This window comes from Cetorhinus maximus, unplaced genomic scaffold (genome assembly GCF_964194155.1).
Source record: "Cetorhinus maximus unplaced genomic scaffold, sCetMax3.hap1.1 HAP1_SCAFFOLD_214, whole genome shotgun sequence".
Taxonomy (NCBI): domain Eukaryota; kingdom Metazoa; phylum Chordata; class Chondrichthyes; order Lamniformes; family Cetorhinidae; genus Cetorhinus; species Cetorhinus maximus.
In genome coordinates this window covers 387,946-460,034 of record NW_027596186.1, presented here as the reverse complement: position 1 = coordinate 460,034, position 72,089 = coordinate 387,946, and the positions used below count along the sequence as shown (strand labels likewise).

Genomic DNA, 72,089 nt, shown 5'->3' with positions numbered 1-72,089 from the left:
AGTGCTGCATTCCCTCAGTACTGACCCTCTGACAGTGCAGCACTCCCTCAGTACTGACCCTCTGACAGTGCAGCACACCCTCAGTATTGGTCGTCTGACAGTGCAGCACTCCCTCAGTATGGGCCCTCCGACAGTGCAGCTCTCCCTCGGTACTGAACCTCCAATAGTGCAGCACTCCCTTGGTGCTGACTATCCAAGAGTGCAGAGCTCCTTAAGGACTTGCCTTCCGACAGTGCCGCTCTCCCTCAGTACTGACCCTCCAATAGTGCATCACTCCCTCAGTACTGACCCTCCGACAATGCAGCACTCCCTCAGTACTGACCCACTGACAGTGCAGCGTTCCCTCAGTACTATCCCTCCGACAGTGTAGCTCTCCCTCAGTACTGACCCTCTGACAATACAGCTCTCCCTCTGTACTGACCCTCTGACAGGGCAGGACTCCATCAGTACTGACCCTCTGACAGTGCAGCACTCCCTCAATACTGACCCTCTGACAGTGCAGCGCTTCCTCAGTACTGACCCTCCGACAATACGGCACTCCCTCACTACTGACCCTCCGACAGTGCTGCACTCCCTCAGCACTGACCCTCCCACAGTGCAGCTTTCCCTCAGAACTGGCCCTCCGTCAGTGCAGCACTCCCTCAGTACTGACCCTCCGACAGTACAGCTCTCCCTCAGTACAATCCCTCCGACAGTGCAGCTCTCCCTCAGTGCTGACTCTCCAACAGTGCAGCACTCCCTCAGTACTGACCTTCTGACAGTGCAGCTCTCCCTCTGTACTGACCCTCTTACAGTGCTGCACTCCCTCAGTACTGACCATCTGACAGTGCAGCTCTCCCTCAGTATTGGCCCGCCGACAGTGCAGCACTCCCTCAGTACAGACCTTCTGACAGTGCAGCTCTCCCTCTGTACTGACCCTCTGACAGTGCAGGACTCCATCAGTACTGACCATCTGACAGTGCTGCACTCCCTCAATACTGAACCTCTGACAGTACAGCGCTCCCTCAGTACTGACCCTCTGACAGTGCAGCGTACCCTCAGTATTGGTCCTCCGACAGTGCAGCGCTCCCTCAGTACTGACCCTCTAACAGTGCAGCTCTCCCTCAGCACTAACCCTCCCACAGTGCAGCACTCCCTCAGCACTGACACTCCCAAAGTGCAGCACTCCCTCAGTACTGACCCTCTGACAGTGCAGCACTCCCTCAGTACTGACCCTCTGACAGTGCAGCACTCCCTCATTACTGACCCTCTGACAGTGCAGCACTCCCTCAGTATTGGTCCTCCGACAGTGCAGCTCTGCCTCAGTACTGACCCTCCCATAGTGCAGCACTCCCTTGGTGATGACTATCCAACAATGCAGAGCTCCGTAAGGACTAACCTTCCGACAGTGCAGCTCTCCCTCAGTACTAACTCTCCGACAGTGCAGCAATCCCTCAGTACTGACCTTCTGACAGTACAGCTCTCCCTTTGTACTGACCCTCTGACAGTGCAGGACTCCATCAGTACTGACCCTCTGACAATGCAGCACTCCCTCAACACTGACCCTCCCACAGTGCTGCTCTCCCTCAGTCCTGACCTTCTCACAGTGCAGCTCTCCCTCAGTACTGTCCCGCAAACAGTGCTGCACTCCCTCAGCACTGACCCTCCCACAGTGCAGCGCTGCCTCAGTACAGACCCTCTGACAGTGCAGCGCTGCCTCAGTACTGACCCTCCGACAGTGCAGCGCTGCCTCAGTACTGACCCTCCGACAGTGCAGCGCTGCCTCAGTACTGACCCTCCGACTGTGCAGCACTGCCTCAGTACTGACCCTCCGACAGTGCAGCACTGCCTCAGTACTGACCCTCCGACAGTGCAGCACTGCCTCAGTACTGACCCTCCGACAGTGCAGCACTGCCTCAGTACTGACCCTCCGACAGTGCAGCACTGCCTCAGCACTGACCCTCCGACAGTGCAGCACTGCCTCAGTACTGACCCTCCGACAGTGCAGCACTTCCTTGGTGCTGACTAACCAACAGTGCAGCACTCCTTAATGACTAACCTTCCAACAGTGCAGCACTCCCTAAGCACTGACCCTCCGACAGTGCAGCACTCCCTCAGTACTGACCCTCCGACAGTGCTGCACTCCCTCAGTACTGACCCTCCGACAGTGTAGCACTCCCTCAGTGCTGACCCTCCCACAGTGCAGCACTCCCTCAGTACAGACCCTCCGACAGTGCAGCACTCCCTCAGTACCGACCCTCTGACAGTGCAGCGTTCCCTCAGTACTATCCCGCCGACAGTGCAGCACTCCCTCAGTACTGACCCTCTGACAATGCAGCACTCCCTCAGTAATGACCCTCCGACAGTGCAGCACTCCCTCAGTACTATCCCTCCGACAGTGCAGCTCTCCCTCTGAAGTGACCCTCTGACAGGGCAGGACTCCATCAGTACTGACCCTCTGACAGTGCAGCACTCCCTCAATACTGACCCTCTGACAGTGCAGCGCTTCCTCAGTACTGACCCTCCGACAATACGGCACTCCCTCAGTACTGACCCTCCGACAGTGCTGCACTCCTTCAGCACTGACCCTCCCACAGTGCAGCTTTCCCTCAGTGCTGACTCTCCGACAGTGCAGCACTCCCTCAGTACAGACCTTCTGACAGTGCAGCTCTCCCTCTGTACTGACCCTGTGACAGTGCAGGACTCCCTCAGTACTGACACTCTGACAGTGCAGCGTTCCCTCAGTTTTGGTCCTCCGACAATGCAGCGCACCCTCAGTACTGACCCTCTAACAGTGCAGCACTCCCTCAGCACTAACCCTCCCACAGTGCAGCACTCCTTCAGCACTGACCCTCCGACAGTGCAGCGCTCCCTCAGTACTGAGCCTCTGACAGTGCTGCACTCCCTCAGCACTGACCCTCCCACAGTGCAGCGCTCCGTCAGTACTGACCCTCCGACAGTGCAGCACCGCCTCAGTACTGACTCCTCCGACACAGCAGCACTGCCTCAGTACTGACCCTCCGACAGTGCTGCACTCACTCAGCACTGACCCTCCCACAGTGCAGCGCTCCCTCAGCACTGACCCTCCGACAGTGCAGCGCTCCCTCAGTACTGAGCCTCCGACAGTGCAGCGCTCCCTCAGTACTGAGCCTCCGACAGTGCAGTGATCCCTCAGTACTGACCCTCCGACAGTGCAGCGCAACCTCAGTACTGACGCTCCGACAGTGCAGCGCACCCTCAGTACTGACCCTCCGACAGTGCAGCACTCCCTCAGTACTGACCCTCTGACAGTGCTGCACTCCCTCAGTACTGACCCTCTGACCGTGCAGCACACCCTCAGTATTGGTCATCTGACAGTGCAGCACCCCCTCAGTATGGGCCCTCCGACAGTGCAGCTCTCCCTCGGTGCTGAACCTCCAATAGTGCAGCACTCCCTTGGTGCTGACTATCCAAGAGTGCAGAGCTCCTTAAGGACTTGCCTTCCGACAGTGCCGCTCTCCCTCAGTACTGACCCTCCAATAGTGCATCACTCCCTCAGTACTGACCCTCCGACAGTGCAGCGCTGCGTCACTTCTGACCCTCCGACAGTGCAGCACTCCCTCAGTACTGACCCTCTGACAATGCAGCGTTCCCTCAGTACTGACCCTCTGACAGTGCAGCACACCCTCAGTACTATCCCGCCGACAGTGCAGCGCACCCTCAGTACTGACCCTCTGACAGTGCAGCGTTCCCTCAGTACTATCCCGCCGACAGTGCAGCACTCCCTTAGTACTGACCCTCTGACAATGCAGCACTCCCTCAGTAATGACCCTCCGACAGTGCAGCACTCCCTCAGTACTATCCCTCCGACAGTGCAGCTCTCCCTCTGAAGTGACCCTCTGACAGGGCAGGACTCCATCAGTACTGACCCTCTGACAGTGCAGCACTCCCTCAATACTGACCCTCTGACAGTGCGACGCTCCCTCAGTACTGACTTTCTGACAGTGCAGCTGTCCCTCAGCACTGACCCTCTGACAGGGCAGCTCTCCCTCAGCACTGAACCTCCGACAGTGCAGCACTCCCTCAATACTGACACTCCACAGTGCGGCACTCCCTCAGCACAGCCCCTCCCACAGTGCAGCTCTCTCTCAGTACTGACCCTCTGACAGTGCAGCATTCCCTCAGTACTGACCCTCTGACAGTGCAGCACTCCCTCAGTACTGACCCTCTGACAGTGCAGGACTCCATCTGTACTGACCCTCCGACAGTGCAGCACTCCCTCAATACTGAACCTCTGACAGTGCTGCACTCCCTCAATACTGAACCTCTGACAGTGCAGCACTCCCTCAGTACTGACCCTCTGACAGTGCAGCACTCCCTCAGCACTGACCCTCCGACAGTGCAGCACTCCCTCAGTACTGACCCTCCGACAGTGCAGCACTCCCTCAGTACTGACCCTCCGACAGTGCAGCACTCCCTCAGCACTGACCCTCCGACAGTGCAGCACTGCCTCAGCACTGACCCTCCGACAGTGCAGCACTGCCTCAGTACTGACCCTCCGACAGTGCAGCACTTCCTTGGTGCTGACTAACCAACAGTGCAGCACTCCTTAATGACTAACCTTCCAACAGTGCAGGACTCCCTAAGCACTGACCCTCCGACAGTGCAGCACTCCCTCAGTACTGACCCTCCGACAGTGCTGCACTCCCTCAGTACTGACCCTCCGACAGTGTAGCACTCCCTCAGTGCTGACCCTCCCACAGTGCAGCACTCCCTCAGTACAGACCCTCCGACAGTGCAGCACTCCCTCAGTACCGACCCTCTGACAGTGCAGCGTTCCCTCAGTACTATCCCGCCGACAGTGCAGCACTCCCTCAGTACTGACCCTCTGACAATGCAGCACTCCCTCAGTAATGACCCTCCGACAGTGCAGCACTCCCTCAGTACTATCCCTCCGACAGTGCAGCTCTCCCTCTGAAGTGACCCTCTGACAGGGCAGGACTCCATCAGTACTGACCCTCTGACAGTGCAGCACTCCCTCAATACTGACCCTCTGACAGTGCAGCGCTTCCTCAGTACTGACCCTCCGACAATACGGCACTCCCTCAGTACTGACCCTCCGACAGTGCTGCACTCCTTCAGCACTGACCCTCCCACAGTGCAGCTTTCCCTCAGTGCTGACTCTCCGACAGTGCAGCACTCCCTCAGTACAGACCTTCTGACAGTGCAGCTCTCCCTCTGTACTGACCCTGTGACAGTGCAGGACTCCCTCAGTACTGACACTCTGACAGTGCAGCGTTCCCTCAGTTTTGGTCCTCCGAAAATGCAGCGCACCCTCAGTACTGACCCTCTAACAGTGCAGCACTCCCTCAGCACTAACCCTCCCACAGTGCAGCACTCCTTCAGCACTGACCCTCCGACAGTGCAGCGCTCCCTCAGTACTGAGCCTCTGACAGTGCTGCACTCCCTCAGCACTGACCCTCCCACAGTGCAGCGCTCCGTCAGTACTGACCCTCCGACAGTGCAGCACCGCCTCAGTACTGACTCCTCCGACACAGCAGCACTGCCTCAGTACTGACCCTCCGACAGTGCTGCACTCACTCAGCACTGACCCTCCCACAGTGCAGCGCTCCCTCAGCACTGACCCTCCGACAGTGCAGCGCTCCCTCAGTACTGAGCCTCCGACAGTGCAGCGCTCCCTCAGTACTGAGCCTCCGACAGTGCAGTGATCCCTCAGTACTGACCCTCCGACAGTGCAGCGCAACCTCAGTACTGACGCTCCGACAGTGCAGCGCACCCTCAGTACTGACCCTCCGACAGTGCAGCACTCCCTCAGTACTGACCCTCTGACAGTGCTGCACTCCCTCAGTACTGACCCTCTGACCGTGCAGCACACCCTCAGTATTGGTCATCTGACAGTGCAGCACCCCCTCAGTATGGGCCCTCCGACAGTGCAGCTCTCCCTCGGTGCTGAACCTCCAATAGTGCAGCACTCCCTTGGTGCTGACTATCCAAGAGTGCAGAGCTCCTTAAGGACTTGCCTTCCGACAGTGCCGCTCTCCCTCAGTACTGACCCTCCAATAGTGCATCACTCCCTCAGTACTGACCCTCCGACAGTGCAGCGCTGCGTCACTTCTGACCCTCCGACAGTGCAGCACTCCCTCAGTACTGACCCTCTGACAGTGCAGCGTTCCCTCAGTACTGACCCTCTGACAGTGCAGCGTTCCCTCAGTACTATCCCACCGACAGTGCAGCACTCCCTCAGTACTGACCCTCTGACAGTGCAGCGTTCCCTCAGTACTATCCCGCCGACAGTGCAGCACTCCCTTAGTACTGACCCTCTGACAATGCAGCACTCCCTCAGTAATGACCCTCCGACAGTGCAGCACTCCCTCAGTACTATCCCTCCGACAGTGCAGCTCTCCCTCTGAAGTGACCCTCTGACAGTGCAGCACTCCCTCAATACTGAACCTCTGACAGTGCAGGACTCCATCTGTACTGACCCTCCGACAGTGCAGCACTCCCTCAGTACTGACCCTCTGACAGTGCAGCACTCCCTCAGTACTGACCCTCTGACAGTGCAGCACTCCCTCAGCACTGACCCTCCGACAGTGCAGCACTCCCTCAGTACTGACCCTCCGACAGTGCAGCACTCCCTCAGTACTGACCCTCCGACAGTGCAGCACTCCCTCAGCACTGACCCTCCGACAGTGCAGCACTGCCTCAGCACTGACCCTCCGACAGTGCAGCACTGCCTCAGTACTGACCCTCCGACAGTGCAGCACTTCCTTGGTGCTGACTAACCAACAGTGCAGCACTCCTTAATGACTAACCTTCCAACAGTGCAGCACTCCCTAAGCACTGACCCTCCGACAGTGCAGCACTCCCTCAGTACTGACCCTCCGACAGTGCTGCACTCCCTCAGTACTGACCCTCCGACAGTGTAGCACTCCCTCAGTGCTGACCCTCCCACAGTGCAGCACTCCCTCAGTACAGACCCTCCGACAGTGCAGCACTCCCTCAGTACCGACCCTCTGACAGTGCAGCGTTCCCTCAGTACTATCCCGCCGACAGTGCAGCACTCCCTCAGTACTGACCCTCTGACAATGCAGCACTCCCTCAGTAATGACCCTCCGACAGTGCAGCACTCCCTCAGTACTATCCCTCCGACAGTGCAGCTCTCCCTCTGAAGTGACCCTCTGACAGGGCAGGACTCCATCAGTACTGACCCTCTGACAGTGCAGCACTCCCTCAATACTGACCCTCTGACAGTGCAGCGCTTCCTCAGTACTGACCCTCCGACAATACGGCACTCCCTCAGTACTGACCCTCCGACAGTGCTGCACTCCTTCAGCACTGACCCTCCCACAGTGCAGCTTTCCCTCAGTGCTGACTCTCCGACAGTGCAGCACTCCCTCAGTACAGACCTTCTGACAGTGCAGCTCTCCCTCTGTACTGACCCTGTGACAGTGCAGGACTCCCTCAGTACTGACACTCTGACAGTGCAGCGTTCCCTCAGTTTTGGTCCTCCGACAATGCAGCGCACCCTCAGTACTGACCCTCTAACAGTGCAGCACTCCCTCAGCACTAACCCTCCCACAGTGCAGCACTCCTTCAGCACTGACCCTCCGACAGTGCAGCGCTCCCTCAGTACTGAGCCTCTGACAGTGCTGCACTCCCTCAGCACTGACCCTCCCACAGTGCAGCGCTCCGTCAGTACTGACCCTCCGACAGTGCAGCACCGCCTCAGTACTGACTCCTCCGACACAGCAGCACTGCCTCAGTACTGACCCTCCGACAGTGCTGCACTCACTCAGCACTGACCCTCCCACAGTGCAGCGCTCCCTCAGCACTGACCCTCCGACAGTGCAGCGCTCCATCAGTACTGACCCTCCGACAGTGCAGCGCTCCCTCAGTACTGAGCCTCCGACAGTGCAGCGCTCCCTCAGTACTGAGCCTCCGACAGTGCAGTGATCCCTCAGTACTGACCCTCCGACAGTGCAGCGCAACCTCAGTACTGACGCTCCGACAGTGCAGCGCACCCTCAGTACTGACCCTCCGACAGTGCAGCACTCCCTCAGTACTGACCCTCTGACAGTGCTGCACTCCCTCAGTACTGACCCTCTGACAGTGCAGCACCCCCTCAGTATGGGCCCTCCGACAGTGCAGCTCTCCCTCGGTGCTGAACCTCCAATAGTGCAGCACTCCCTCAGTACTGACCCTCTGACAGTGCAGCACTCCCTCAGTATGGGCCCTCCGACAGTGCAGCTCTCCCTCGGTACTGAACCTCCAATAGTGCAGCACTCCCTTGGTGCTGACTATCCAAGAGTGCAGAGCTCCTTAAGGACTTGCCTTCCGACAGTGCCGCTCTCCCTCAGTACTGACCCTCCAATAGTGCATCACTCCCTCAGTACTGACCCTCCGACAGTGCAGCGCTGCGTCACTTCTGACCCTCCGACAGTGCAGCACTCCCTCAGTACTGACCCTCTGACAGTGCAGCGTTCCCTCAGTACTGACCCTCTGACAGTGCAGCGTTCCCTCAGTACTATCCCGCCGACAGTGCAGCACTCCCTTAGTACTGACCCTCTGACAATGCAGCACTCCCTCAGTAATGACCCTCCGACAGTGCAGCACTCCCTCAGTACTATCCCTCCGACAGTGCAGCTCTCCCTCTGAAGTGACCCTCTGACAGGGCAGGACTCCATCAGTACTGACCCTCTGACAGTGCAGCACTCCCTCAATACTGACCCTCTGATAGTGCGACGCTCCCTCAGTACTGACTTTCTGACAGTGCAGCTGTCCCTCAGCACTGACCCTCTGACAGGGCAGCTCTCCCTCAGCACTGAACCTCCGACAGTGCAGCACTCCCTCAATACTGACACTCCACAGTGCGGCACTCCCTCAGTACTGACCCTCTGACAGTGCAGCACTCCCTCAGCACAGCCCCTCCCACAGTGCAGCTCTCTCTCAGTACTGACCCTCTGACAGTGCAGCACTCCCTCAGTACTGACCCTCTGACAGTGCAGCACTCCCTCAGTACTGACCCTCTGACAGTGCAGGACTCCATCTGTACTGACCCTCCGACAGTGCAGCACTCCCTCAATACTGAACCTCTGACAGTGCTGCACTCCCTCAATACTGAACCTCTGACAGTGCAGCACTCCCTCAGTACTGACCCTCTGACAGTGCAGCACTCCCTCAGCACTGACCCTCCGACAGTGCAGCACTCCCTCAGTACTGACCCTCCGACAGTGCAGCACTCCCTCAGTACTGACCCTCCGACAGTGCAGCACTCCCTCAGCACTGACCCTCCGACAGTGCAGCACTCCCTCAGTACTGACCCTCCGACAGTGCAGCACTCCCTCAGTACTGACCCTCCGACAGTGCAGCACTCCCTCAGTACTGACCCTCCGACAGTGCAGCACTCCCTCAGTACTGACCCTCCGACAGTGCAGCACTCCCTCAGTACTGACCCTCCGACAGTGCAGCACTCCCTCAGTAATGACCCTCCGACAGTGCAGCACTCCCTCAGCACTGACCCTCCGACAGTGCAGCACTCCCTCAGTACTGACCTTCTGACAGTACAGCTCTCCTTTTGTACTGACCCTCTGACAGTGCAGGACTCCATCAGTACTGACCCTCTGACAGTGCAGCACTCCCTCAACACTGACCCTCCCACAGTGCTGCTCTCCCTCAGTCCTGATCTTCTGACAGTGCAGCTCTCCCTCAGTACTGTCCCGCAAACAGTGCTGCACTGCCTCAGTACTGAGCCTCTGACAGTGCTGCACTGCCTCAGCACTGACCCTCCCACAGTGCAGCACTCCCTCAGTACTGACCCTCCGACAGTGCAGCACTCCCTCAGTACTGACCCTCCGACAGTGCAGCACTCCCTCAGTAATGACCCTCCGACAGTGCAGCACTCCCTCAGCACTGACCCTCCGACAGTGCAGCACTCCCTCAGTACTGACCTTCTGACAGTACAGCTCTCCTTTTGTACTGACCCTCTGACAGTGCAGGACTCCATCAGTACTGACCCTCTGACAGTGCAGCACTCCCTCAACACTGACCCTCCCACAGTGCTGCTCTCCCTCAGTCCTGATCTTCTGACAGTGCAGCTCTCCCTCAGTACTGTCCCGCAAACAGTGCTGCACTGCCTCAGTACTGAGCCTCTGACAGTGCAGCACTGCCTCAGTACGGAGCGTCTGACAGTGCAGCGCTCCCTCATTACTGACCCTCTGACAGTGCAGCACTGCCTTAGTACTGACCCTCCGACAGTGCAGCACTGACTCAGTACTGAGCCTCCGACAGTGCAGCACTCCCTTGGTGCTGACTAACCAACAGTGCAGCGCTCCCTCAGTACTGATCCTCCGACAGTGCTGCACTCCCTCAGTACTGACCCTCCGACAGTGCAGCACTCCCTCAGTACTGACCCTCCGACAGTGCAGCACTCCCTCAGTACTGACCCTCCGACAGTGCAGCACTCCCTCAGTACTGACCCTCCGACAGTGCAGCGCTCCCTCAGTATTGGCCCCCCGTCAGTGCAGCACTCCCTCAGTACTGACACTCCGACAGTGCAGCACTCCCTCAGTACTGACACTCCGACAGTGCAGCACTCCCTCAGTACTGACACTCCGACAGTGCAGCACTCCCTCAGTACTGACACTCCGACAGTGCAGCACTCCCTCAGTACTGACACTCCGACAGCGCAGCACTCCCTCAGTACTGACACTCCGACAGTGCAGCACTCCCTCAGTACTGACCCTCCAATAGAGCAGCACTCACTTGGTGCTGACTATCCAACCGTGCAGAGCTCCTTAAGGACTAACCGTCCGACAGTGCAGCACTCACTCAGTACTATCCCTCCGACAGTGCAGCTCTCCCTCAGTACTCACTCTCCGACAGTGCACCACTCCCTCAGTAATGACTTTCTGACAGTGCAGGACTCCCTCAATACTGACCATCTGACAGTGCAGCACTCCCTCAATACTGAACCTCTGACAGTGCAGCGCTCCCGCAGTACTGACCCTCCGACAGTGCAGCGCACCCTCAGTACTGACCCTCTGACAGTTCAGCACTCCCTCAGTACTGAGACTCTGACAGTGCTGCACTCCCTCAGCACTGACCCTTCCACAGTGCAGCGCTCCCTCAGTACTGACCCTCCGATAGTGCAGCAGTACCTCAGTACTGACCCTCCGACACAGCAGCACTGCCACAGCACTGACCGTCCGACAGTGCTGCACTCACTCAGCACTGAGCGTCCGACAGTGCAGCGCTCCCTCAGTACTGACCCGCCGACAGTGCAGCGCACCCTCAGTACTCACCCTCCGACAGTGCAGCGCTCCCTCAGTACTGACCCTCTGACAGTGCAGCGCACCCTCAGTACTGACCCTCTGACAGTGCAGCACTCCCTCAGTACTGACTCTCTGACCGTGCAGCACTCCCTCGGTACTGACTCTCTGACCGTGCAGCACTCCCTCAGTACTGTCCCTCCCACAGTGCAGCACTCCATCAGTACTGACGGTCTGACAGTGCAGCACTCCCTCAGTACTGACCCTCTGACAGTGCAGCACTCCCTCAGTACTGACTCTCTGACAGTGCAGCACTCCCTCAGTACTGACCCTCCAATAGTGCAACACTCCCTTGGTGCTGACTGTCCAACAATGCAGAGCTCCTTAAGGACTAACCTTCCGACAGTGCAGCACTCCCTCAGTACTATCCCTCCGACAGTGCAGCACTCCCTCAGTACTATCCCTCCGACAGTGCAGCTCTCCCTCAGTACTGACCCTCCGACAGTGTAGCAATCCCTCAGTACTAACTCTCCGACAGTGTAGCAATCCCTCAGTACAGACCTTCTGACAGTACAGCTCTCCCTTTGTACTGACCCTCTTACAGTGCAGGACTCCATCAGTACTGACCCTCTGACAGTGAAGCACTCCCTCAACACTGACCCTCCCACAGTGCTGCTCTCCCTCAGTCCTGACCTTCTGACAGTGCAGCTCTAACTCAGTACTGTCCCGCAAACAGTGCTGCACTCCCTCAGTAGTGGGCCTCTGACAGAGCCGCACTCCCTCAGCACTGACCCTCCCACAGTGCAGCGCTCCCTCAGTACTGACCCTCGGACAGTGCAGCACTGCCTCAGTACGGAGCGTCTGACAGTGCAGCGCTCCCTCATTACTGACCCTCTGACAGTGCAGCACTGCCTCAGTACTGACCCTCCGACAGTGCAGCACTCCCTCAGTACTGACCCTCCGACAGTGCAGCACTCCCTTGGTACTGACCCTCCCACAGTGCAGCACTCCCTCGGTACTGACCCTCCGACAGTGCAGCACTCCCTCAGAACTGACCCTCCGACAGTGCAGCACTCCCTCAGTACTGACCCTCCGACATTGCAGCACTCCCTCAGTACTGACCCTCCGACAGTGCAGCACTCCCTCAGTACTGACCCTCCGACAGTGCAGCACTCCCTCAGTACTGACCCTCCGATAGTGCAGCACTCCCTCAGTACTGACCCTCCGACAGTGCAGCACTCCCTCAGTATTGGTCCTCCGACAGTGCAGCACTCCCTCAGTATTGGCCCTCCGTCAGTGCAGCACTCCCTCAGTACTGACCCTCCGACAGTGCAGCACTCCCTCAGTACTGACCCTCCAATAGTGCAGCACTCACTTGGTGCTGACTATCAAACCGTGCAGAGGTCCTTTAGGACTAACCGTCCGACAGTGCAGCACTCCCTCAGTACTATCCTTCCGACAGTGCAGCTCTCCCTCAGTACTCACTCTCCGACAGTGCAGCACTCCCTCAGTACTGACCTTCTGACAGTGCAGGACTCCCTCAATACTGACCATCTGACAGTGCTGCACTCCCTCAATATTGAACCTCTGACAGTGCAGCGCTCCCTCAGTACTGACCCTCTAACAGTGCAGCGCTCCCTCAGCACTGACCCTCCCACAGTGCAGAACTCCCTCAGCACTGACCCTCCAACAGTGCAGCGCTCCCTCAGTACTGACCCTCCGACAGTGCAGCGCACCCTCAGTACTGACCCTCTGACAGTTCAGCACTCCCTCAGTACTGAGCCTCTGACAGTGCAGCACTCCCTCAGTACTGACCCTCCGACAGTGCAGCACTCCCTCAGTACTGACCCTCCGACAGTGCAGCGCACCCTCAGTACTGACCCTCTGACAGTTCAGCACTCCCTCAGTACTGAGCCTCTGACAGTGCAGCACTCCCTCAGTACTGACCCTCCGACAGTGCAGCACTCCCTCAGTACTGACCCTCCGACAGTGCAGCACTTCCTCAGTACTGACCCTCCGATAGTGCAGCACTCCCTCAGTACTGACCCTCCGACAGTGCAGCACTCCCTCAGTATTGGTCCTCCGACAGTGCAGCACTCCCTCAGTATTGGCCCTCCGTCAGTGCAGCACTCCCTCAGTACTGACCCTCCGACAGTGCAGCACTCCCTCAGTACTGACCCTCCAATAGTGCAGCACTCACTTGGTGCTGACTATCAAACCGTGCAGAGGTCCTTTAGGACTAACCGTCCGACAGTGCAGCACTCCCTCAGTACTATCCTTCCGACAGTGCAGCTCTCCCTCAGTACTCACTCTCCGACAGTGCAGCGCTCCCACAGTACTGACCCTCTGACAGTGCAGTGTTCCCTCAGTATTGGTCCTCCGACAGTGCAGCGCTCCCTCAGTACTGACCCTCTAACAGTGCAGCTCTCCCTCAGCACTGACCCTCCCACAGTGCAGCACTCCATCAGTACTGACCCTCCGACAGTGCAGCACTCCCTCAATACTGACCATCTGACAGTGCTGCACTCCCTCAATACTGAACCTCTGACAGTGCAGCGCGCCCCCAGTACTGACCCTCTGACAGTGCAGCGTTCCTTCAGTATTGGTCCTCCGATAGTGCAGCGCTCCCTCAGTACTGACCCTCTAACAGTGCAGCTCTCCCTCAGCACTGACCCTCTGACAGTGCAGCACTCCCTCAGTATTGGTCCTCCGACAGTGCAGCTCTCCCTCAGTACTGACCCTCCAATAGTGCAGCACTCCCTTGGTGCTGAATATCCAACAGTGCAGAGCTCCTTAAGGACTAACCTTCCGACAGTGCAGCACTCCGTCAGTACTATCCCTCCGACAGTGCAGCACTCCCTCAGTACTAACTGTCCGACAGTGTAGCAATCCCTCAGTACTGACCTTCTGACAGTACAGCTCTCCCTTTGTACTGACCCTCTGACAGTGCAGGACTCCATCAGTACTGACCCTCTGACAGTGCAGCACTCCTTCAACACTGACCCTCCCACAGTGCTGTTCTCCCTCAGTCCTGACCTTCTGACAGTGCAGCTCTCCCTCAGTACTGTCCCGCAAACAGTGCTGCACTCCCTCAGTACTGAGCCTCTGACAGTGCTGCACTCCCTCAGCACTGACCCTCCCACAGTGCAGCGCTCCCTCAGTACTGACCCTCTGACAGTGCAGCACTGCCTCAGTACGGAGCGTCTGACAGTGCAGCGCTCCCTCATTACTGACCCTCTGACAGTGCAGCACTGCCTCAGTACTGACCCTCCGACAGTGCAGCACTGCCTCAGTACTGACCCTCCGACAGTGCAGCACTCCCTTGGTGCTGACTAACCAACAGTGCAGCACTCCTTAATGACTAACCTTCCAACAGTGCAGCACTCCCTCAGCACTGACCCTCCGACAGTGCAGCACTCCCTCAGTACTGACCCTCCGACAGTGCAGCACTCCCTCAGTACTGACCCTCCGACAGTGCAGCACTCCCTCAGTACTGACCCTCCGACAGTGCAGCACTCCCTCAGTACTGACCCTCCGACAGTGCAGCACTCCCTCAGTACTGACCCTCCGACAGTGCAGCACTCCCTCAGTACTGACCCTCCGACAGTGCAGCACTGCCTCAGTACTGACCCTCCGACAGTGCAGCACTCCCTCAGTACTGACCCTCCGACAGTGCAGCACTTCTTCAGTACTGACCCTCCGACAGTGCAGCACTCCCTCAGTATTGGCCCTCCGTCAGTACAGCACTCCCTCAGTACTGACCCTCCGACAGTGCTGCACTGCCTCAGTACTGACCCTCCCACAGTGCAGCACTTCTTCAGTACTGACCCTCCGACAGTGCAGCACTCCCTCAGTATTGGTCCTCCGACAGTGCAGCACTCCCTCAGTACTGACCCTCTGACAGTGCAGCACTCCCTCAGTACTGACCTTCTGACAGTGCAGCACTCCCTCAGTACTGACCCTCTGACAGTGCAGCACTCCCTCAGTACTGACCCTCCAATAGTGCAGCACTCCCTTGGTGCTGACTATCCAACAATGCAGAGCTCCTTAAGGACTAACCTTCCGACAGTGCAGCTCTCCCTCAGTACTGACGCTCCAACAGTGCAGCAATCCCTCAGTGCTGACCCTCCGACAGTGCAGCACTCCATCAGTACTGACCCTCCGACAGTGCAGCACTCCCTCAGTACTGACCCTCCGATAGTGCAGCACTCCCTCAGTACTGACCCTCCGACAGTGCAGCACTCCCTCAGTACTGAGCCTCCGACAGTGCAGCACTCCCTCAGTACTGACCCTCCGACAGTGCAGCGCTCCCTCAGTACTGACCCTCTGACAGTGCAGCACACCCTCAGTATTGGTCGTCTGACAGTGCAGCACTCCCTCAGTATGGGTCCTCCGACAGTGCAGCTCTCCCTCGGTACTGAACCTCCAATAGTGCAGCACTCCCTCAGTACTGACCCTCCGACAGTGCAGCGCTGCGTCACTTCTGACCCTCCGACAGTGCAGCACTCCCTCAGTACTGACCCTCTGACAGTGCAGCGTTCCCTCAGTACTATCCCTCCGACAGTGCAGCACTCACTCAGTACTGACCCTCTGACAATGCAGCACTCCCTCAATACTGACTCTCCGACAGTGCAGCTCTCCCTCTGTACTGACACTCTGACAGGGCAGGACTCCATCAGTACTGACCCTCTAACAGTGCAGCACCCCCTCAATACTGACCCTCCCACAGTGCTGCTCTCCCTCAGTACTGACCCTCCGACAATACGTCACTCCCTCAGTACTGACCCTCCGACAGTGCTGTACTCCCTCAGCACTGACCCTCTGACAGGGCAGCTCTCCCTCAGCACTGACCCTCCGACAGGGCAGCTCTCCCTCAGCACTGACCCTCCGACAGTGCAGCACACCCTCAATACTGACCCTCCACAGTGCAGCTCTCCCTCAGTACTGACCCTCCGACAGTGCAGCACTCCCTCAGCACTGAACCTCCGACAGTGCAGCACTCCCTCAGTACTGAACCTCCGACAGTGCGGCACTCCCTCAGTACTGACCCTCCGACAGTGCAGCACGCTCTCAGTACTGACCCTCTGACAGTGCAGCACTCCCTCAGTACTGGCCCTCCGTCAGTGCAGCACTCCCTCAGTACTGATCCTCCGACAGTGCAGCTCTCCCTCAGTACTATCCCTCCGACAGTGCAGCACTCCCTCAGTACTGACCCTCCGACAGTGCAGCACTCCCTCAGTACTGGCCCTCCGTCAGTGCAGCACTCCCTCAGTACTGATCCTCCGACATTGCAGCTCTCCCTCAGTAATATCCCTCCGACAGTGCAGCTCTTTCTCAGTACTGACCTTCTGACAGTGCAGCTCTCCCTCTGTACTGATCCTCCGACATTGCAGCTCTCCCTCAGTAATATCCCTCCGACAGTGCAGCTCTTTCTCAGTACTGACCCTCTTACAGTGCAGCACTCCATCAGTACTGACCCTCCGACAGTGCTGCACTCCCTCAATACTGAACCTCTGACAGTGCAGCGTTCCCTCAGTATTGGTCCTCCGAAAGTGCAGCGCTCCCTCAGTACTGACCCTCTCACAGTGCAGCTCTCCCTCAGTACTGACCCTCTAACAGTGCAGCTCTCCCTCAGCACTGACCCTCTGACAGTGCAGCACTCCCTCAGTACTGACCCTCCGACAGTGCAGCACTCCCTCAGTACTGACCCTCCGACAGTGCAGCACTCCCTCAGTACTGACCCTCTGACAGTGCAGCACTCCCTCAGTACTGACCCTCTGACAGTGCAGCACTCCCTCAGTATTGGCCCTCCGACAGTGCAGCTCTCCCTCAGTACTGACTCTCCAATGGGGCATCACTCCCTTGGTGCTGACTATCCAACCATGCTGATCTCCTAAAGGACTAACCCTCCGACAGTGCAGCAGTCCCTCTGTACTATCCCTCCGACAGTGCAGCACTCCCTCAGTACTGACCTTCTGACAGTGCAGCACTCCCTCAGTACTGACCATCCGACAGTGCAGCACTTCCTCAGTATTGACCCTCCGACAGTGCAGCACCCGCTTTGAGCTGACTATTCAACAGCGCAGAGCTCCTTAAGGACTAACCTTCCAACAGTGCAGCGCTCCCTCAGTACTATCCCTACGACAGTGCAGCTCACCCTCAGTACTGACCCTCTGACAGTGCAGCACTCCCTCAGTACTGACCCTCTGACAGTGCAGCGCTCCCTCAGTACTGACCCTCTGACAGTGCAGCACTCCCTCAGTACTGACCCTCCGACAGTGCAGCACTCCCTCAGTACTGACCCTCTGACAGTGCAGCTCTCCCTCAGTACTGACCCTCCGACAGTGCAGCACTCCCTCAGTACTGACCCTCTGACAGTGCAGCACTCCCTCAGTACTGACCCTCCGACAGTGCAGCACTCCCTCAGTACTGACCCTCCGACAGTGCAGCACTCCCTCAGTACTGACCCTCCGACAGTGCAGCTCTCCCTCAGTACTGACCCTCCGACAGTGCAGCACTCCCTCAGTACTGACCCTCCGACAGTGCAGCACACCCTCAGTACTGACCCTCTGACAGTGCAGCGCTCCCTCAGTACTGACCCTCTGACAGTGTAGCACTCCCTCAGTACTGACCCTCCGACAGTGCAGCACTCCCTCAGTACTGACCCTCTGACAGTGCAGCTCTCCCTCAGTACTGACCCTCCGACAGTGCAGCACTCCCTCAGTACTGACCCTCTGACAGTGCAGCACTCCCTCAGTACTGACCCTCCGACAGTGCAGCACACCCTCAGTACTGACCCACTGACAGTGCAGCACTCTCTTTGGGATTTGTTTTGTTTATCTTTTTACCCTTTTAGGCAAAGCAAAAATCACTAAATTAACCTAAAAATGAATAAACCAGAGGGGTGTCCGCCCCAAGTGGGGTTGTAACCAAAATATAAACGTGAAAGAGAACCTACACAATCCAATGACAGTGACATTACCGGCAGTCCTGATCCGCCCTGTGTGTTGGGATTATTCTGATCCAGTCCCTATTGGCTCCTTTCCCCCCAGCCCTGGATCCAATTAGAGGAATGGAATTTACCTGGGAGTGTGAGAGGGAGAGTGAGTGTTGGTCACTCTGAGCTGGTGGAGGGAGTGACCTGTGAGTGAGTGAGTGAGAGTGAGTGAGAGATGCCTGAGGGTCCCTCAGTGAGGAGGTTTCACTCTGTAGCCTGTATGTTTGTTGGGGAAGTTGTGCAGAGAGTTACAGGGAGAACCAGGCAAGTCTGTCCGGGACTGCTGGTGGGTTTGAAGCTGCGGGAGTGTCAGGTAAGTTTGAGAGGAATGAGTTTAATGATTAAACACAGATAGAAACAAAAAACTGCGGAGACTGGGAATCCACAACAGAAACAGAAACAACTGGAGAAACTCAGCAGGTCTGACAGCCTCGGGGGGGGAAAAGCACTGAAGGGTCCTGAGGACTCCCAACCATAACCGTGATCCTCTCCACCCAGGCTCAGACCTGCTCAGCTTTCCCAGCTAATTCTGTTTCTGTAATGATTTGTTTCCTTACCTCACCTCCTACCTCCCTCCCTCCCTCCCACACTCTGCTCCTGTCTCTCACTTTACCTCCCGGTCACTCTGGCAGCCGCTCTCCTGTCTGGTTTGGTTCGGTTCGTGGCTCTCACTCTGGGTCTAGTTCGCTTGCTCGCTCTCTGACTGTCCCACACAGTCTCCACAATCACTCACACTCTCTCTCACTGTCCCATACAGTCTCCACAATCACTCACACTCTCTCTCACTGTCCCACACAGTCTCCACAATCACTCACACTCTCTCTCACTGTCCCATACAGTCTCCACAATCACTCACACTCTCTCTCACTGTCCCACACAGTCTCCAAAATCACTCACACTCTCTCTCACTGTCCCACACAGTCTCCACAATCACTCACACTCTCTCTCTGACTGTCCCACACAGTCTCCACAATCACTCACACTCTCTCTCTGACTGTCCCACACAGTCTCCACAATCACTCACACTCTCTCTCACTGTCCCACACAGTCTCCACAATCACTCACACTCTCTCTCACTGTCCCACATAGTCTCCAAAATCACTCACACTCTCTCTCACTGTCCCACACAGTCTCCACAATCACTCACACTCTCTCTCTGACTGTCCCACACAGTCTCCACAATCACTCACACTCTCTCTCACTGTCCCACACAGTCTCCACAATCACTCGCACTCTCTCTCACTGTCCCACACAGTGTCCACAATCACTCACACTCTCTCTCACTGTCCCATACAGTCTCCACAATCACTCACACTCTCTCTCACTGTCCCACATAGTCTCCACAATCACTCACACTCTCTCTGACTGTCCCACACAGTCTCCACAATCACTCACACTCTCTCTCACTGTCCCACACAGTCTCCACAATCACTCACACTCTCTCTGACTGTCCCACACAGTCTCCAAAATCACTCACACTCTCTCTCACTGTCCCACACAGTCTCCACAATCACTCACACTCTCTCTCACTGTCTCACACAGTCTCCACAATCACTCACACTCTCTCTGACTGTCTCATACAGTCTCCACAATCACTCACACTCTCTCTCTGACTGTCCCACACAGTCTCCACAATCACACACACTCTCTCTCACTGTCCCACACAGTCTCCAAAATCACTCACACTCTCTCTCACTGAACCACACAGTCTCCACAATCAATCACACTCTCTCTCACTGTCCCACACAGTCTCCACAATCACTCACACTCTCTCTCACTGTCCCACACAGTCTCCACAATCACTCACACTCTCTCTCACTGTCTCACACAGTCTCCAAAATCACTCACACTGTCTCTCACTGTCTCACACAGTCTGCACAATCACTCGCACTCTCTCTGACTGTCTCACACAGTCTCCACAATCACTCACACTCTCTCTCACTGTCTCACACAGTCCCCAAAATCAGTCACACTCTCTCTCACTGTCTCACACAGTCTCCACAATCACTCGCACTCTCTCTGACTGTCTCAGTCTCCACAATCACTCGCACTCTCTCTGACTGTCTCACACAGTCTCCAAAATCACTCGCACTCTCTCTGACTGTCTCACACAGTCTCCACAATCACTCACACTCTCTCTCATTGTCTCACACAGTCTCCACAATCACTCACACTCTCTCTCTGACTGTCCCACACAGTCTCCACAATCACTCTCACTCTCTCTCACTGACCACACAGTCTCCACAATCACTCACACTCTCTCTCACTGTCCCACATAGTCTCCACAATCACTCACACTCTCTCTCACTGTCCCACACTCTCCACAATCACTCACACTCTCTCTCACTGTCCCACACAGTCTCCACAATCACTCACACTCTCACTGTCCCACACAGTCTCCACAATCACTCACACTCTCACTGTCCCACACAGTCTCCACAATCACTCACACTCTCTCTCACTGACCGAAACACTCCCAACAATCACTCACACTCTCTCTCACTGTCCAACACAGTGTCCACAATCACACACACTCTCTCTCTGACTGTCTCACACAGTCTCCACAATCACTCACACTCTCTCTCTGACTGTACCACACGGTCTCCATAATCATTCACACTCTCTCTCACTGTCTCACACAGTCTCCACAATCACTCACACTCTCTCTCTGACTGTCCCACACGGTCTCCACAATCACTCACACTCTCTCTGACTGTCTCACACAGTCTCCACAATCACTCAAACTCTCTCTCACTGTCCCACACAGTCTCCACAATCACTCACACTCTCTCTCACTGACCCACACGGTCTCCACAATCACTCACACTCTCTCTGACTGTCTCACACAGTCTCCACAATCACTCAAACTCTCACTGTCTCACACTCTCCACAATCACTCACACTCTCTCTCACTGACCCACACGGTCTTCACAATCACTCACACTATCTCTGACTGTCTCACACAGTCTCCACAATCACTCAAACTCTCACTGTCTCACAATCTCCACAATCACTCACACTCCCTCTGACTGTCTCATACAGTCTCCACAATCACTCGCACTCTCTCTGTCCCACAGGGTCTCCACAATCACACACTCTCACTGTCCCACACAGTCTCCACAATCACTGACACTCTCACTGTCCCACACAGTCTCCACAATCACTCACACTCTCTCTCACTGTCCCACACAGTCTCCACAATCATTCTCACTCTCTCTCAGTGACCCACACAGTCTGCACAATCATTCACACTCTCTCTCACTGTCACACACAGTCTCCACAATCACTGACACTCTCTCTCACTGTCTCACACAGTCTCCACAATCAATCGCACTCTCTCTCACTGTCCCACACAGTCCCTACAATCACACACACTCTCTCTCAATGTCTCACACAGTCTCCACAATCACTCACACTCTCTCTGACTGTCTCACTCAGTCTCCACAATCACTCACACTCTCACTCTGACTGTCCCACACAGTCTCCACAATCACTCACACTCTCTCTCTGACTGTCCCACACGGTCTCCACAATCACTCACACTCTCTCTGACTGTCTCACACAGTCTCCACAATCACTCACACTCTCACTGTCTCACACTCTCCATAATCACTCACACTCTCTCTGACTGTCTCATACAGTCTCCACAATCAATCGCACTCTCTCTGTCCCACAGTCTCTCCACAATCACACACTCTCACTGTCCCACACAGTCTCCACAATCACTCACACTCTCTCTCACTGTCCCACACAGTCTCCACAATCACTCACACTCTCTCTCACTGTCCCACACAGTCTCCACAATCACTCACACTCTCTCTCACTGTCCCACACAGTCTCCACAATCACTCACACTCTCTCTCACTGTCTCACACAGTCTCCACAATCACTCGCACTCTCTCTCACTGTCCCACACAGTCTCCACAATCACACACACTCTCTCTCACTGTCCCACACAGTCTCCACAATCACTCACACTCTCACTCACTGTCTCACACAGTCTCCACAATCACACACACTCTCTCTCTGACTGTCCCACACAGTATCCATAATCACACACACTCACTCTCACTGTCCCACACAGTCTCCACAACCACTCACACTCTCTCTCACTGTCTCACACAGTCTCCACAATCACTCACACTCTCTCTCACTGTCCCACACTCTCCACAATCACTCACACTCTCTCTGACTGTCTCACACACTCTCCACAATCACTCACACTCTCACTGTCTCACACTCTCCATAATCACTCACACTCTCTCTGACTGTCTCATACAGTCTCCACAATCAATCGCACTCTCTCTGTCCCACAGGGTCTCCACAATCACACACTCTCACTGTCCCACACAGTCTCCACAATCACTCACACTCTCACTGTCCCACACAGTCTCCACAATCACTCACACTCTCTCTCACTGTCCCACACAGTCTCCACAATCACTCACACTCTCTCTCACTGTCCCACACAGTCTCCACAATAACTCACACTCTCTCTCACTGTCCCACACAATCTCCACAATCACTCACACTCTCTCTGACCGTCCCACACAGTCTCCACAATCACTCACACTCTCTCTGACTGTCCCACACAGTCTCCACAATCACACACACTCTCTCTCACTGTCCCACACAGTCTCCACAATCACTCACACTCTCTCTCACTTTCCCACACAGTTTCCACAATCACTCACACTCTCTCTGACTGTCCCACACAGTCTCCACAATCACTCACACTATCTCTCTGACTGTCCCACACAGTCTCCACAATCTCATACACTCTCTCTCACTGTCCCACACAGTCTCCACAATCACTCACACACTCTCTCTGACTGTCCCACACAGTCTCCACAATCACTCACACTCTCTCTCTGACTGTCCCCCACAGTCTCCAAAATCACTCTCACTCTCTCGCACTGTCCACACAGTCTCCACAATCACTCACACTCTCTCTCACTGTCCCACACAGTCTCCACAATCACTCACACTCTCTCTCACTGTCCCAATCTCTCCACAATCACTCACACTCTCTCTCACTGTCCCACACTCTCCACAATAACTCACACTGTCTCTCACTGTCCCACACAGTCTCCACAATTTCTCACACTCTCTCTCTGACAGTCCCACACGGTCTCCACAAACACTCACACTCTCTCTGACTGTCTCACACAGTCTCCACAATCACTCACACTCTCTCTCACTGTCCCACACTCTCCACAATCACTCACACTCTCTCTCACTGTCCCACACGATCTCTACAATCACTCACACTCTCTCTGACTGTCTGACACAGTCTCCACAGTCACACACTCTCACTGTCTCACACTCTCCACAATCACTCACACACTCTCTGACTGTCTCATACAGTCTCCACAATCACTCGCACTCTCTCTGTCCCACAGAGTCTCCACAATCACACACTCTCACTGTCCCACACAGTCTCCACAATCACTGACACTCTCACTGTCCCACACAGTCTCCACAATCACTCACACTCTCTCTCACTGTCCCACACAGTCTCCACAATCACTCTCACTCTCTCTCACTGTCCCACACAGTCTCCACAATCACTCACACTCTCTCTCACTGTCGCACACAGTCTCCACAATCACTCACACTCTCTCTCACTGTCTCACACAGTCTCCACAATCACTCGCACTCTCTCTCGCTGTCCCGCACAATCTCCACAATCACACACACTCTCTCTCACTGTCTGACACAGTCTCCACAATCACTCTCACTCTCTCTCACTGTCCCACACTCTCCACAATCACTCACACACTCTCTGACTGTCTGACACATACTCCACAATCACTCTCACTCTCTCTCTGACTGTCCCACACAGTCTCCACAATCACTCCCACTCTCTCTGACTGACTGTCCCACACGGTCTCCACAATCACTCACACTCTCTCTGACTGTCTCACACAGTCTCCACAATCACTCACACTCTCACTGTCTCACACTCTCCACAATCACTCACACTCTCTCTGTCTCATACAGTCTCCACAATCACTCGCACTCTCTCTGTCCCACAGAGTCTCCACAATCACACACTCTCACTGTCCCACATTGTCTCCACAATCACTCACACTCTCACTGTCCCACCCAGTCTCCACAATCACTCACACTCTCTCTCACTGTCCCACACAGTCTCCACAATCACTCACACTCTCTCTCACTGTCTCACACAGTCTCCACAATCACACACACTCTCTCTCTGACTGTCCCACACAGTCTCCACAATCACACACAGTCTCTTTCACTGTCTCATACAGTCTCCACAATCACTCACACTCTCTCTCTGACTGTCCCACACAGTCTCCTCAATCACTCACACTCTCGCTCACTGTCTCTCACAGTCTCCACAATCACTAACACTCTCTCTGACTGCCTCATAAAGTCTGCACAATCACTCACACTCTCACTGTCTCACACTCTCCACAATCACTCACACTCTCTCTGACTGTCTCACACGGTCTCCACAATCATTCACACTCTCTCTCACTTTCCCACACAGTCTCCACAATCACTCACACTCTCAATGTCTCACACTCTACACAATCACTCACACTCTCTCTGACTGTCTCATACAGTCTCCACAATCACTCGCACTCTCTCTGTCCCACACAGTCTCCACAATCAAACACTCTCACTGTCCCACACAGTCTCCACAATCACTGACACTCTCACTGTCCCACACAGTCTCCACAATGATTCTCACTCTCTCTCACTGTTCTACACAGTCTCCACAATCACTCAGACTCTCTCTTACTGTCCCACACAGTCTCCACAATCACTCACACTCTCTCTCACTGTCTCACACAGTCTCCACAATCACTCGCACTCTCTCTCACTGTCCCACACAGTCTCCACAATCACTCACACTCTCTCTCACGGTCTCATGCAGTCTCCACAATCACACACACTCTCTCTCACTGTCTCACACAGTCTCCACAATCACTCACACTCTCTCTCTGACTGTCCCACACAGTCTCCACAATCACTCACATTCTCTCTCACTGTCTCTCACAGTCTCCACAATCACTCACACTCTCTCTGACTGTCTCATAATGTCTCCACAATCACTCACACTCTCACTGTCTCACAATCACCACAATCACTCACACTCTCTCTGACTGTCTCACACAGTCTCCACAAGCACTCACACTCTCTCTCACTGTCCCAACACAGACTCCACAATCACTCACACTCTCTCTGACTGTCTCACATAGTCTCCACACTCACTCACACTCTCTCTCACTGTCCCACACAGTCTCCACAATCACTCACACTCTCTCTCACTGTCTCTCACAGTCTCCACAATCACTCACACTCTCTCTGACTGTCTCATAAAGTCTCCACAATCACTCACACTCTCACTGTCTCACACTCTCCACAATCACTCACACTCTCTCTGACTGTCTCACACGGTCTCCACAATCACTCACACTCTCCCTCACTGTCCCACACAGTCTCCACAATCACTCACACTCTCACTGTCTCACACTCTACACAATCACTCACACTCTCTCTGACTATCTCATAAAGTCTCCACAATCACTCGCACTCTCTCTGTCCCACACAGTCTCCACAATCACACACTCTCACTGTCCCACACAGTCTCCACAATCACTGACACTCTCACTGTCCCACACAGTCTCCACAATCACTCTCACTCTCTCTCACTGTCCCACACAGTCTCCACAATCACTCGCACTCTCTCTGACTGTCTCACACAGTCTCCACAATCACTCACACTCTCTCTCACTGTCTCACACAGTCTCCAAAATCACTCGCACTCTCTCTCACTGTCTCACACAGTCTCCACAATCACTCACACTCTCTCTCACTGTCTCACACAGTCTCCACAATCACTCACACTCTCTCTGACTGTCTCACAGTCTCCACAATCACTCCCACTCTCTCTGACTGTCTCACACGGTCTCCACAATCACTCACACTCTCTCTCACTGTCCCACACAGTCTCAACAAACACTCACACTCTCTCTGACTGTCTCACACAGTCTCCACAAACACTCGCACTCACTCTCTCTCACTGTCCCACACAGTCTGCACAATCACTCACACTCTCTCTCACTGTCTCACACAGTCTCCCCAATCACTCGCCCTCTCACTCACTGTCCCACACAGTCTCCACAATCACTCACACTCTCTCTCACTGTCTCACACAGTCTCCAAAATCACTCGCACTCTCTCTGACTGTCTCACACAGTCTCCACAATCACTCACACTCTCTCTGACTGTCTCACACAGTCTCCACAATCACTCACACTCTCACTGTCTCACACTCTACACAATCACTCACACTCTCTCTGTCTCATACAGTCTCCACAATCACTCGCACTCTCTCTGTCCCAAAGAGTCTCCACAATCACACACTCTCACTGTCCCACATAGTCTCCACAATCACTCACACTCTCACTGTCCCACACAGTCTCCACAATCACTCACACTCTCTCTCACTGTCCCACACAGTCTCCACAATCACTCACACTCTCTCTCACTGTCTCACACAGTCTCCACAATCACTCGCACTCTCTCTCACTGTCCCTCAGTCTCCACAATCAAACACACTCTCTCTCACTGTCTCACACAGTCTCCACAATCACTCACACTCTCTCTCACTGTCTCACACAGTCTCCACAATCACACACACTCTCTCTGACTGTCCCACACTGTCTCCACAATCACACAAACTCTCTCTCACTGTCTCACACAGTCTCCACAATCACTCACACTCTCTCTCACTGTCTCACACAGTCTCCTCAATCACTCACACTCTCTCTCACTGTCTCTCACAGTCTCCACAATCACTCACACTCTCTCTGACTGTCTCATAAAGTCTCCACAATCACTCACACTCTCACTGTCTCACACTCTCCACAATCACTCACACTCTCTCTGACTGTCTCACACGGTCTCCACAAGCACTCACACTCTCTCTCACTGTCCCACACAGTCTCCACAATCACTCACACTCTCACTGTCTCACACTCTAAACAATCACTCACACTCTCTCTGACTATCTCATACAGTCTCCACAATCACACACTCTCACTGTCCGACACAGTCTCCACAATCACTGACACTCTCACTGTCCCATACAGTCTCCACAATCACTCTCACTCGCTGTCACTGTCCCGCACAGTCTCCACAATCACTCAGACTCTCTCTCACTGTCCCACACAGTCACCACAATCACTCACACTCTCTCTCACTGTCTCACACAGTCTCCACAATCACTCGCACTCTCTCTCACTGTCTCACACAGTCTCCACAATCACTCACACTCTCTCTCACTGTCTCACACAGTCTCCACAATCACTCACACTCTCTCTCACTGTCCCACACAGTCTCCACAATCACTCAAACTCTCTCTCACTGTCTCATGCAGTCTCCACAATCACACACACTCTCTCTCACTGCCTCACACAGTCTCCACAATCACTCACACTCTCTCTCTGACTGTCTCACACAGTCTCCACAATCACTCACACTCTCTCTCACTGTCTCTCACAGTCTCCACAATCACTCACACTCTCTCTGACTGTCTCACACAGTCTCCACAATCAATCACACTCTCTCTCACTGTCCCACACTCTCCACAATCACTCACACTCTCTCTCACTGTCTCACACAGTCTCCACAATCACTCACACTCTCTCTCACTGTCCCACACAGTCTCCACAGTCACTCACACTCTCACTGTCTCACACTCTACACAATCACTCACACTCTCTCTGACTATCTCATACAGTCTCCACAATCACTCGCACTCTCTCTGTCCCACACAGTCTCCACAATCACACACTCTCACTGTCCCACACAGTCTCCACAATCACTCACACTCTCACTGTCCCACACAGTCTCCACAATAACTCTCACTCTCTCTCACTGTCCCACACAGTCTCCACAATCACTCAGACTCTCTCTCACTGTCCCACACAGTCTCCACAATCACTCACACTCTCTCTCACTGTCTCACACAGTCTCCACAATCACTGACACTCTCTCTCACTGTCCCACACAGTCTCCACAATCACTCACACTCTCTCTCACTGTCTCACACAGTCTCCACAATCACACACACTCTCTCTCACTGTCTCACACAGTCTCCACAATCACTCACACTCTCTCTCTGACTGTCCCACACAGTCTCCACAATCACTCACACTCTCTCTCACTGTCTCTCACAGTCTCCACAATCACTCACACTCTCTCTGACTGTCTCATAATTTCTCCACGATCACTCACACTCTCACTGTCTCACATTCACCACAATCACTCACACTCTCTCTGACTGTCTCACACAGTCTCCACAAGCACTCACACTCTCTCTCACTGTCCCAACACAGTCTCCACAATCACTCACACTCTCTCTGACTGTCTCACATAGTCTCCACAATCACTCACACTCTCTCTCACTGTCCCACACGGTCTCCACAATCACTCACACTCTCTCTCACTGTCTCACACAGCCTCCACAATCACTCGCACTCTCTCTCACTGTCCCACACAGTCTCCACAATCTCACACACTCTCTCTCACTGTCTCACACAGTCTCCACAATCACTCACACTCTCTCTCACTGTCTCCACAATCACACACACTCTCTCTCTGACTGTCCCACACAGTCTCCACAATCACACACACTCTCTCTCACTGTCTCACACAGTCTCCACAATCACTCACACTCTCTCTCTGACTGTCCCACACAGTCTCCACAATCACTCACACTCTCTCTCACTGTCTCTCACAGTCTCCACAATCACTCACACTCTCTCTGACTGTCTCATGCAGTCTCCACAATCACTCACACTCTCACTGTTTCACACTCTCCACAATCACTCACACTCTCTCTCACTGTCTCACACAGTCTCCACAATCACTCACAATCTCTCTCACTGTCCCACACAGTCTCCACAATCACTCACACTCTCTCTCACTGTCCCACACAATCTCCACAATCACTCACACTCTCTCTCACTGTCTCACACAGTCTCCTAAATCACTCGCACTCTCTCTGACTGTCTCACACAGTCTCCACAATCACTCACACTCTCTCTCACTGTCTCACACAGTCTCCACAATCACTCACACTCTCTCTCACTGTCTCACACAGTCTCCACAATCACTCACACTCTCTCTGACTGTCTCACAGTCTCCACAATCACTCCCACATTCTCTCACTGTCTCACACACTCTCCACAATCACTCCCACTCTCTCTGACTGTCTCACACGGTCTCCACAATCACTCACACTCTCTCTCACTGTCCCACACAATCTCCAAAATCACTCGCACTCTCTCTGACTGTCTCACACAGTCTCCACAATCACTCACACTCTCACTGTCTCACACTCTCCACAATCACTCACACTCTCTCTGTCTCATACAGTCTCCACAATCACTCGCACTCTCTCTGTCCCACAGAGTCTCCACAATCACACACTCTCACTGTCCCACATAGTCTCCACAATCACTCACACTCTCACTGAACCACACAGTCTCCACCATCACTCACACTCTCTCTCACTGTCCCACACAGTCTCCGCAATCACTCACACTCTCTCTCACTGTCTCACACAGTCTCCACAATCACTCGCACTCTCTCTCACTGTCCCACACAGTCTCCACAATCACACACACTCTCTCTGACTGTCTCACACAGTCTCCACAATCACTCACACTCTCTCTCACTGTCTCACACAGTCTCCACAATCACACACACTCTCTCTGACTGTCCCACACTGTCTCCACAATCACACACACTCTCTCTCACTGTCTCACACAGTCTCCACAATCACTCACACTCTTTCTCTGACTGTCCCACACAGTCTCCTCAATCACTCACACTCTCTCTCACTGTCTCTCACAGTCTCCACAATCACTCACACTCTCTCTGACTGTCTCATAAAGTCTCCACAATCACTCACACTCTAACTGTCTCACACTCTCCACAATCACTCACACTCTCTCTGACTGTCTCACACGGTCTCCACAATCACTCACACTCTCTCTCACTGTCCCACACAGTCTCCACAATCACTCACACTCTCACTGTCTCACACTCTACACAATCACTCACACTCTCTCTGACTATCTCATACAGTCTCCACAATCACTCGCACTCTCTCTGTCCCACACAGTCTCCACAATCACACACTCTCACTGTCCCACACAGTCTCCACAATCACTCACACTCTCACTGTTCCATACAGTCTCCACAATCACTCTCACTCTCTCTCACTGTCCCACACAGTCTCCACAATCACTCAGACTCTCTCTCATTGTCCCACACAGTCTCCACAATCACTCACACTCTCTCTCACTGTCTCACACAGTCTCCACAATCACTCGCACTCTCTCTCACTGTCCCACACAGTCTCCACAATCACTCACACTCTCTCTCACTGTCTCACACAGTCTCCACAATCACTCGCACTCTCTCTCACTGTCCCACACAGTCTCCACAATCACTCACACTCTCTCTCTGACTGTCCTTACACAGTCTCCACAATCACTCACACTCTCTCTCACTGTCTCTCACAGTCTCCACAATCACTCAAACTCTCTCTGACTGTCTCACACGGTCTCCACAATCACTCACACTCTCTCTCACTGTCCCACACAGTCTCCACAATCACTCACACTCTCACTGTCTCACACTCTACACAATCACTCACACTCTCTCTGACTCTCTCATACAGTCTCCACAATCACTCGCACTCTCTCTGTCCCACACAGTCTCCACAATCACTCACACTCTCACTGTCCCACACAGTCTCCACAATCACTCTCACTCTCTCTCACTGTCCCACACAGTCTCCACAATCACTCACACTCTCTCTCACTGTCCCACACAGTCTCCACAATCACACACACTCCCTCTCACTGTCCCACACAGTCTCCACAATGACTCACACTCTCTCTCACTGTCCACACAGTCTCCACAATCACTCACACTCTCTCTCACTGTCTCACACAGCCTCCACAATCACTCACACTCTCTCTCACTGTCCCACACAGTCTCCACAATCACACACACTCTCTCTCACTGTCCCAAACACATTCCACAATCACTCACACTCTCTCTCACTGTCTCACACAGTCTCCACAATCACTCACACTCTCTCTCTGACTGTCCCACACAGTCTCCACAATCACTCACACTCTCTCTCACTGTCTCTCACAGTCTCCACAATCACTCACACTCTCTCTGACTGTCTCATGCAGTCTCCACAATCACTCACACTCTCACTGTTTCACACTCTCCACAATCACTCTCACTCTCTCTCACTGTCCCACACAGTCTCCACAATCTCTCAGACTCTCTCTCACTGTCCCACACAGTCTCCACAATGACTCACACTCTCTCTCACTGTCTCACACAGTCTCCACAATCTCTCAGACTCTCTCTCACTGTCCCACACAGTCTCCACAATGACTCACACTCTCTCTCACTGTCCCATACAGTCTCCACAATCACTCGCACTCTCTCTCACTGTCCCACACAGTCTCCACAATCACTCACACTCTCTCTCACTGTCTCACACAGTCTCCACAATCACTCGCACTCTCTCTCACTGTCCCACACAGTCTCCACAATCACTCACACTCTCTCTCACTGTCCCACACAGTCTCCACAATCACTCGCACTCTCTCTCTGACTGTCCCACACAGTCTCCACAATCACTCGCACTCTCTCTCTGACTGTCCCACACAGTCTCCACAATCACACACACTCTCTCTCACTGTCTCTCACAGTCTCCACAATCACTCACACTCTCTCTGACTGTCTCATGCAGTCTCCACAATCACTCACACTCTCACTGTTTCACACTCTCCACAATCACTCTCACTCTCTCTCACTGTCCCACACAGTCTCCACAATCACACACACTCTCTCTCACTGTCTCTCACAGTCTCCACAATCACTCACAATCTCTCTCTGACTGTCCCACACAGTCTCCACAATCACTCACACTCTCTCTCACTGTCTCTCACAGTCTCCACAATCACTCACACTCTCTCTGACTGTCTCATAATGTCTCCACAATCACTCACACTCTCACTGTCTCACATTCACCACAATCACTCACACTCTCTCTGACTGTCTCACACAGTCTCCACAAGCACTCACACTCTCTCTCTCTGTCCCAACATAGTCTCCACAATCACTCAGACTCTCTCTGACTGTCTCACATAGTCTCCACAATCACTCACACTCTCTCTCACTGTCCCACACAGTCTCTACAATCACTCACACTCTCTGTCACTGTCTCACACAGCCTCCACAATCACTCGCACTCTCTCTCACTGTCCCACACAGTCTCCACAACCTCACACACTCTCTCTCACTGTCTCACACAGTCTCCACAATCACTCACACTCTCTCTCACTGTCTCCACAATCACACTTACTCTCTCTCTGACTGTCCCACACAGTCTCCACAATCACACACACTCTCTCTCACTGTCTCACACAGTCTCCACAATCACTCACACTCTCTCTCTGACTGTCCCACACAGTCTCCACAATCACTCACACTCTCTCTCACTGTCTCTCACAGTCTCCACAATCACTCACACTCTCTCTGACTGTCTCATGCAGTCTCCACAATCACTCACACTCTCACTGTTTCACACTCTCCACAATCACTCACACTCTCTCTCACTGTCTCACCCAGTCTCCACAATCACTCACACTCTCTCTCACTGTCCCACACAGTCTCCACAATCACTCACACTCTCTCTCACTGTCCCACACAGTCTCCACAATCACACACACTCTCTCTCACTGTCTCACACAGTCTCCAAAATCACTCACACTCTCTCTCACTGTCTCACACAGTCTCCACAATCACTCGCACTCTCTCTGACTGTCTCACACAGTCTCCACAATCACTCACACTCTCTCTCACTGTCTCACACAGTCTCCAAAATCACTCGCACTCTCTCTGACTGTCTCACACAGTCTCCACAATCACTCACACTCTCTCTCACTGTCTCACACAGTCTCCACAATCACTCACACTCTCTCTCACTGCCTCACACAGTCTCCACAATCACTCACACTCTCTCTGACTGTCTCACAGTCTCCACAATCACTCCCACTCTCTCGCACTGTCTCACACACTCTCCACAATCACTTCCACTCTCTCTGACTGTCTGACACGGTCTCCACAATCACTCACACTCTCTCTCACTGTCCCACACAGTCTCCACAATCACTCACACTCTCACTGTCTCACACTCTCCACAATCACTCACACTCTCTCTGTCTCATACAGTCTCCACAATCACTCGCACTCTCTCTGTCCCACAGAGTCTCCACAATCACACACTCTCACTGTCCCACATAGTCTCTACAATCACTCACACTCTCACTGTCCCACACAGTCTCCACAATCACTCACACTCTCTCTCACTGTCCCACACAGTCTCCACAATCACTCACACTCTCTCTCACTGTCTCACACAGTCTCCACAATCACTCGCACTCTCTCTCACTGTCCCACACAGTCTCCACAATCACTCACACTCTCTCTCACTGTCTCACACAGTCTCCACAATCACTCACACTCTCTCACTGTCTCACACAGTCTCCACAATCACACACACTCTCTCTGACTGTCCCACACTGTCTCCACAATCACACACACTCTCTCCCACTGTCTCACACAGTCTCCACAATCACTCACACTCTCTCTCTGACTGTCCCACACAGTCTCCACAATCACACACACTCTCTCTCACTGTCTCACACAGTCTCCACAATCACTCACTCTCTCTCTCTGACTGTCCCACACAGTCTCCTCAATCACTCACACTCTCTCTCACTGTCTCTCACAGTCTCCACAATCACTCACACTCTCTCTGACTCTCTCATAACGTCTCCACAATCACTCACACTCTCACTGTCTCACACTCTCCACAATCACTCACACTCTCTCTGACTGTCTCACACGGTCTCCACAATCACCCACACTCTCTCTCACTGTCCCACACAGTCTCCACAATCACTCACACTCTCACTGTCTCACACTCTACACAATCACTCACACTCTCTCTGACTATCTCATACAGTCTCCACAATCACTCGCACTCTCTCTGTCCCACACAGTCTCCACAATCACACACTCTCACTGTCCCACACAGTCTCCACAATCACGCACACTCTCTCTCACTGTCCCACACAGTCTCCACAATCACTCACACTCTCACTGTCCCACACAGTCTCCACAATCACTCACACTCTCTCTCACTGTCTCTCACAGTCTCCACAATCATTCACACTCTCTCTGACTGTCTCATAATTTTTCCACAATCACTCACACTCTCACTGTCTCACACTCACCACAATCACTCACACTCTCTCTGACTGTCTCACACAGTCTCCACAAGCACTCACACTCTCTCTCACTGTCCCACACAGTCTCCACAATCACTCACACTCTCTCTCACTGTCTCACACAGCCTCCACAATCACTCGCACTCTCTCTCTGTCCCACACAGTCTCCACAATCTCACACACTCTCTCTCACTGTCTCTCACAATCTCCACAATCACACACTCTCTCTGACTGTCTCATAATGTCTCCACAATCACACACACTCTCTCTCTGACTGTCCCACACAGTCTCCACAATCACACACACTCTCTCTCACTGTCTCACACAGTCTCCACAATCACTCACACTCTCTCTCTGACTGTCCCACACAGTCTCCACAATCACTCACACTCTCTCTCACTGTCTCTCACAGTCTCCACAATCACTCACACTCTCTCTCACTGTCCCACACAATCTCCACAATCACTCACACTCTCTCTCACTGTCTCACACAGTCTCCTAAATCACTCGCACTCTCTCTGACTGTCTCACACAGTCTCCACAATGACTCACACTCTCTCTCACTGTCTCACACAGTCTCCACAATCACTCACACTCTCTCTCACTGTCTCACACAGTCTCCACAATCACTCACACTCTCTCTGACTGTCTCACAGTCTCCACAATCACTCCCACATTCTCTCACTGTCTCACACACTCTCCACAATCACTCCCACTCTCTCTGACTGTCTCACACGGTCTCCGCAATCACTCACACTCTCTCTCACTGTCCCACACAGTCTCCACAATCACTCACACTCTCTCTGACTGTCTCACACGGTCTCCGCAATCACTCACACTCTCTCTCACTGTCCCACACAGTCTCCACAATCACTCACACTCTCTCTCACTGTCTCACACAATCTCCAAAATCACTCGCACTCTCTCTGACTGTCTCACACAGTCTCCACAATCACTCACACTCTCACTGTCTCACACTCTCCACAATCACTCACACTCTCTCTGTCTCATACAGTCTCCACAATCACTCGCACTCTCTCTGTCCCACAGAGTCTCCACAATCACACACTCTCACTGTCCCACATAGTCTCCACAATCACTCACACTCTCACTGTACCACACAGTCTCCACCATCACTCACACTCTCTCTCACTGTCCCACACAGTCTCCGCAATCACTCACACTCTCTCTCACTGTCTCACACAGTCTCCACAATCACTCACACTCTCTCTCACTGTCTCACACAGTCTCCACAATCACTCGCACTCTCTCTCACTGTCCCACACAGTCTCCACAATCACACACACTTTCTCTGACTGTCTCACACAGTCTCCACAATCACTCACACTCTCTCTCACTGTCTCACACAGTCTCCACAATCACACACACTCTCTCTGACTGTCCCACACTGTCTCCACAATCACACACACTCTCTCTCACTGTCTCACACAGTCTCCACAATCACTCACACTCTTTCTCAGACTGTCCCACACAGTCTCCTCAATCACTCACACTCTCTCTCACTGTCTCTCACAGTCTCCACAATCACTCACACTCTCTCTGACTGTCTCATAAAGTCTCCACAATCACTCACACTCTAACTGTCTCACACTCTCCACAATCACTCACACTCTCTCTGACTGTCTCACACGGTCTCCACAATCACTCACACTCTCTCTCACTGTCCCACACAGTCTCCACAATCACTCACACTCTCACTGTCTCACACTCTACACAATCACTCACACTCTCTCTGACTATCTCATACAGTCTCCACAATCACTCGCACTCTCTCTGTCCCACACAGTCTCCACAATCACACACTCTCACTGTCCCACACAGTCTCCACAATCACTCACACTCTCACTGTCCCATACAGTCTCCACAATCACTCTCACTCTCTCTCACTGTCCCACACAGTCTCCACAATCACTCAGACTCTCTCTCATTGTCCCACACAGTCTCCACAATCACTCACACTCTCTCTCACTGTCTCACACAGTCTCCACAATCACTCGCACTCTCTCTCACTGTCCCACACAGTCTCCACAATCACTCACACTCTCTCTCACTGTCTCACACAGTCTCCACAATCACTCGCACTCTCTCTCACTGTCCCACACAGTCTCCACAATCACTCACACTCTCTCTCTGACTGTCCTTACACAGTCTCCACAATCACTCACACTCTCTCTCACTGTCTCTCACAGTCTCCACAATCACTCACACTCTCTCTGACTGTCTCACACGGTCTCCACAATCACTCACACTCTCTCTCACTGTCCCACACAGTCTCCACAATCACTCACACTCTCACTGTCTCACACTCTACACAATCACTCACACTCTCTCTGACTCTCTCATACAGTCTCCACAATCACTCGCACTCTCTCTGTCCCACACAGTCTCCACAATCACTCACACTCTCACTGTCCCACACAGTCTCCACAATCACTCTCACTCTCTCTCACTGTCCCACACAGTCTCCACAATCTCTCAGACTCTCTCTCACTGTCCCACACAGTCTCCACAATCACTCACACTCTCTCTCACTGTCTCACACAGTCTCCACAATCACTCACACTCTCTCTCTCACTGTCCCACACAGTCTCCACAATCACTCACACTCTCTCTCACTGTCTCACACAGTCTCCACAATCACTCACACTCTCTCTCTCACTGTCCCACACAGTCTCCACAATCACTCACACTCTCTCTCACTGTCTCACACAGTCTCCACAATCACTCTCACTCTCTCTCACTGTCCCACACAGTCTCCACAATCTCTCAGACTCTCTCTCACTGTCCCACACAGTCTCCACAATGACTCACACTCTCTCTCACTGTCTCACACAGTCTCCACAATCACTCGCACTCTCTCTCACTGTCCCACACAGTCTCCACAATCACTCACACTCTCTCTCACTGTCCCACACAGTCTCCACAATCTCACACACTCTCTCTCACTGTCCCACACAGTCTCCAAAATCACTCACACTCTCTCTCACTGTCCCACACAGTCTCCACAATCACTCACACTCTCTCTCACTGTCTCACACAGTCTCCAAAATCACTCACACTGTCTCTCACTGTCTCACACAGTCTCCACAATCACTCACAATCTCTCTCTGACTGTCCCACACAGTCTCCACAATCACTCACACTCTCTCTCACTGTCTCTCACAGTCTCCACAATCACTCACACTCTCTCTGACTGTCTCATAATGTCTCCACAATCACTCACACTCTCACTGTCTCACATTCACCACAATCACTCACACTCTCTCTGACTGTCTCACACAGTCTCCACAAGCACTCACACTCTCTCTCACTGTCCCAACACAGTCTCCACAATCACTCAGACTCTCTCTGACTGTCTCACATAGTCTCCACAATCACTCACACTCTCTCTCACTGTCCCACACAGTCTCTACAATCACTCACACTCTCTGTCACTGTCTCACACAGCCTCCACAATCACTCGCACTCTCTCTCACTGTCCCACACAGTCTCCACAACCTCACACACTCTCTCTCACTGTCTCACACAGTCTCCACAATCACTCACACTCTCTCTCACTGTCTCCACAATCACACTTACTCTCTCTCTGAATGTCCCACACAGTCTCCACAATCACACACACTCTCTCTCACTGTCTCACACAGTCTCCACAATCACTCACACTCTCTCTCTGACTGTCCCACACAGTCTCCACAATCACTCACACTCTCTCTCACTGTCTCTCACAGTCTCCACAATCACTCACACTCTCTCTGACTGTCTCATGCAGTCTCCACAATCACTCACACTCTCACTGTTTCACACTCTCCACAATCACTCACACTCTCTCTCACTGTCTCACCCAGTCTCCACAATCACTCACACTCTCTCTCACTGTCCCACACAGTCTCCACAATCACTCACACTCTCTCTCACTGTCCCACACAGTCTCCACAATCACACACACTCTCTCTCACTGTCTCACACAGTCTCCAAAATCACTCACACTCTCTCTCACTGTCTCACACAGTCTCCACAATCACTCGCACTCTCTCTGACTGTCTCACACAGTCTCCACAATCACTCACACTCTCTCTCACTGTCTCACACAGTCTCCAAAATCACTCGCACTCTCTCTGACTGTCTCACACAGTCTCCACAATCACTCACACTCTCTCTCACTGTCTCACACAGTCTCCACAATCACTCACACTCTCTCTCACTGCCTCACACAGTCTCCACAATCACTCACACTCTCTCTGACTGTCTCACAGTCTCCACAATCACTCCCACTCTCTCGCACTGTCTCACACACTCTCCACAATCACTTCCACTCTCTCTGACTGTCTGACACGGTCTCCACAATCACTCACACTCTCTCTCACTGTCCCACACAGTCTCCACAATCACTCACACTCTCTCTGACTGTCTCACACAGTCTCCACAATCACTCACACTCACTCTCTCTCACTGTCCCACACAGTCTCCACAATCACTCACACTCTCTCCTACTGTCTCACACAGTCTCCACAATCACTCGCCCTTTCACTCACTGTCCCACACAGTCTCCACAATCACTCACACTCTCTCTCACTGTCTCACACAGTCTCCAAAATCACTCGCACTCTCTCTGACTGTCTCACACAGTCTCCACAATCACTCACACTCTCTCTGACTGTCTCACACAGTCTCCACAATCACTCACACTCTCACTGTCTCACACTCTCCACAATCACTCACACTCTCTCTGTCTCATACAGTCTCCACAATCACTCGCACTCTCTCTGTCCCACAGAGTCTCCACAATCACACACTCTCACTGTCCCACATAGTCTCTACAATCACTCACACTCTCACTGTCCCACACAGTCTCCACAATCACTCACACTCTCTCTCACTGTCCCACACAGTCTCCACAATCACTCACACTCTCTCTCACTGTCTCACACAGTCTCCACAATCACTCGCACTCTCTCTCACTGTCCCACACAGTCTCCACAATCACTCACACTCTCTCTCACTGTCTCACACAGTCTCCACAATCACTCACACTCTCTCACTGTCTCACACAGTCTCCACAATCACACACACTCTCTCTGACTGTCCCACACTGTCTCCACAATCACACACACTCTCTCCCACTGTCTCACACAGTCTCCACAATCACTCACACTCTCTCTCTGACTGTCCCACACAGTCTCCACAATCACACACACTCTCTCTCACTGTCTCACACAGTCTCCACAATCACTCACTCTCTCTCTCTGACTGTCCCACACAGTCTCCTCAATCACTCACACTCTCTCTCACTGTCTCTCACAGTCTCCACAATCACTCACACTCTCTCTGACTCTCTCATAACGTCTCCACAATCACTCACACTCTCACTGTCTCACACTCTCCACAATCACTCACACTCTCTCTGACTGTCTCACACGGTCTCCACAATCACCCACACTCTCTCTCACTGTCCCACACAGTCTCCACAATCACTCACACTCTCACTGTCTCACACTCTACACAATCACTCACACTCTCTCTGACTATCTCATACAGTCTCCACAATCACTCGCACTCTCTCTGTCCCACACAGTCTCCACAATCACACACTCTCACTGTCCCACACAGTCTCCACAATCACTCACACTCTCTCTCACTGTCCCACACAGTCTCCACAATCACTCACACTCTCACTGTCCCACACAGTCTCCACAATCACTCACACTCTCTCTCACTGTCTCTCACAGTCTCCACAATCATTCACACTCTCTCTGACTGTCTCATAATTTTTCCACAATCACTCACACTCTCACTGTCTCACACTCACCACAATCACTCACACTCTCTCTGACTGTCTCACACAGTCTCCACAAGCACTCACACTCTCTCTCACTGTCCCACACAGTCTCCACAATCACTCACACTCTCTCTCACTGTCTCACACAGCCTCCACAATCACTCGCACTCTCTCTCTGTCCCACACAGTCTCCACAATCTCACACACTCTCTCTCACTGTCTCTCACAATCTCCACAATCACACACTCTCTCTGACTGTCTCATAATGTCTCCACAATCACACACACTCTCTCTCTGACTGTCCCACACAGTCTCCACAATCACACACACTCTCTCTCACTGTCTCACACAGTCTCCACAATCACTCACACTCTCTCTCTGACTGTCCCACACAGTCTCCACAATCACTCACACTCTCTCTCACTGTCTCTCACAGTCTCCACAATCACTCACACTCTCTCTGACTGTCTCATGCAGTCTCCACAATCACTCACACTCTCACTGTTTCACACTCTCCACAATCACTCACACTCTCTCTCACTGTCTCACACAGTCTCCACAATCACTCTCACTCTCTCTCACTGTCCCACACAGTCTCCACAATCACTCACACTCTCTCTCACTGTCCCACACAGTCTCCACAATCTCACACACTCTCTCTCACTGTCTCACACAGTCTCCAAAATCACTCACACTCTCTCTCACTGTCTCACACAGTCTCCACAATCACTCGCACTCTCTCTGACTGTCTCACACAGTCTCCACAATCACACACACTCTCTCTCACTGTCTCACACAGTCTCCAAAATCACTCACACTCTCTCTCACTGTCTCACACAGTCTCCATAATCACTCGCACTCTCTCTGACTGTCTCACACAGTCTCCACAATCACTCACACTCTCTCTCACTGTCTCACACAGTCTCCAAAATCACTCGCACTCTCTCTGACTGTTTCACACAGTCTCCACAATCACTCACACTCTCTCTCACTGTCTCACACAGTCTCCACAATCACTCACACTCTCTCTCACTGTCTCACACAGTCTCCACAATCACTCACACGCTCTCTGACTGTCTCACAGTCTCCACAATCACTCCCACTCTCTCTCACTGTCTCACACACTCTCCACAATCACTCCCACTCTCTCTGACTGACTGTCTCACACACTCTCCACAATCACTCCCACTCTCTCTGACTGACTGTCTCACACACTCTCCACAATCACTCCCACTCTCTCTGACTGACTGTCTCACACACTCTCCACAATCACTCCCACTCTCTCTGACTGACTGTCTCACACACTCTCCAAAATCACTCCCACTCTCTCTGACTGACTGACTGTCTCACACACTCTCCACAATCACTCCTACTCTGATTAATACCAACTTTGTCTCTCTTTCTGCTCCAGGTTCATGGCAAAAAGCTCTACCTGGGATTCACTTCTGGCTGCAGCCTGGAATCCAAGGGTCCAGAGATGGTGGTTGCACAAAGCCAGGAAAGGCCTGTCCCGGCCTTGGGGCCAGTGCTGGACACTCCCAGCAGTCAGCAAGTAATGGATAGTGCCCTGGGAGAGGAGGAGGAGGAGGAGGCTGTGGGAAGCAGCGCTCTCTCTGGACAGAGCCCATTGACTCCCCAGCGTGAGGATCAGTGGCTGCAATTTCACTTTGGGATGTTTGGAAGTGTCCGGGCCAATGGGTTCTCACGGGCAAAACGTGCCAATAAGAGGGGCGACTGGCAGGATCCACCACCCAGGTATGTTTAAAGGAACTGGTGAGAGAAATGGGTTCATCCAGGCTGCCCAACCTAGGAGGAGAGTTAATATACTGACATCATCCCATTGTCCAGGAAACAAGGGGTGTGGGGTTGAGTGGGGTTGGGGATTGTGGGGAGTTGGGTGTGCGGGGATTGGGGGGAGTGGGGTGTGTGGGGGTTGGGGGGAGAGGGGTGTGCGGGGGTTGGGGGGAGTGGGGTGTGCGGGGGTTGGGGGGAGTGGGGTGTGCGGGGGTTGGGGGGAGTGGCGTGTGCGGGGGTTGGGGGGAGTGGGGTGTGCGGGGGTTGGGGGGAGTGGGGTGTGCGGGGGTTGGGGGGAGTGGGGTGTGCGGGGGTTGGGGGGAGTGGGGTGTGCGGGGGTTGGGGGGAGTGGGGTGTGCGGGGGTTGGGGGGAGTGGGGTGTTGCGGGGGTTGGGGGGAGTGGGGTGTTGCGGGGGTTGGGGGGTGCGGGGGGTTGGGGGGTGCGGGGGGTTGGGGGGTGCGGGGAGTTGGGGGGGTGCGGGGGGATCGGGGGGGATTGGGTGGATGCGGGGGGATCAGGGGGGGATTGGGGGGATGCGGGGGTTGGGGGGAGTGGGGTGTGCGGGGGTTGGGGGGAGTGGGGTGTGCGGGGGTTGGGGGGAGTGGGGTGTGCGGGGGTTGGGGGGAGTGGGGTGTGCGGGGGTTGGGGGGAGTGGGGTGTGCGGGGGTTGGGGGGATTGGGGTGTGCGGGGGTTGGGGGGAGTGGGGTGTGCGGGAGTTGGGGGGAGTGGGGTGTGTGGGGGTTGGGGGGATGCGGGTGGATCAGGGGGGGATTGGGGGGATGCGGGGGTATCGGGGGGTATTGGGGGGTTGCGGGGGGATGCAGGGTGGGGGCTGGGGGTTGCGGGGGGAGCGGGGTGGGGGCTGGGGGCTGCGGGGGGTGCGGGGTGGGGGTGTTGTGGGGGGTGCTGCCAATTGCTGTGCTAGGAGGGGGGTTAGGTAGCAGAAGGCCAGGTTTCAGGTGGGGGAGAGGGAGAGAGCAGGAGGATCCAGCTGGGAGGGTGGAAGCCGGATGGCCCAATATGTAGGACAGAATGGAGCTAGGGCCTTGGTGGAGCCCCATAGACAGATGAGGAGAGGCCTCTGCTGGGACCTAGTGTTTCCAGCATGTTTTATGTGTGTTGTCCTGTGAAGGCAGACATGATATTTCCTCTGCATTTCTTTACTTGCCATGATCATTTCTCCTGTCTCTGCCTCTAAGAGACCCATATTTACTTTAGCTGCTCTCCTTTTTTTATGAGCTCGTAGCTAACATGAAATAGGAGCATAAGTAGGCCATTCGGCCCCTCAAGCCTGCTCCACCATTCAATCAGATCATGGCTGTTCCAGTGGAAACAAGCCCAGTCTGTCCAACCTTTCCTCATAAGACAACCCACTCATTCCAGATATTAATCCAATAAACCTGCTCTGAACCGCCTCCAATGCATTTACATCCTTCCTTAAATAAGGAGACCAAAACTGCCCATATATGTGGTCTCACCAATGCCCTGTATAACTGAACCATAACATCCTTACTTCTGTGTTTGATTTAGCTCATAATAAAGGATAGCGTTCCATTAGCCGCCTTAATAACTTGCTGTACCTGTATACTAACTTTCTGTGACTCAAGCACTAGAACGTCTGGACCCCTCTGCACCTCAGAATTATGCAGCTGTTCTCTATTTAAGTAATACTCTGCTTTTTTGTTCTTCCTGCCAAAGTGAACAACTTCACATTTTCCCACATTAAACTCCATCTGCCAGATTTTTGCCCACTCACTCAACCTATCTATATCCATCTGCAACCTCCTCTTGTCCTCTTCACAATGTACTTTCCTACCTAAGATAAAAGCAAAATACTGTGGATGCTGGAAATCTGAAACAAAAACAGAAAATGCTGGAAAAACTCAGCAGGTCTGACAGCCTCTGTGCAGAGAGAAGGAGTTAATGATTCAAGTCCAATATGACTCTGAAGAAGGGTTATACGGACTCAAAACATTAACTCTGTTTCTTCTCCGCAAATGCTGCTAGAACTGCTGAGTTTTCCCAGCGCTTTATTTTTGTTTCTATTTTCCTCGCTATCTTTGTTTCATCTGCAAATTTAGTCACCATGCCTTCATTCCCCTCATCTAAAGTCATTGATGTAAATTGTAAAAAGTTGAGGCCCCAGCACAGACCCCTGTGGGACTCCACTTGTCACATCCTGCCAATCAAACAAAAACCCATTTATGCCTACTCTCTGTTTTCTCCCAGCCAGCTAATCTCCTATCCATGTTAATATGTTACCCCCTACACCATGAGCTTTTATTTTCCACAATAACCTTTGATGTGGCACCTTATCAAATGCCTTCTCGAAATCCAAGTAGAGTACATCTACAGCGCATGTTACTCAAAGAACTCCAATAGATTGGTTAAACATGATTTCCCTTTCACAAAACCATGCTGACTCTTCCCAATTACCTTGAGTTTTTCTAAGTGCTCAGTTACAACCTCCTTAATGACCGATTCTAACAACTTCCCCATGACAGACATCAAGCTAACTGGCCTATAGTTTCCTGTCTTCTGCCTCCCTCCCTTCTCGAATAGAGGGGTTATATTAACTACCTTCCAGTCTGATGGAACCTTTGCAGAATCTAGGGAACTTTGGGAAAATTAACACCAACGCATCTATCTCATTATCCACCTCTTTTAAGACCCTAGGATGAAGTCCATCAGGACCCAGAGACTTGCCGGCCCGCAGCTCCAACAATTTACTCAGTACCACTTCCCTAGTGATTGTAATTTCACCAAGTTCCTCTTTTCCCTTCCACTCCGGGTTTACAGCTATTACTGGAATGTTTTTGTATCCCCTACAGTGAAGAAGGAAGCAAAATATTTGATCATTCCATCTGCCATTTCTTTATTATTAACTCCCCACTTTCTCTTCCCTAGAAGTCAACTTCACTCACTTCACTCTTTTCCTTTATTAAATACCTATAGAAACTCTTGCTATCTGTTTTTACATTTCTAACTAGCTTCCTCTCACACTCTAATTTCTTTCTCCTGATTTAACGTTTTAGTTATTCTCTGCCATTCTTTATATTCTGACCAATCATCTGTCCTGCCACTCATCTTTGTGGAGTTGTATACTTTTTCCTTAAGTTTAATGCTTTCCTTAACTTCCCTAGTTAACCACGGATGGTGGGTCCTCCCCTTTAGAACTTTTCTTTATATTAGGATATACTTATTCTGAATACCCTGAAATATCCCCTTAAATATCTGCAACTGCTTCTCTATTGATCTATTCGCTAGCCTAGTTTCCCAGTTCACTTCAGCTAGCTCAGCTTTCATGCCCATGTTTAAGTTTAAAATACTAGTCTTGGACCCACTCTTCTCCCTTTCTGGATATAAGCTGTTACTTACAAGATGTTTTTATATTTCTGTATAGTTTGCTGTCATTCTTTTTTTCATAGTCATAAACGTTTACAGCACAGAAGGAGACCATTCAGCCCATTGTGTCTGCACCAGTCAAAGATCTGACTACACTAATCCCATTTTCCAGCGCTTGGCCTATATCCCTGGAGGCTATGGCAACACAAATGAATATCTAAATACTACTAAAATGTTACGAGAGTTTCTGACTCAACCACCCTTTTCGGGCAGTGAGTTCCAGATTCCCACCACCTTGTGGGTGAGAACATTTCTCCTCAATTCCCCTCTTAGCCTTCTACCTCTTACCTTTAAATCTATGCCCCCTGGTTATTGACCCCTCTACAAATGGGGGGGAAAAAGTGCCTTCCCCATAAAATTTGATCGTATTTGTCAAACACGACCTTCCCTTAACAAATCCATGCTGACTATCCCTAATTAATCCGTGTCTCTCCAAGTGCAGATATAGTTTGTCCCTCAGAATTCTTTCTAGTAACTTCCCCACCACTGAGGTTAGACTGACTGGCCTGTAATTTCCTGGCCTGTCCCTTCCTCCCTTTTTTAATAATGGGACAATGTTAGCAGCTCTCCAGTCCTCTGGCACCTCACCTGTGGCCGGAGAGAATTGAAAATTACTGCCAGGGCCCCTGATATCTCTTCTCTTGCCTCCCTCAACAGCCTGGGATCCTCTATCAATTGTTGATTGCACTTTGCTGATATCTAAACTTCTCCCAATCCTCAAGCTACATCCTACATATGAATTAGGAGTAGGCCATTCGACTCTCAAGCATGTTCCACCATTTGATACGATTATGGCTGAGCCAATTGTGACCTCAACTCTATTTTTCTGTCTACCCAATGACTCTGCCTCCACTACTCTTTGGAGATTAGAATTCCACAGACTGATGTCCTTCTGAGAGAAAAAAAATCTCCTTATCTCCATCTTAAATGGGAGACTCTTTATTTTGAAACTGTCCTGTTGTTCTAGTATCTCCCACAAGGGGGAACAGCCTGTTGGCATCCACCCTGTCAAGTTCCCCCAAGATCTCATATGTTTCAATTAGATCACCTCTCATTCTTCTAAACGCCAATGGATACAGGCCCAACCTTTCCTCGTGAGACGGTACCTTCATCTCGGGAATTAGTCGAGTGAACCATCTCCAAACTGCTTTGAATGAAATTAAATTAATCCTTAAGTAAGGAGACCAAACTGCACACAGCACTCTAGATGTGGTCTAACTAAGGCCCTGTACAGTTGTAGCAAAACTTCCCTACTTTTGTACTCTATTTTCCCCTTGCAATGAACACCAACATTCCATTTGTTTGCTCATCACTTGCTGTACCTGAATAATAACTTTCTGAGATTCATGTTCCAGAACACTCAGATTCCTCTATACCACAGAGTTCTGCAATCTCTCTCCTTTTTTAAATAACATAGATGAGGATTATTACCCTTGGTTCTGTTAATTAAATATTATCCTTAATCTCTTTAGCCATTGATCAATCTCTTTTACTATTGAGATTTTTTTGCTCCATGAAATGTAGGTTCAGTGAAAATTATGAAATATTTATTTACGTTTTCACTGTTGTCCTGATCGAACAGAATCTCAATTGTTATAGTGCAGAGGGAGGCCATTTGGCCCATTGTGTTTGCACCGGTCTCTGAGCATTTCCCTTAGTGCCATTCTGCCAGTCTCTCCCCTTAACCCTGCACATTCTAACCTGGCACAGTAGTTAGGAATGCAGCTGGACTTAGCCTTCCTGAGTTAGAGGGGTTCCGGCTGAGAGATTGGGAGTTTGGGGCAATGGATCAGGTTAGGGTTGTATTGCACTCTGATGTGAATGGCCACCTCCCATGGTGGAACTGCATGCTAACACCCGCTGTGCAGGCTGACTGGGAGAATTGATTCTTGGACTGAGCACCTAGAAGGGCAACTGGGACCTGGACCTTTGCAAGGAGAGGCTGGGTGCGGGGGAGAAAGCATGGTGCCAAAGTGGGCAATGGTGAGGCTGAGGAGGTTGCAATTTGAAGTGTGGCTCTGTGAGGAGATATACTAATCACTCTCCGTCTCCCTCTCCACAGGTTGGTTTTGTATTTCCCAGGAGGGCAGTTTCTCGTGTTCTATAACTGCAGGATCTGTCCCTGTGGCAGCCCTCCCTCTAGCCACACCTCCGACATCCTCTGCCCAGAGTTTGACAGAGATCTGGCTCTGCGGGCACTGCAACTAGCTCAGCCTATCTGCTATACCCTTCTCAACCAGCACCTCTTCTCTGGCCTGGGTCAGTAACACACTCCAACATAGAAAGAACCAGGGATAGGGAGAGTGTTTGTGTCAAGGCTGGTGAATAGAGAGAGAGAGAGTGACAGAGTGCACGTGTGATGTTTATTAATTTATTTGTTTTGGCTCTAATTCAGAACTGGGTCAGAGAGAAATTTCCAAATACCATTGTGCCTTTGCCTCATAACCTGTGGTAACCCCATTATAATCTTGGACACATCCTGGGGTTTACCATTGACCAGAAACTGAACTGGACTAGCCATATAAAGACTGGCCACAAGAGCAGGTCAGAGGCTGGGAATCATGCGACAAGTAACTCACCTCCTGACTCCCCAAAGCCTGTCCACCATCTACAAGGCACAAGACAGGAGTGTGATGGAATAGTCTCCACTTGCCTGGACGCAGCTCCCACAACACTCAAGAAGCTTGACACTGTCCAGGACAAAGGAGCCCACTTGATTGGCACCACATCCACAAACATTCACTCCCTCCACCACCAATGTACAGTAGCAGCAGTGTGTACCATCTACAAGATGCACTGCAGGAACTCACCAAGCCTCCTTAGACAGCACCTTCCAAGCCCACGACTGCTACCATCTAAAAGGACAAGGGGCAGCAGATAGATGGGAACATCACCACCTGGAAGTTCCCCTCCAAGTCACTCATCATCCTGACTTGGAAATATATCACAATTCCTTCACTGTCACTGGGTCAAAATCCTGCAACTCCCTCCCTAACAGCACTGTGGGTGTCCCTACACCACATGGGCTGCAGTCAAGAAGGCAGCTCACCACCACCTTCTCAAGGGCAATTGGGGATGGATAATAAATGCTGGCCCAGCCACTGAAGCCCACATCCTGTGAATGAATTTAAAAAATAAAAATAAGCTGGAAGAATCAGATTGGCAGTAGTAGCCTGGATGAGAAGTACTTAATGCTTTCAAGATTAGTTTCTTAGAGCAGCATGTTCTGGAACCAACCAGGGAGTAGGTTATATTAGATTTGGTATTGTGTAATGTGACAGGATTAATTAATGACCTCAGAGTAAAGGCACCCCCAGGTAGCAGTGACCAAAATATGATTGAATTTTACATCTGGTTTGAAAGGGAGAAGAGTGGGTCTGAGACTAATATTCTGAACTTAACTAAGGGCAACTATGTGGGGATGAAAGCTGAGCTCGCTGAAGTGAACTGGGAAACTAGGCTAGAGGATCGATCAATAGAGAAGCAGTGGCAGATATTTCAGAATACTCAGAATAAGTATATTGCTACTATAAAGAAAAATTCTGAGGGATGGGCAATAAATGCTGGCCTAGCCAGCAACGCCCTCATCCCATAAATGTATATAAAAAACACATTAGCCCCACCACAGGCAGTCCATAGATTGTTACTACTCCATTCTTCCCACCATGTTCCCACCATTCCAGAACTCTCCATTGTTCCACAACTCCTCCAATACCCTGGTTATGTCACTGCATCATTTAAGAAGGGATGGAGAGACAAACCAGGTAACTAAAAACCTGTCAGTTTGACATCAGTTGTGAGCAAGTGACTGAATTTATTATCTGAGATGAGAGTGGCTGAACGCTTTTATCAGGTATCATAGACTTGGAGAGATTACAGGTAGGAGACAGTGCACTGGGTTAAAGGGAATGTTCTCTGGTGTAATGTGATAAGTGATATTCCCTAGCAATCAGTACTGGAGCCTTAATGTCTGACTACATTTATCATTGACGTGGGTTCTTTAAGTTTGCTGACAGTACTAGGTTAGATCAACACTAGGTTAGATCAACACTAGGTTAGATCAACACTAGGTCAGGTGGCACTGGAAATAATGTAAATAGCCAAAAGCTGCAATGATTTGGATAAAGAGACAATGTATGATTGTAAAATTTGCTGATGAGACAAAGACAGATAGGAAAGTAAGATGTAAAGAAAACATAAGGAGTCTGCAAAGGGGCATAGCTTAAGTGAGTGTGCAAACATTTGTCAGATGGAGTATAGTGTGGGAAAAGTGTGAACTTGTCCACTTTGGCAGGAAGAATAGAAAAGCAGTATACTATTTAAGAGAGATTTCAGAACTCAGCTGTTAGGGAAGGAAACGGTTAACTGTTGGAGTGTTTAAGTGGGTAATTGTAAATTAACGAGCTAAACATTTCACATGGTGTATTTGAAGGGAAAGCAAGAGAGACAATGTGTCTGAAGTTTTACGTGATCAGAATAAAACTCTGGAGAGGTCAAGGCTTGGTTTCTGTCTTTGTTATAAAGCAACTATTGGAATTTAATTTAACATGAGGTACAGAGGGATCTGGGTGTCCTGGTACATGAATCTCAAAAATTACTATGCAGGTACAGTAAGTGATTAGAAAGGCAAATGGAATGTTGGCCTTTATTTCAAGAGGGATGGAATATAACAGATCAGTCTGGCACTGACACAATGAGCTGAAAAGCCTCTTTCTGCCCCATATCTTTTCTATGGTTCTATATACATTCCTCTAAAGCACAAACACCCAAAGGGAAAAGTAAATGAACCGTGGTTAATGAAAGAAGTTGTGGATTACAATAGATCAAAGGAAGTGATTTTTAAGGTTGCCAGAAGAAGTGGAAACTCCGAGGATTGGGAGCAATTTAGAATCCAGCAAAGGAGGACCAAGAAACTGAGAAAGGGGAAAGAGAATATGAATACAAACTAGCGATGAACATAAAGGTGGACTGTAAAAGCTTCTACAGGTCTGTGAAAAGGAAGAGATTAGCAAAGACAAATGTGGGTCCATTATAGGTGGAGACAGGGAATTTATAATAGAGAACAGGGAGTTAGTGGAGAAGCTAAACAGTTACTTTGTGTCTGTCTTCACTGAAGATACAGAAAATCTCCCAGAAATACTAGGCGACCTAGGGACTTGTGAAACTGAGGAACTAAAAGAAATGAGTATTAAAGAGCTAGTACTTGAAAAGTTAACTGGATTGAAGGTTGATAAATCCCCTGGATCAGATGAGCTTCATCTCAGAGTGTTGAAGGAGGTGGCTATAGAGATATTGGGTATATTGGTGGTTATCTTTCAAAACTCTATAGATTCTGGAAAGGTTCCTGTGGACTGGAAAGTAGCAAATGTAACCCCACTAAAGGAGGGAGGAAGAGGGAGAATGGAGAATACAGACCTGTTAGTTTGATGCCAGTAGTAGGGAAAATGTTAGAATCTATTATAAAGGATGGGTGGGCATTCAGAAAGGAATGGTAAAATTGGGCCGAATCAACATGGATTTATGAAAGGGAAATCATGTTTGGCAAACCTATTGGAGTTTTGAGGATGTTACTTGTAGCACAGATAAAGGAGAACCAGTGGATGTGGCGTCTTTGGATTTTCAGAAGGTTTTTGATAAGGTCCCACACAGGAGGTTAGTAAATACAATTGGATCACGTGGGATTGGGGGTAATGTACTGGTGTGGATTGAGAATTGGTAACAGACAGAAAACAAAGAGTAGGAATAAACGGATCATTCTCAGGATGGAAGGCTGTTACTAGTGAGGTACTGCAAGGATCAGTGCTGGGGCCACAGCTGTTCACTATCTATAGCAATGATTTGGATGTGGGGAACAAATGTAATATTTTCAAATTTGCTGATGAGACAAAACTAGGTGGGAATGTGAGCTGTAAGGAGGATTCAAAGGGATTTGGAGAGGTTAAATGAGTGGACCAGAACATGTCAGATGGAATATGATGAGAAACATGGTGAGTTTATTCACTTTGGTAGAAAAAAACAGGAAGGCTGAGTATTTCTTAAATGGTGAGTGGTTGGGAAGTGTTGGGGTCCAAAGGGACCTGGGTGTCCTTGTTCGAGTCACTAAAAGCTAACATGCAGGTGCAGTAAGCAATTAGGAAGGCAGATGGTATATTGGCCTTTGTCACAAGGGGATTTGAGTAAAGGTGTCTTGCTGCAATTGTATAGAGCATTGGTGAGACTGCACCTGGAGTATTGTGTACAGTTTTGGTCCCCTTGCCAAAGGAAGGATATACTTGCCATAGAGGGAGTGCAATGGAGGTTCACCAGATTAATCCCTGGGATTATGAGGAGAGATTAGGGAGAATGGGTCAGTATTCCTTTTGAGGCTCAAAGAATGAGGGGTGACCTCATTGAAACTTACAAAATTCTTCCAGGGTGTGACAGGGTGGATGTAGATAAGGTGTTTCCCCTGGCTGGTGAGTCTAAAACCAGGGGACATAATCTCAGGATAAGGGGCAGGCCATTTAGGACTGAGATGAGGAGGAATTGCTTCACTCAGAAGGTGGTGAATTTTTGGAATTCTCTACACAGAGGGCTGTGGAGGCTCAATCATTGAGCATGTTCAAGACAGACTTCTGGAGACTAATGACATCAAGGGATAGGGAGATAGTGTGAGAAAGTGGTGCTGAGTTAGATGATCAGCCATGATCTAATTGAATGGTAGAGCAGGCTCAATGGGCTGAATGGCCTACTTCTGTTCCTATAAAAGTTGGGATGTTTTGCTGCACTTGTACAGGGCATTGGTGAGACCACATCTGGAATACAGTGTACAGTTTTGGTCTCCTTACTTAACGGATATAAATGCATTAGAAGCAGTTCAGAGAAGGTTCACTCAACTGATATCTGGGGTGGAGGTGGGGTTATCTTATGAAGAAAGGTTGGACAGGCTGGGCCTATACCCATTGGAGTTTAGAAGAATGAGAGGTGATCTTATTGAAACATAAGATCCTGAGGGGATTTGACAGGGTGGATGCTGAAAGGATGTTTCCCCTTGTGGGAGAGACTAGAACTAGGGAACACAGTTTAAAAATAAGGGGGTCTCATTTAAGACGGGAGATGAGAAATTTTTTTGAGGGTCATGTGTCTTTGGAATTCTTCCCTGGAGAGTGGTGGAGGCAGGGTCATTGAATGTTTGTAAGGCAGAGCTAGATAACCTTTGACTCCCTTTTTTAGTCAAGAATCTATAGGGGCAGTAGGTGGAGTTGAGGCCACAATCAGATTAGCCATGATCTTATTGAATAGTGGAGCAGGCTCAAGGGGCCCAACGGCCTATTCCTAATTTGTGTGTTTTGTATGTAAAGGGATATTGATAGATTAAGGGAGTAGGAAAAACTGACAGATGGGAGTTCAATGTGGGGAAAGTGAGAGCTCATCCAATTTGAACCTAAGAATGATCGATCAAAATGGTGAGAAGCTAGAAATTGTGGGGGAGCAGAGAGTTTTTGGAGTCAATGTACAGAGATCACCAAGTAGTGGATAGGTACAAAAATAATTAAAAGGCTGATGGAATGTGGGCCATCATCTCCAGAGGGCTAAAATACAAGGGATTGGAATTTAAGTTGCAACTATACTGAGTTCTGACTGGACCCTACTCAGAAAATGGGTTTGGTTCTGAGCCCCACACTTCAGGAGGGATATATTGGCATTGAAGGGGATGCAGTGCATATTCATCAGAATACTGGTGCTAGAAGGCTTAAATTAAGAGGACAGGCTACATACCAGTCCAGGCCTGAACGTTAAGTGGCAATGACATTTGCGCCACACAAGTGCCAGGCAATGACCATCTCCAACAAGAGATAATCCAACCATCTCCCCTCGACATTCAATGGCATTACCATCACTGAATCCCTCACTATCAATATCCTGGGAGTTTTACTGCTTGGACTGGGAGCCCTCTGCCAGGTTGCAGTCATCGTCTTGACAGTATTTGCAGATTTTTTTTTAAAATGTATTCATTCACGGGATGTGGGCTTCACCGGCTGGGCCAGCATTTATTGCCCATCCCTAATTGTCCTTGAGAAGGTGGTGGTGAGCTGCTTTCTTGAACCGCTGCAGTCCATGTGGTATAGGTACACCCACAGTGCTGTTAGGGAGGAAGTTCCAGGATTTTGACCCAGCGACAGTGAAGGAACGGCGATATATTTTCGAGTCAAGATGGTGAGTGGCTTGGAGGGGAACTTCCAGGTGGTGGTGTTCCCATCTATCTGCTGCTCTTGTCCTTCCAGGTGGTAGTGGTCGTGGGTTTGGAAGGTGCTGTCTAAGGAGCCTTGGTGAATTCCTGCAGCGCATCTTGTAGACAGTACACTGCTGCTACTGTCTCGGTGGTGGAGGGAGTGAATGTTTGAGGATGGGGTGCCAATCAAGTGGGCTGCTTTGTCCTGGACGATGTCGAGCTTCTTGAGTGTTGGAGCTGTGCTCATCCAGGCAAGTGGGGAGTATTCCATCACACTCCTGACTTGTGCCTTGTAGATGGTGGACAGGCTTTGGTGAGTCAGGAGGTGAGTTACACTCCATAGAATTCCCAGCGTCTGACCTGTTCTTGGAACCACAGTATTTATATGGCTGGTACAGTTCAGTTTCTGGCCAATGATAAACATCCTGGGGATTAAGTGGGGGATTCAGTGATGGTGATGCCATTGAATGTCAAGGGGAGATGATTAGATTCTCTCTTGCTGGAGATGGTCATTGTCTGGCTCTCGTGTGGCGTGAATATTACTTGCAACTTGCGACTCATGCCTGGATATTGCCCAGGTCTTTCTGCATTTGGACATGGACTGCTTCAGTATCTGAGGAATTAAAAATGGTGCTGAACATTGTGCAATCATCAGCGAACATCCCCACTCCTGACCTTATGATGGGAGAAAGGTCATTGGTGAAGAAGCTGAAGATGGTTGGGCTGAGGACACTACCCTGAGGAACTCCTGCAGTGATGTCCTGGGACTGAAGATTGACCAGAAATAACCACAGCCATCTTCCTTGATGCTAGACATGACTCCAACCGGTGGTGTGTCTCCTCTCTCTCCCTGCCCCCACCCCACCAGGATTCCCATTGACTCCAGTTTTGCTAGGGATCTTTGATGTCACACTTGGTTAAATGCAGCCTTGATGTCAAGGGCAGTCACTCTCACCTCACCTCGGGAGTTTAGCTCTTTTGTCCATGTTTGAACCAAGGCTGTAATGAGGTCAGGAGCTGAGTGGCCCTGGCGGAACCCAAACTGGGCATCAGTGAGCAGGTTATTAGAAACATAGAAACTAGGAGCAGGAGGAGGCCATTCGGCCCTTCGAGCCTGCTCCGCCATTCATTATGATCATGGCTGATCATCCAACTCAATAGCCTGCTCCCACTTTCCCCCATATCCTTTGATCCCTTTCGCTCCAAGAGTTATATCTAACTCCTCCTTGAAAACATACAATGTTTTGACCGCTCCTACTTTCTGTGGTAGTGAATTCCACAGGCTCACCACTCTCTCTGGGTGAAGAAATTTCTCCTCATCTGTCCTAAATGATCTACCCCGTATCCTCAGACTGTGACCCCTGGTTCTGAACATCCTTCCTGCATCTAATATTGCTGAGCAAGTGCCGCTTGATAGAACTGTCAATGACACCTTTCATCACTTTGCTGATGATCGAGAGTAGACTGATGGGACGGTAATTGGCCGCATTGAATTTGTCTTTTTTCTTGATTGTAAAGCTTATTTTAACCGGGGGAAGGTTGCTTTCTCCCTCCTTGATGTGTTCCTCACATGAGCTGCCCATCTTCTCCCACTCCCAACATCACCCAGCCTCCTCTGCATCTGCCTCAAAGCCACGACCACATTGTGATGCTGACAGTACATATTCAGAAACCACCAGTCACCAGATCCCAACTCTCCCAAAAACTACAACCAGTTTACTCACTCCTCAAAGTGGCAGCAATCACATTTCTTCCCTGAAGCTTCAGAAAGACTCCACTGCCCACCCCCCCCTCCCCCGCCCCTCCATGCTGGACCACAAAGTAAACAGCTACGGGATGGGTACCGGGAAAATGTCGATGCCGATGGGGCTACAACACTCCTCATCCCTTGATGAAGGATGTCACGTAAGATGGAGGGAAACAGTGGAGAAGATTGACTTCCTGCACTCGAGCCAAAAGTTGTTGAAACTCTTGTGAGCCAGGAAGCAGCCGAGAAATAGCCACATCAGCAACGCAGAGTCAACGCTTGCTGTCACTTTACAGCTCCTAATAAACTGGAAGATGCTAGCCAGGAGGGAAGATAAGCAGCCCTGATGCAGTCTCTCAAGACTTCCCCAAAGCAGACAGACTTCTCAAACCCTTGCATGAGAGGAAGTGGACAGGGCCCTGATGGCCACCTAGTCTGGCTAAGCAAGTGCCAATGGGGTTTACCCAGAATTCCTGAATGTCAGATAAGAGGGAAGTGGCTAGTAAAGCTGTTTACCCAACACCCACAGCACAGACACCATGCCAACCATGCAGCTGCAATCCAAAATAGTGCCATTGCCAAGCCAGGGAAGCTACTTGACATCCCATGCAGCTACCACCCCATTGCTGCTCTTTCAATAATACAAAAGGTCCTGGAATACCTCTCCTCCAGACTTAGCCTCACCCTGGAAGCAGTGATTGCTCCCCAGCCCACAACAGGCAACTGCTCTGAGCAGGTCCTCAAACCAACCTCACTCATCTAGACTGGTTTCCAGAAAGGCCTGAAGATGGGAACAGCTTTTGTTGTCTTCTGTGCCTATGACAATGTGGAACACAGGCACACTGCTGAAACTCTCAAATCATCATCTGTGTGAAAGCCCAACAACTAACCAACTCTGATCAGCACCTGACAATTCCGTGTGCTCCTTGGAAGCAAACCAGCCACCCAGCTGAGATCTTCAAAGCTGGTGGACTTTGCTCACATCAAGACTCCCTGTACCCATCCTACAGGTTCGGGAGGAAAATCAACTCCCCCCACCCCAACTTCAGGAATGTGACACTTGGAACCATTTTCAAGAAGGGAGATAAATCATAGTGGAAACTATTGAGCGGTTTCCCTGTTGGGAAAATCCCGATTCTCCTGAATCACCTATTTGCTGTGGCTGATGAAATCCTCCCAGAGACACAGTGCGGCTTTAGACCTTCCAGAGGAACCTCCAACGTGGTCTTTGTTGCCAGTCAAATCCAAGAAGATGTCAAGAAGAACACCAGGAACTCTACGTTCCATTCACCGACCCGGTGAAAGTAACTGACTCAGTAAATTACGAGGCTGTGTGGATTGTGCTCCAAAGATTTGGGTGTCCAAGATGCTGCTTCCTGATGTGACTGCAGCTTCCTTAGTGGGAGATCTGAAACAGATGCCTTCAAAATCCAAACCAGTGTTAAACAAGACTGCACGATAGTGACCCCCCCCCCCTCCAATACTATTTACAATCTACCTGACATGGATATTCACCTTGTCAAAAATCAGCTGTTCTCTAGTATAAGTAATACTGCATAGATGGAAAACTGTTTAACATCAGTCACCTCTGTGCTGAAACATAGAAACATAAAAACTAGGAGCAGGAGTAGGTCATTCAGCCCCCGGAGCCTGCTCACCATTCAATCTGACCATGGCTGATCCTGTATCTCAACGCCATACTCCTGCGCTCCCCGCATACCCCTTGACACATTTTAGAGTCTAGAAATCTATCTATTTCCTTAAATATGTTCAGTGACTTGGCCTCCACAGCCTCTGTGGTAGAGAATCCCACAGGATCACCACCCTCTGAGTGAAGAAGTTTCTCCTCGTCTCAGTCCTAAATGGCCTACCCCATATCCTGAGACTGTGACCCCTTGTTCTAGACCCCCAGCCAGAGGAAATATCATCCCTGCATCCAGTCTGTCCATCCCTGTCAGAATTTTATACATTTCAATGAGATCCCCTTTCATTCTTCTAAACTCCAGTGAATACAGGGCCTAGTCGGCCAAATCGCTTCTCATACGACAATCCTGCCATCCCAGGAATCAGTCTGGTGATCCTTCACTGCACTCCCTCTATGGCAAGTATATCCTTTCTTAGGTAAGGAGACCAAAACTGCACACAATACTCCAGGTGTGGTCTCCCCAGGGTTCTGTACAGCTACAGTAAGACATCCTTGCTCCTGTACTCTAGTCCTCTCGCAATGAAGGCCAACATACCATTTGTCTTCTTAACCGCTTGCTGCACCTGCATGCTTACCTTCAGTGATTGGTGTACAAGGACACCCAGGTCCCTTTGTACATCAACATTTCCCAATTACTCACCATTTAAATAATACTCTGCCATTCTGTTTTTCCTACCAAAGTGGATAACTTCACACTTATCCACGTTATACTGCATCTGCCATGTACTTGCCCACTCACTCAACTTGTCTAAATCACCTTGAAACCTTTTAACATCCTCCTCTGCTCACATTCCCACCAAGTTTCGTGTCATCAGCAAACTTGGAACATTTGGTTCCCTCGTCCAAATCATTGATATATATTGTGAATAGCTGGGGCCAAAGCACTGATCCCTGCGGTACCCCACTAGTCACCGCCTGCCACTCCAAAAAAGACCTATTTATTCCTGCTGTTTTCTGTCTGCTAACCAATTCTTAATCCATGTCAATATATTACCCCCAATCCCATGTGCTTTAATTTTGCACACTAACCTCTTACGTGGGACTTCATCAAAAGCTTTCTGAAAATCCAAATACACCACATCCACTGGTTCTCCCTTATCTATTCTGCTAGTTACATCCTCAAAGGTCTCTAATAGACTTGTCAAACATGATTTTCCTTTCATAAATCCATGTTGACTTGGTCTAATCCTGTTGATATTTTGAGTGGTTATCACATCTCTATCATTTTCGCTATTACTGATAGGCTAACCCCATCCGTAATTCCCAGTTTACTCCCTCCCTTTTTAAAAATAGTGGGGTTACATTTGCCACCCTCCAATCTGCCAGGACTGTTCCAGAATCTAAAACCAAACTGACCACCACAGACGAATGGAATCTACAGTTTGCGGATGACCGCAGTGTCCACTCCTCCAGATTTACCATCCACTCCTTGATCTCCTCAATTTTACAAACAAGAAACTCAGCCTGTGCTTCAAATCTTCTACCTCCCATATATCTTGGCAGCCACCTCTGCCAAAAAGCCACCATTGATGAAGAGGTCCAACACCAAATCAGCAGCGCCAACTCAGCCTTCTACAAACTACAGGGAATGTTTAACAACAGAGCTCCAAGTCAAAAAAAGCCCTAGTATACAGAGCAGTTGCTATCACCACACTCCTGTACTGCAGTGAGACATTTGTATTCCTGACAAATAAGATGCTTGAGAAATTCCATCAGCAGTGCCTCTGCCTGCAGATTTATTGGGAGGACCATCGAACAAACACAAGGGGTGTCCTTGAAGCCAGCTTCAGAAGCATTCATACAAAACTCCTGCAAAATCGACTTAGACTGGATACTGTCAAACTGACCAAAAAGCATCTCCCTGCCAAGTTCTTGTTTCCCAACGGAGGAGACATTGGCATATTGTCACTGGACTAGTATTCCGGAGACCCAGGGTGATTCTCTGGGGACCTGGGTCCGAATCCCACCACGGCAGATCAGGATTTGTCTAATTGTCTAATGGTGACTATGAAACCATTGTTGACTGTCATAAAAACTCATCTAGTTCATGAATGTCCTTTAGAGAAAGAAATCTGACGTCCTTACCTGGTCTGGCCTACATGTCACTCCAGGCCCACAGCATTGTGGTTGACACTTAAATGCCCTCTGAAATGCCCTAGCAAGCCACTCAGTTGTAGCAAACCACTACAGAAAATTGGATAAAGAATGAAACCGGATAGACCACTTGACATTGACTTAAGCACTGGAAACAACAACAGCAATCTCAGCCCTGTCAACCCTGCAAAGTCCTCCTTACTAACATCTAGGAGCTTGTGCCAAAGTTGGGCAAGTTGTCTCACAGACAAGTCAAGCAACAGCCTGACACAGTCATTCTCATGGAATCATACTTTACAGATAATGTCCCAGACACCACCGTCACCATCCCTGGGTATGCCCTGTCCCACCGACAGTACAGACCCAGCAGAGGTGGCAGCACAGTGATATACAGTCGGGAGGGAGTTGGCTTGGGAGTCCTGAACATCGATTCCAGACCTCATTAAGCCTCATGGCATCCGTCTACTCTGGCATCAGTAAAGTGATGAAAGGGGTCATTAACAGTGCTATCAAGCAGCACTTGCTTAGCAATAACCTGCTCACTGATGCCCAGTTTGGGTTCTGCCAGGGCCACTCAGCTCCTGACCTGGTTACAGTCTTGGTTCAAACATGGACAAAGGAGCTGAACTCGAGGTGAGAGTGACTGCCCTTGATATCAAGTCTGCATTTGACTGAGTGTGGCATCAAGGAGCCCCAGCTAATCTGGAGTCAATGGGAATTGGGGGGGAAAACTCTCCACTGGTTGGAGTCATCCCTACCACAAAGGAAGCAATTCAAAAAAAGCATTCCAGAAATTGCAAGTACTTCAACTCTAATTAAACACAAAAGCCGCACTACAAAGGAGAGCTTCAGAGTGCCTGTGAAATGGTTTTTTTCTCCCCCCGAAACACTGGCCATTCATGTTTTTTTATTAATTCAGGGGATGTGGATATCGCTGGCTAGGCCAGCATTTATTGCCCATCCCAAATTTCCCCTTCAGAACCACTGCGGTCCATGTGGTGTAGGTACACCCACCGAGCTGTAAGGGAGGGAGTTCCAGGATTTTGACCCAGCGACAGTGAAGGAACAGTGATGTATTTCCAAGTCAGGATGGTGCGTGACTTTGAGGGGAACTTCCAGGTGGTGATGTTGCCATGTATCTGCTGCTCTTGTCTTTCTAGGCGGTAGCAGTCATGGGTTTGGAAGGTGCTGTTTAAGGAGCCTTAGTGAATTCCTGCAGTGCATCTTGTAGATGGTACATACTGCTGCTACTGTGCGTCGGTGGTGAAGGGAGTGAATGTTTGTGGATGTGGTGCCAATCAAGCGGCTGCTTTGTCCTGGATGGTGTCCAGTTTCTTGTGTTGTGGGAGCTGCACTCATCCAGGCAAGTGGGGAGTATTCCATCACACTCCTGACGTGTGCCTTGTAGATGTTGGACAGGCTTTGGGGAGTCAGGAGGTGAGGTACTCACCGCAGGATTCCTAGCCTCTGACCTGCTCTTGTAGCCACAGTATTTATATGGCTGGTCCAGTTCAGTTTCTGGTCAATGATAACCCCCAGGATGTTGATAGTGGGGGATTCAGTGATGGTAATGCCATTGAACATCAAGGGGCAATGGTTGGTTTCTCTTAGAGGTGGTAATTACCTGACACTTGTGTGGCACAAATGTTACTTGCCACTTGTCAGCCCAAGACTGGATATTGTCCAGGTCTTGCTGCATTTGAACGTGGGCTGCTTCAGTATCTGAGGAGTCGCGAATGGTGCTGAACATTGTGCAATCACCAGCGAACATCCTCACTTCTGACCTTATGATAGAAGGAAGGTCATTGATGAAGCAGCTGAAGATGGTTGGGTCGAGGACACGACCCTGAGGAACTCCTGCAGTGATGTCCTGGAGCTGAGATGACTGACCTCCAACAACCACAACCAATGTTTATTTTCATTGACATTAATAACTGGGAGAAACTTACCACCAATCCTTCAGAGTGGCAACAACTTGTCCATCAAACTCACCATGCTCGAGTCTCAACATCTTAATTATGAGGCAGAAGGAAAGGGATGGAGCAAATCCTGCACTCGGTATCCCACTACCTTGTGGAACATGTTGCCCCATGTGCTTAAAGATCTGTTGCAATATGGGTCCTTTAGATGTCTCAATGATGAGATCTTGAGACTTGTATATTTAAAAATGAACCCTTTATTATCAACCTTTAAGTATTTACAGATCCCAGGTTACTGTCATGCAAGGTGGTGTTACCTCCGTGTAGTCTGGTTCGAGTGTTCTGTGTCTGTCACCATGTGACTCTATGCATCATACTGTGGACAGTGGTGTTTTCCAGTCCCAAAAACTCTTGCCCTGCTGAGCACCTTTACGTTACAATGGCATGCAGGCACATAAAACATTATCCAACAGAGTGGATCTTGAGTCAACCTGTTCAGTCATTTGAAGACCCATGGGAGAAACCTGCCACCCTGAGTCCACACCACCCTTTAGTTGTGGGAAAGCTGATGACTGCCTTCAGTGGAAGTGTATCCTCATTTAAGATGAGGAGAGCAAAATTGTGCACAGTACTCCAGGTGTGGTCTCATCAAAACCCTGTACGATTGTAGCAAGATGTCCTTATTCTTGGACTCCACACTGCTGCAATTAAAGCAAACATGCTATTTGCCTAATTGCTTGCTGCACTTGCTAACTTTGTGTCCCTTGTACAAGTACACCCAAGCTTCTCTGAACATCAATGTTTTTTTACAAGTTTCATATCTTTAATTAACATTTTCACATATAAAATAGCTATTCTACCTAGTGTGTCTGCATTGACCTGCACCTTTTGTACTCTCCCTCCCACTTCCAGCCTCCAAGGAGGGAATATTCCATTGGGAAAGGTTGCCTGCCTCGCTGTCACTATCGCATGATCTTTTGTTTTTTGTGCTGCGCTTTGACCTTTCATCCTGCTGTTTATTTTCAGTTAGGTTTGGTGCTATTTTTTCTGTTAGTCTCACACTGTACTCTCTATTTCCAGGTAATATCATTAAAAATGAGGTGCTGTATCTGTCTGCGATTCACCCCATGTCTTTGGGCTGCCTGCTCGATATGGAGAAACTCCAGATTCTGCTGGACCAGGTGATCCAGTTCAGCCACGAATGGCTGGACAACAAGGCGAAGGGAAAAGGCTTAAAGTACCACATCTATCAGAGGGAGCGGTGCCCTGAGGGCCATGGTGTGGAGAGGGCAGAGCTGGGACCACCTCATGGTCTCCAGAGAGCCACTTGGTGGTGCCCAGTGTGCCAACCTGCAGTGCAGTAAGCTGCTGGCTGAAGCAGTGCTATTGGCCTAGCTTGTCTAGGTGGCAGGATCTGGTAGGGCATCACTTTGTTATTGTAGCCAGCCAGCTTGTTATTGTTGCTCCTGTGTATAAATAAAAAGATCCTTTCTGCAATTAGCCTATTCTCCTGTGGGACCCAGCACACTGTGTATGGATCATGGGGACCAGGGTCCCTGGCTCTTTTTGACAGGAGGGGGGCATTCTTTGTCTCAAATTTCCTAAGCACAGTTGACAGCTTAAATATTGCATCATGTCCATTAGGGTCCTTGAAGCAATAATTTGACTGGATGGCTCATGATCCAAAACTGGGAGACGTGTGAGGTGGAGACTCTGAAAGAACAGTCCAGTTTGTCTACACATTCTACTCTCGTGGTCCTGTTAAGTTTTTCCTTTAAGCATTTATCCAATTCCCTTTTAAAAGTTACTATTTAATCTGCTTCCACACCCTCAACTCGTATTTTAATAAGTAAAGTTTCCTCATCTCTTTTTCCCAATTGCCTTAAATCTATCTCCTTTGGTTACCAACTCTTCTTCCACTGGATACAGTTTCTCCTATTTAATCTTTCAAAACCTTGGTGACTTTGAACCCCATGGATAGAGAATTGCTTAATGGACAGCAAGCGGACAGGAGGGATAAATGGGGCATTTTCAGCTGTGGCAGTTGTGGCTACTGGAGTGCTGCACGGGTTAGTGCTGGGGCCTCAGTTTATCTACAAATGACTCAGAGTAAGGTTTCTAAGTTTGCTGATGATACAAAGCTAGACAGGAATGTAAACTGTGAGGAGGACACAGAGGCTGCAAAGAGATTCCAGGTGCCAGGGTTTGGGACATTTGCTCAGGGCTGGAGAGGAACTTGCAGTGGGAGGGAGAGGATCCAGCTATCATGGTCCATGTAGGTACCAATGACATAGGCAGGACAAGGAAAGAGGTTCTGCATAGTCAGTATAAAGAGCTAAGCACCACAAGAAGCAAAACCTCGAAGGTAATAATCTCTGGATCATGCAAATTGATGTAGGACGGATAAGATTAGGGAAAGTTTAAAGACTGGTGTGGGAGAAGTGGGTTCCAGTTCATGGAGCACTGGCAGTACTGGGGAAAGTGGAGGCTGTCGTGTTGAATGGTTTACACCTGAACCATGCTGGGACCAGTGTTCCAGCGAGCTAGAGAAGTAGAAAGGGCATTAAACTAAATGAGGGGTGAAGGATCAAGCTTGGGTAGAGGTGGCATAGCAAAGGGTAGAGTCAAGGCAGGAGAGCAAAATAGTAACATGGGAAATGGGGGTCAGGAAGGGACAGAGAGAAAAAAAACCTAACGATACACCAACAGACAAGACTAGATGGTACAAAGATAACAAAAAGGCAAAACAAAAGGCTCTGTATCTGAATGTGCGTAGCATTCATAAAGTAAATGAATTGATGGCCCACATCAAAGTAAATAAATATGTTCTGATAGCCATTATGGAGACGTGGCTGCAGGATGACAAAGACTGGGTCCTGATTATTGAGGGGTACATGACATTCAAGAAGAATAGGAAGCTAGGTAAAGGTGGAGGGGTAGCACTGATAATCAAGGATGGCATTGGTGCAATAGTTAGAGATGACCTTGGTTCAGGAGATCAGGATGCAGAATCGGTTTGGGTGGAGATGAGGGTTAGTGGGGGAAATAAGTCATTAGTGGGAGTGGTCTACAGGCCCCCTAACAGTAACCACGATGTAGGACAAAGTAGAAGGCGATGTTGTAGTGGTATCATCACTGGACTAGTAATCCAGAGACCCAGGGTAATACTCTGGGGACCCAGGTTCGAATCCCACCACAGCAGATGGTGAAATGTGAATTCAATAAAAGTCTGGAATTAAAAATCTAACGATGACCATGAACCCATCATTGTCGATTGTTGTAAAAACCCAACTGGTTCACTAATGCCCCCCTGGTCTGGCCTACATGTAATTCCACACCCACCCACAGCAATGTGGTTGACTCTTAACTGCCCTCTGAAATGACCGAGCAAGTCATTCAGTTGTATCAAACCACTAAACGCAAGTCAACAAGGAATGAAACCAAAAGGACTACCCGGCATCGATCTAGGCACTGGAAATCACAACGGCAATCTCAGTACTGTCGACCCTGAAAATACCTCCTTATTAACATCTGGGGGCTAGTGCTAGAGTCACAGACTAGTCAAACAAAAGCCTGACATAATCATCCTCATGGAATCATATCTTACAGGTAATGTCCCAGACACCATTATCACCATCCCTGGGTATGTCCTGTGGTATGTCCAGCAGAGGTGGTGGCACAGTGGTATACAGGCAGGAGGGAGTTGCCCTGCAAATCCTCAACATTGACTCCAGACCACATAAGGTCTCATGGCATCAGGTCAGACATGGACAAGGAAACCTCCTGCTGATTACCACGTACCGCCCTTCCTCTGCTGATGAATCAGTGCTCCTCCATTCCACCTTGAGGAAGCATTGAGGGTGGCAAGGGTGCAGAATGTAACCTGGGTGGGGGACTTCAAAGCCCCCATCACCAAGAGTGGCTTGGTAGCACCAGTACTGACCGAGCTGGCCAAGTCCTAAAGGACATAGATGCTAGGCTGGGTCTGCGGCAGGTGGTGAGGGAACCAACAAGAGGGGAAAACATACTTGACCTCATCCTCACCTACCTGCCTGCCGCAAATGCATCTGTCCATGACAGTATCGGTAGGATTGACCACTGAACAGTCATTGTGGAGACAAAGTCCCACCTACACACTGAGGATATCCTCCATCATGTTGTGTGGCATTACCATCGTGCTAAATGGGATAGATTTCAAACAGATCTAGCAACTCAAGACTGGGCATCCATGAGGTGCTGTGGGCCATCAACAGCAGCAGAATTGTACTCGAACACAATCTGTAACCTCATGGCCCAGCATATCCCCAACTCTACCATTACCATCAAGCCAGGGGATCAACCCTGGTTCAATGAAGAGTGCAGGAGGGCATGCCAGGAGCAGTACCAGGCATACCTAAAAATGAGGTGTCAACCTGGTGAAGCTATAACACAGGACTACTTGCGTGCCAAAAGCATAAGCAGCAAGTGATAGACAGAGCTAAGTGACCCCACAACCAACAGATCAGATCTAAGCTCTGCAGTCCTGCCACATCCAGTCTTGAATGGTGGTGGACAATTAAACAACTCACTGGAGGAGGAGGCTCCACAAATATTCCCATCCTCAATGGTGGAGGGGCCCAGCACATCAGTGCAAAAGATAAGGCTGAAACATTTGCAGCAGTCTTCAGCCAGAAGTGCTGAGTGGATGATCCACCTCAGCCTCCTCCACAGGTCCCCAGCATCATAGATGCCAGTCTTCAGCCAATTCAATTCTCTCCATGTGATATCAAGAAATGGCTGAAGGCACTGGATAGTGGAAAGGCTACGGGCCCTGACAATATTTCGGCACTAGTACTGAAGACTTGTGCTCCAGAACTTGCCGCGCCCCTAGCCAAGCTGTTCCAGTACAGCTACAACACTGGCATCTACCCGGCTATGTGTAAAATTGCCCAGGTATATCCTGTACACAAAAAGCAGGACAAATCCAAACCGGCCAATAACCGCCCCATCAGTCTACTCTTGATCATCAGTAAAGTAATGGAAGGGGTCATCAACAGTGCTATCAAGTGGCACTTGCTTAGCAGTAACCTGCTCACTGACGCCCAGTTTGGATTCCGCCAGGGCCACTCAGCTCCTGACCTCATTACAGCCTTGGTTCAAACATGGACAAAAGAGCTGAACTCCTGAGGTGAGGTGAGAGTGACTGCCCTTGACATCAAGGCAACATTTGACCGAGTGTGGCATCAAGGAGCCCTAGCAAAACTGGAGTAAATGGGAATCAGGGGGAAAACTCTTCACTGGTTGGAGTCATACCTTGCACAAAGGAAGATTTTTGTGGTTGTTGGAGGTCAGTCATCTCAGCTCCAGGACATCACTGCAGGAGTTCCTCAGGGTAGTGTCCTCAGCCCAACCATCTTCAGCTGCTTCATCAATGACCTTCCTTCCATCATAAGGTCAGAAGTGGGGATATTCGCTGATGATTGCACAATGTTCAGCATCATTCACGACTCCTCAGATACTGAAGCAGTCCATGTCCAAATGCAGCAAGACCTGGACAATATCCAGGCTTGGGTTGACAAGTTGCAAATAACATTCAAGCCACACAAGTGTCAGGCAATGACCATCTCCAACAAGAGAGAATCTAACCATTGCCCCTTGACATTCCATGGCACTATTATCGCTGAATCTCCCACTTAACCCCCAGGATGTTTATCTTTGACCAGAAACTGAACCGGACTAGCCATATAAATACTGTGGCTACAAGAGCAGATCAGAGGCTACGAATCTTGTGGCGAGTAACTCACCTCCTGACTCCCCAAAGCCTGTCTACCATCTACAAGGCACAAGTCAGGAGTGTGATGGAATACTCTCCACTTGCCTGGATGAGTACAGCTCCAACAACACTCAAGAAGCTCGACACCATCCAGGACAAAGCAGTCCCGCTTGATTGGCATCACATCCACAAACATTTTCTCCCTCCACCACCGACACACAGTAGCAGCAGTGTGTACCATCTACAAGATGCACTGCAGGAATTCACCAACGCTTCTTAAATACTTTCCAAGCCCACAATCATTACCATCTAGAAGGACAAGGGCAGCTGATAGATGGGAACACCACCACCTGGAAGTTCCCCCTCCATGTCACACACCATCCTGACTTGGAAATATATCGCCGTTCCTTCACTGTCACTGGGTCAAAATCCTGGAACTCCCTCCCTAACAGCACTGTGGGTGTACTTACACCACATGGACTGCAGCAGTTCAAGAAGGCAGCTCACCACCACCTTCTCAAGGGCAACTAGGGATGGACAATAAATGCTACCCGGCCACGTCACAGAATCACAGAATCACACAGTGCAGAAGAGGCCCTTCGGCCCATCGAGTCTGCACCGACACATGAGAAACACCTGACCTACCTACCTAATCCCATTTACCAGCACTTGGCCCATAGCCTTGAATGTTATGATGAGCCAAGTGCTCATCCAGGTACTTTCAGCCTGGATGAACAAAAAAAAAGTGGAAAAATCAGCTTGACAGTGGTAGCCTGGAGTTCACAGAAAGCTTTTGAGATAGTTTCTTAGAGCAGTACATTCTGGAACCAACCAGAGAACAGGTTACATTAGACTTGGTATTGTGTAATGTGAGAGGATTAATTAATGACCTCAGGGTAAAGGCACCCCTAGGTAGCAATGACCACAATATAATTGAATTTTACATCCAGTTCGAAAGTGAGAAGAGTGGGTCTAAGACTAGTATTTTGAACTTAAGTAAGGGAACCATGTGGGCATGGAAACTGAGCTAGCTGAAGTGAACTGGGAAACTAGGCTAGAGGATAGATCAATAGAGAAGCAGTGGCAGACATTTAAGGGGATATTTCAGAGCAAACTGATGGAGCTGTGGGCTGACAAGTCTCTGGTTCCTGATGGACTGCATCATAGCTTCTTAAAAGAGGTGGCTTATGAGATAGTCAATGTGCTGGTGTTAATTTTCCAAAATTCACTACATTGTGGAAAGGTTCCATCTGATTGGAAAGTAGAAAATATAACCCCTCTATTCGAGAAGGCAGGGGCAGAAAACAGGAAACTATAGGCCAGTTAGCTTGACGTCTGTCGTGGGGAAGGTGTTAGAATTGATCATTAAAGAGGTTATTGCTGGGCACTTAGAAAAACTCAAGGTAATCGGAAGTGTCAGCATGGTTTTATGAAAGGGAAATCATGTTTAACCAATTTATTGGAGTTTTTTGAAGTAGTAAATTGTGCTGTGGATAGAGGGGAGCCTGTAGATGTGCTGTACTTGGATTTCCAGAAGGCATTTGATAAGGTGCCACATTAAAGGTTATTGTGGAACATAAAAGCTCATGGTGTAGGGGGTAACATATTAGCATGGATAGAAGATTGACTGGCTGGCAGAAAGCAGAGAGTCTGCATAAATGGGTCTTTGTCTGATTAGCAGAATGTGACAAGCAGCGTCCCATAGGGGTCTGTGTTGGGGCTTCAACCTTTTATAATTTATATCAATGACTTAGATGAGGGGAGCAAAGTAGTATCAAACTGCAATAAAAATTTTGTCATTGTGCAAAGATAGGTGGAAGGCCAGAAGATTGGACAGAATATAGGGAACAGCAAAGGATGACTAAAAGATTAATAAGGAGGGAAAATTTACAGTATGAGAGAAAGCTATGCCAGAAATATAAAAACAGGTAGTAAGAGTTTCTATAAATATTTTAAAAAGAAACAAGTTAACAAAGTGAGCATTGGTCCTATAGAAAGTGAGTCTGGAGAATTGATAATGGAAAACAAGGAAATAGCAGATGAATTGAACAGGTATTTTACATCAGTTTTCATTATAGAGGATACAAGTAACATCCCAGAAGCAGCTATAAATCAAGAAATGGAAGGGAGGGAGGAACTCTGGAAAATTACAGTCACCAGAGAAGTGGTACTGAGTAAATTGTTGGAGCTGTGGGCTGACAAGTGTCTGGGTCCTGATGGACTTCATCCTAGGGTCTTAAAAGCAGTGGCTAGTGAGATAGTTGATGCATTGGTTTTAATTTTCCCAAACCCCCTAGATTAGGGAAAGGTTCCATTAGATTGGAAGATAGCAAATGCAACTCCATTATTCAAAAAGTGGGGGGAGACAGAAAGTGGGCAATTACAGACCTGTTAGCTTAACATCTGATGTTGGGAAAATGTTAGAAACTATTATTAAAGTTATAGCAGGGCACCTAGATAAGTTCAAGGTAATCAGGCAGAGTCAACATGGTTTTGTGAAAGGGAAAACATGTTTAACCAACTTATTAGAGCTCTTTAAGCAAGTAACATGTGCTGAGGATAAAGGGGAACCGGTGGATGTACAGTAATTAGATTTTCAGAAGACATTTGACAACGTGCCACATCAAAGGTTATTGTGGAATATTAAAGCTCATGGTGTATTGTGTGGTATATTGGCATGGATAGAAAATTGGCTGGTTAACAGGAAGCAGAGAGTAGGCATAAATGAGTCCTTTTCAGGTTGGCAAGGGATAACATATGGTGTGCCACAGGGATCAGTGCCGGGACCTCAACTGTTCACGATTTATATCAATGACTTGGATGAAGGGATAGATGGGATGGTTCCAAATTTGCTGATGACACGAAGATAGGTAGGAAAGTAAGTTGTGATGTGGGCATAAAGAAGCTATAAAAAGATATAGGTAAGTTAAATGAGCGGGCAAAGATCTGGCAAATGGAGTATAATGTGGGAAATGTGAAATTGTCCATTTGGCAGGAAGAATAAAAGAGAAACATATTATCTAAATGGTGAGAGATTGCAAAGCTCTGAGATACAGAGGGATCTGGGTGTCCTAGTGCATGAACCACAAAAGATTAGTGTGCAGGTACAGCAAGTAATTAGGAAAACTAATAGAATGTTATCATTTATTGTAAGGGGAGTTTAATACAAAAGTAGGGAGGTTATGCTTCAATTATACAGAGCTAGTGAGGCCACGTCTGGAGTACTGTGTACAGTATTTTTAAAAAATCATTCACGGGATGTGGGCTTCGCTGGCTGGGCCAGCATTTATTGCCCATCCCTAGTTGCCCTTGAGAAGGTGGTGGTGAGCTGCATTGGGTATACCCACAGTGCTGGAGTTCCAGGAGTTCCAGGATTTTGACCCAGTGACAGTGAAGGAATAGCGATATGTTTCCAAGTCAGGATGAGTGACTTGGAGGGTAACTTCCAGGTGGTGTTCCCATCTATCTGCTGCTCTTGTCTTTCTAGGTGGTAGTAGTTTTGGGTTTGGAAGGTGCTGTCGAAGGAGCCTTGGTGAATTCCTGCAGTGCATCTTGTAGATGTTATACACTGCTGCTACTGTGTGTTGGTGGTGGAGGAAGTGAATGTTTTTAGATGTGGTGCCAGTTAAGGGGGCTGCTTTGTCCTGAATGGTGTCGAGCTTCTTGAGTGTTGTGGGAGCTGCTCTCATCCAGGCAAGTGGGGAGTATTCCATCACACTCCTAACTTGTGCCTTGTAGATGGTGGACAGGCTTTGGGAAGTCAGGAGATGAGTTACTTGCCAAAGGATTCTTAGCCTCTGACCTGCTCTTGTAGCCACAGTATTTATATGGCTAGTCCAGCTCAGTTTCTGGTCAACGGTAACCCCCAGGATGTTGATAGTGGTGGATTCAGTGATGGTAATGCCATTGAATATCAAGGGGCGATGGTTGGATTCTCTCTTGTGGGAGATTATCATTGTCTGGCACTTGTGTGGCATGAATGTTACTTGCCACTTGTCAGCCCAAGACTGGATATTGTCCAGGTCTTACTGCATTTGGATGTGGACTGCTTCAGTATCTGAGGAGCTGTGAGTGGTGCTGAACATTGTGCAATCATCAGTGAACATCCCCACTTTTGACCTTATGATGGAAGGAAGGTCATTGATGAAGCAGCTGAAGATGGTTGGGTCTAGGACACTACCCTAAGGAACTCCTGCAGTGAAGTCCTGGAGCTGAGATGATTGACCTCCAACAGCCACAACCATCTTCCTTTGTGTTAGGTATGACTCCAACAAGTGGAGAGTTTTCCCCCTGATTCCCATTGACTCCAGTTTTATCAGGGCTCCTTGATGTCACACTCGGTCAAATGCTGCCTTGATGTCAAGGGCAGTCACTCTCACCTCACCTTGGGAGTTCATCTCTTTTGTACATGTTTGAACCAAGGCTGTAATGAGGTCAGGAGCTGAGTGGCCCTGGCGGAACCCAAACTGGTCATCTGTGAGCAGGTTATTGCTAAGCAAGTGTCGCTTGATAGCACTGTTGATGACCCTTTCTATTACTTTACTGAAGATTGAGAGTAGACTGATGGGACGGTAATTGGCCGGGTTGGATTTGTCCTGATTTTTGTGTACAGGACATACCTGGACAATTTTCCACATAGCCGGGTAGATGCCAGTGTTGTAGCTGTACTGGAACAATTTGGCTAGGGGCGTGGAGCACAAGTCTTCAGTATTATTGCCTGAATATTGTCAGGGCCCATAGCCTTTGCAGTATCCAGTGCCTTCAGCCATTTCTTGCTGTTACTTGGAGAGAATCGAATTGGCTGAAGACTGGCATATGTGATGCTGGGGACCTCCAGAGGAGGCCGAGATGGATCATTCACTCGGCACGCTTGGCTGAAGATTGCTGCAAATGTTTCAGCCTTATCTTTTGCACTGATGTGCTGGACTCCTCCATTATTGGGATGGGAATATATGTGGAGCCTCCTGCTCCAGTGAGTTACTTAATTGTCCACCACCATTCACGACTGGATGTGGCAGGACTGCAGAGCTTAGATCTGATCCG

General features: G+C 50.3%; 1 protein-coding gene across 1 annotated transcript; it reads left to right on the top strand.

Annotated features, from left to right (window-relative positions):
- Positions 1 to 18,333: 18,333 nt before the first annotated feature.
- Positions 18,334 to 64,014, top strand: LOC144673035 (endonuclease 8-like 2). The gene is made up of 4 exons (XM_078535031.1): positions 18,334 to 18,556; positions 41,828 to 42,171; positions 47,680 to 47,876; positions 62,375 to 64,014. The coding sequence occupies exons 1-4, from the start codon at positions 18,419 to 18,421 to the stop codon at positions 62,656 to 62,658; spliced, it is 963 nt and encodes a 320-aa protein (XP_078391157.1). The 5' UTR covers positions 18,334 to 18,418; the 3' UTR covers positions 62,659 to 64,014.
- Positions 64,015 to 72,089: the final 8,075 nt, after the last annotated feature.

Bases quoted from the DNA above. Each gene is read 5' to 3' on its own strand.
- LOC144673035 (XM_078535031.1), top strand. From the start codon at position 18,419: ATGCCTGAGGGTCCCTCAGTGAGGAGGTTTCACTCTGTAGCCTGTATG. The intron at 42,172-47,679 runs GTATGTTTAAAG...CCCTCTCCACAG, and splicing joins TGGCAGGATCCACCACCCAG to GTTGGTTTTGTATTTCCCAG. The intron at 47,877-62,374 runs GTCAGTAACACA...CTCTATTTCCAG, and splicing joins GCACCTCTTCTCTGGCCTGG to GTAATATCATTAAAAATGAG.